The 72,089-nt window shown below is 43.5% G+C and overlaps 1 protein-coding gene across 2 annotated transcripts; it reads right to left on the bottom strand.

The window, feature by feature from the left end:
* Positions 1–3,292: 3,292 nt before the first annotated feature.
* FSTL3 (follistatin like 3) lies at positions 3,293–59,537 on the bottom strand. 2 transcript variants are annotated; one of them, XM_083181009.1, is made up of 5 exons: positions 59,454–59,537; positions 51,148–51,333; positions 47,670–47,885; positions 5,805–6,032; positions 3,293–4,266 (listed from the first exon to the last, which is right to left on the bottom strand). In XM_083181009.1, the coding sequence occupies exons 2-5, from the start codon at positions 51,284–51,286 to the stop codon at positions 4,214–4,216; spliced, it is 636 nt and encodes a 211-aa protein (XP_083037135.1). In that variant the 5' UTR covers positions 51,287–51,333; positions 59,454–59,537; the 3' UTR covers positions 3,293–4,213. The 2 variants fall into 2 exon arrangements, with proteins under 2 accessions (XP_083037135.1, XP_083037125.1); XM_083180999.1 differs by lacking the exon at positions 59,454–59,537 and adding an exon at positions 58,553–59,439.
* Positions 59,538–72,089: the final 12,552 nt, after the last annotated feature.

A 72,089-nucleotide genomic window follows, 5' to 3' on the forward strand; every position in this document is an offset into this window, starting at 1 on the left:
CAGTGCAGCACACAGCTGAACACAGTGAAATGGCGCAGAGTCACTGCTGCAGGATCCTACAGAATCAAAAATCCGCAAGATTCCGACATCGGGACAATGACGTTTTTTGCCCGCTTTGGAACCCATCTGGCAGGATTCCCACCATGACCCTAACTGTGCAGAGTTTGTATATTCTTCCCATACTTGAGTGGGTTTCCTCCGGGTACTCCGGTTTCCTCCCACAATCCAAAAATATACTGGTAGGCTAATTGGCTCGTAACAAAATTACTGTAGCCCTAGAATGACTGTGTGCGTGTACACGTGGTAGGGAATATAGATTGTAAGCTCCACTGGGGCAGTGACTGATGTGACTGTTCAATTATACTCTGTAAAGCGCTGCGGAATATGTATGCGCTATATAAGAAACTGTTAATAAATAAATAATAAACCTGAGCCGTGACTCGGATTGACTTAGATACTGGAAGTTCGGGTGCGTTTGGATTTAAGCTAATGCAAACCGCTCATCTTTAGTTGGGACATGTCATGGATGTACTCGGCGGAACTATTGTAGTTGTCTCCCTCACTGTTATGGGACATGATGGCAAAGTCCTCCCAGTTGTGCACGATTAGCTAACACACCTCCATAGCCATTAGCTGTCCATCCATTGGCCAGAGCAGGGCATACACTACCAGATGCATGTCAAATCAGTGGGACGTGCTGAACATTGCGGCATGTCTGACTGATCTACATTTTATCTCGGGCATACACACATTTTATGTCATACACGCTACACTATCTGGCAAGGGCCGGACTGGTCATCTGGCACATGCCAGAAGGGCCGATGGCCTTGTGGGCCAATTTTATGTGCTGAGCCCACTACCTTGAGTCCTGGGCTTCAATCACTGTGTGCTGCGCCGCCCACGGTGTGACGTCAGACATGACCCTAGGTGTGCCCCCGGACATTTGCAGCACTTCCAATGATTGGCAGCTGTAGCTTCCAACCACCAGCGTCCTGGCCAACATATTTCCCATTGATAACACTACCCCCGCACCCCCACGTGACTCACTGTGTTTGTATGTCACGTCACACACACGCCGCCACGTCACGCACTGGGAGTGCTGGATGTGCCCTCCTGCTTCAGCGGCGCAGCATGATGTGACGTCTGGTACCAAGTTTGGTGAGAGAGACAGCAGTAGCGTCTAATAGCTGCAAGTCTCTCACATGCTGAGTGCGGCTGACAGTCACCCGCTCAGCTCCCTCCCTATAAGCCCTGATCTTGCCCCCCCGCTTGCCATTGGCGAAGACCCCACCATCACTAATCTGTCTGTCACTGCCAGCCCCCCAGTACATCCTACAACACACAGTACTTTCCAGTTGGGGGGGGGGGGGGGGCACTATAAACTTTTTTGCAGGGGGAGAAATATGTCTAGTTTACGCCACTCAGTCCTTCCGCTGCCTGCACCACACCAGTGTGCCCTGGGCAGCGCCCAGGCCCCAACTGACTGGCCCAGGCCGTGGAGAGCAAGGCAGCCAGCAGCAGCTCAGGAAAGATTGAAAAGTTGGGACAGTCTGCCAAAGTAGACTGTAATTTATTATTTGGTGTTCAACGTCACTTCGCTTAGCCGGGGGCCCAGCACCAGTAGGCCAGCCCAGGCCATCGTCACCCACTTTGCCTGGCCTGCCATCGCCCATGAAATTGCAAAGGAACCACCGCTGCCTGCACAGTATCGAGCATTAAACGCCTGGTATCAAGCAGGAAACCTGTAGCAATGAGCAGTAAACCTGAAGTAACAAGCATGTAGGTAAGCGGAACTTATGTGGCATAAAATGTAATAGGCATTACGGCATGTGGTATTATATGTAATGGGCATTACGGTGTTTGGTATAACGTGTGATGGGCATTATGGTTTTTGGTATAACATGTAATGGGCATTAAGATGTGTTTGCCCTAATGTGTAATGTGCATAAGGATTGTGTCATATTCTGTAATGATCATTACAGTGTGTGTGCCATAAAGTGTAATGGGCATTACTGTGTGTAGTATAATGTGTAATACCATGCCCCTTTGTGATGCCACACCTCCTTTCCATTAGATCACATCCCTTTTTTGACACGCAGCAGGTGAGCCTGTGTGCTCAAAATGCCAGGGCCAATTTTTGGTCCCAGTCCGGCCCTGCCTGCACACACATCATTCCGAAGAATCCCGGCCTCATGGGTGATGGGAATTGTGGTATTCACCAATAAAAGACCTACCACAGTGGTAACAGTGTAACACATGTAGAGCAGAGGCAACAAAAGACAAAAGTGTAGGTGGGGGTGGCGGTACGGACCGCACTGGTTCTCTGAGGCGGTGACACCAAGCTGCCAACTCCTCAGCGACAGTGACAGGGAGCTGGATACTATACTGTGACATTATCAGGCTTCTGGCAGTGCAGGGGGAGTCTCTAGGACAGTACAGTACCCATGCCTCCCAACTTTCCTGACCAAGGAGTAGGGACAGGCAGTGTGCGCTGGAAATGGGGGGCGTGGCCTAAAATCCCATCATTTCCCGAGAGGCCACGCCCCATTTTTCGCCGCTCTGGAGGCCTGACCAGCGGCTCTGTAAGCTGCTGGCAAGCCCCCAGCCTCTTTGCGGGAAATTCACTGGATTGCAGGGGGGCTCCCACCTGCCCCACTCCCCCGCACAAAGTGATAAAATGGAGAGTGATAAACAACCAGCCAATCAGCTCCTACCTGCCATGTTACAGGCTGGTTTTGAAAAATGACAGGTAGCAGCTGGCTGGTTGTTTATCACTCTGCACTTTATCACTTTGTGAAGTTTGATACAGTACATCTGGCCCTCAGTGTCACCAACCCAAGCAATGCCACTGATAAGAAAGATTTCTCCTTCACATACCTCTCAAATTTCAAACTTTGTGGATCGGTAGATGAGCGCTCCCGAAAAGGAGCATGACCTCAGGTTAAGGGATGTGGCTTTGCGGGGATGCAGTGAAGCCATGCCCCATTTTTGTCAATGTTGGGGGCATGGCCAGTGTTCTGGGAGCTGCTGGCCCCTCTGAATCCCTGAATAGATGCTGTGCGCATGTGCACAGCATCTATTCCCTGCACTGACGTTGGACACTGCTGGCCCCAGGTAAGACACTGGACAGACCCAAAAGAATGTGACTGGCACTGAAAATTGGCACAGTTGTGAGGTATGCCCTTTAAAATAATAAGAGTAATGAGTGATTTTTGTATTTACTTTTACATTTAATAAGACTTAAGCATGCTGTACCAACAATCATAGCATTTTATATCAATAAATGACAATGTTTTCATTTTAATTACTTTATTTTCATGGATAGAAAAGAGTAAAGACAGAAAGCTAGAAAAATAGAAAAACAGCACTGCAATCTCTGACTGTTACCAGCAGGAGGCAAATTACACCCGGAACTGAACAGTAGATAAGGACTTAACAGCAAATAAAAGCCTGTTTATGTGGCTGTGATGTACTGGTATGAGCGGTGCCAGCGGTAGAGGTTTTCATATTTCTACAGATTTATCAATGCTGCAATATTATTTTACAACAAGCAATATATTTTGAAAAGACAGTGTGTGTGTGTGTGTGTGTGTGTGTATATGTGTGTGTGGTGCCCTGCAATAAGAACTACAGTCACCATGGCCCTTGCTTTGCTTCTGTGTTAATATGTAGCAGTACCAGCTACAATCTTCCAACCTCATAGTTCCTTTCCATCCGTGTCACTAAGCTAACTGCTGAAGCGAGTCAGTCTTCATGTCACATAGTTCAGTCCTGTGTCATTATGTGATAGCAAACCATTAATCTCCATAAACCCTTATATCATTGCAACAAATGATGGTGTAAGCACCAAATTCCTGACACCACTGACCAGTCTGCACGTCACTATGTCACCCAGAAACAAAGAAAAATACTTCATTTGCTGCCCAAGAAACACATTCATGGTGTCCCTTACAAATAGGTTGCATCCACCATAACATAGTGGAAACAGATTCACCTTATCTCACTACAAAATGTGATATTTCCTACTAGATATCACCTTAAAACGTGCACGAGTTTAGCCATTAAACCCTGCTATTTATGTTCTTGGGTAGAGGAGCTTGATTGATACATATAAATAACACATCCAGTTAATAAATATGCCTCACTGTATGTACAATTTACACATGGAATGGCCGTGTGCTTATTCTGTCATCACCATGACATCATAATGATCTCACACATAATTCTTCACTGCGTCATCGAGATCCATGGAAAATTTGGAGTGCACTGTAAAAGAAAGAAAAAATATGTATTACTCTACTTTTACCATCATTCTGGCTATTATTGCTACTACTACAAATAATAATAGTTCCATAACACACCACAGATTTGACACTGTACGTTATCCTACATGCTGATCATGATCAACTCATGCTAAGCAGCCTAAATTTGCTGCTTAGCGAGCCATCTAACACTGCCCACCAGAGAATTTCCAGGGTGAATCCCCTGCCTCACCGCCGCATTGCGAATGGATGTTTACCATAAGCGTACAGAGGCGAAATGATACAATGGTTGCCGACCATCAAATGTTTTTTGCCCTGTTCACAAATATAAGTCAGTCTGTCTTGACTGACCTATATTTGCGGCGTCCAACTTAGAGAATGGGGCGGGCACTGTTGTCATGTGATGTCAGACGCCCGCCCCGTGCAGGCTTTGATACGCCTGCGTTAGCATGGGGATGCCTAGCGGTTTCCTGGGGCACCCACCGTTTTTGTAGGCACTCTGGGCATCCCCATGTGCCTTACCACTGACACCTTTACCACTTCCATTCCCCCCAACTTCCTTCCCCCCCCCCAACTTGTGAATGCCTTGGCGACTGTGCAAGTCGCCAAAGGCATCCAGGCAACGGTCCTGCACATATGCATATGAGAATATATGGTCCCGGTGCGAATACTTAATTAGGCCCAATATCCATCCATTATTGTCACACAAGAATGGAGACGAATAAAATAATTAAATGACACACACTACATTGCAAGTAAAAAAAAAACTTGGAGTAACTAGCTTATTTTTACATAAAGAACAAAAATGTGGTTTATATTTCTATAATTCTAACTGGCATATTTAAGTAGCAGCAATATCCGATATTAGGCACAGAAATATGGAGGTTACAATGTTCCACCTCACCATTAGAGGTGGTGGAACTCAGTTCCATCTCATTCCCCCTCACTGTAACCCCTGGCCATGGGGAAAACCTCACAATTCAATTGAATATGATTGTAAGTATAATCTTTGACAAAACTGAAAATTGTGACAATGCTATATAAAATGTGTGGCTTAGTAAACTATTTAATTATTCCTGCTTTATTGCTTTTTCTGCTTAGGCTAGTGGTACCCAAACTGTGTGCCGTAGCACCCTGAGGTGCCACTCTGAGCATTTGGAGGGGTGCCCTAAGTTGGTGGTCCAGGACCATTTCAAAATTATTTATCAATGTAACAGGCAAAATCAGTGCTGGGGGCTTCTAATCATAATATATGTGGACAAAAAGAAGCAAATCCTGTTCTTCACCACATAACTGATCCTAAGGATAACATAACTGACCCTCAGATGATCACAAGATGACATGCTTACTGTGACAAATTGAAATAAAACTGTGTATAAGGCAAATAGTAATACAGACCAGTCCAAGAGAAGGCACTCGAACAGCAAAAACTAATGAACGCAGTGTATTGAAAGGCATAAAGCGCTTTTGGGGTCACCCCAAACCACTTGGTTTATGTCTTTTAATACACTTTTCAATGGAAAATAGTGACATTTACTGTACCTGCACAGCTGCCTGTATGACGGACCCCTATAGATCGTCCCAAATAGCAGGTGGCTCTTCGCAGGTGGCAAGCAGAGGGATAGGTGACATTGTTGTTCCCACATAACATGTAGTCAGAGGCAAAAGGCATTGGACAGGGTGAGGTGCGGCACATAACACAATGGGCGCTTCCAGTCTGATCCACAACGCAGGAATGTGTCCCTGGGCAAACCACGTTGGAGCAGGACTCTGGAAGAAAAGTCACTTTACATAAGACTACAGAGCACCATTACTTTTCTTATACAGATCAAAAAAGCATATTATTACTGCTATAACCTTTATATCCTCTGCTCTTTCCCTGTTTATTTCAATCAGTTAAACACGTCGATAAAGATAAAAATGTTATATATATATATATATATATATCCATATCGTGGGGATAGCACTCTCCCAATATCCAAACCAACTGACGGGGTGCCTGAAGCCAGAAAGTCCCAATCCTGGATACTTCCAAATATATACGAATGAAAAGTTGGAGACACTCACCGGACTTGCTGAAGCAAAAGTTTTTTAATGGTACATACCACTTTTTAGTTCAACATGTGCATAACAGTGGGTACAGAACCTCTCAATACAAGCACCTTGATAAAAAAAAGCCTGAGGGCTTTTGAAACGTCGGTCACAATACCCCCCTTCCCCCCAGCATCATATATATATATATATATATATATATATAAATATATATGGCACTCTTGGTTCTGGAAAAGTAATACACCCTTGATGAAAAGGCCAATGTGGGCCCTGAAATGTTGGCAATCAACCTTTCTTTTCCACTTTACTATGCCTGTTGCACTGTTACCTGCCCTTCTGATTATTGATGCCAGGATTTGTATGTATGTACACTTAATTGAGAAAGGCACCCCAACATTACTTTTTCTGAACCAAGAGTGCCCTACTAAATGTGAATTGCGAATATATATATATATATATATTTATATATATATATAGCATGAAGAGAGTCCCGGCACTCGCAGACCATAGATAACAACTCAGGTGCCTTTCCGTCCCACGAGGGGAAAGATATTTCCAACAGCTATGGATGGCACTCAGGAGATTTCCACAGTACTGCATGGCGGCAGTCAGAAGAATAACAAATTCAGACAAAGCAGGTCTGTGTGTCAACGTTTTGGGTAACAACCCTTTATCAAGACAAATCATGTCTTGATAAAGGGTTGTTACCCGAAACGTTGACACACAGACCTGCTTTGTCTGAATTTGTTATTCTTCTGACTGCCGCCGTGCAGTACTGTGGAAATCTCCTGAGTGCCATCCATAGCTGTTGGATATATATATATATATATATATATATATATATATATACCGTGTAACGGACCGGCACTCTCCACAATCGATTCAGCGATGCTGCGTGCCTTTGCCAAAATTGAATATCAAGCAAGGGTCCTCGGGAGGATCAAACACGTCACTGCAGCAATTTCTTTAAGGATAAGATGTTTATTTAGCCTCGACGGGCCGTTTCGGGGCTCAACCCCTTCCTCAAGAGACTTAAAACAGGTATAAATAAATATATATATATATAGCAACAATAGTGAATGGGCGCCTATGGAAACCCTTATAATATGTTTCCCACTTAGGTAGTATCATATAAATCTCAAACAAAATATACTACAATGATCATTTATTAAAACCAATAAAAAGTCACTTGGATGTTGATATATAATTTTAGCTTTAAAGTAATTAATGTTCATATCATAGAAAGCTTTTGATAGCACAAACCTGACCCGTTTTGTCTGCAAGAGACTTCATCAGGGGTGAATCTTCATTATGTAAGTTTGTATCGTAATATACAGATGTAGCGGGAGACATCTTTGCAGGTGATGGCCATCCGCCAACCCCCGCCAGCCACGTAAGGGGACGCACTTTACAACAGAGCTCCCCCCGGGTCCCCGCCGCCTCGCCGCCGGTCGCCCCGAGTCCCCGCCGCCTTGCCGCCCCCCCTAACCATTTTCGTCTCCCTGAAGCGGAGACGGACAGGGTTCCCATCCCCCTGCCAACGGAAGCTGGGACGCACGTGCATGTGAGACGCACGCGCGTCCCAGTCTCTATCGCTGGTGCTCGCCAGTGCAAGGGATCTGGCGAGCGCCGGCCAAAGATGTCTCCCGCTCTATCTGTAGTATAAATGTGGTGGTGGTTCAACCAGAATGAGTTTAGTCTGGACTTCCAAGATTCAGTGTATAAAGAAAGAGCACTGAATTATTAAAAAGGTCAACAGGATGAATGTCAGGAATTTCTAAGATCAGTAAAAACAGGAAAAAGTAGATCAGAAGTAAAAAGGGGCCAATGCGGTGTACAATAAATTAACCTGGAACTCTAAGGTTCAATGAAACAATGTAGGACTCAAAAAGTAGCCAATTAAGGTGTACGTCTCAGACAAACTATAGTATGCAGTGTGTCAGCTTCCTCCTCTCAAACAAGAATATGTAGAAGTACACCATGTGATCCTAGTGCCATCTTTCCTTTTGGACTTAATGGGCAGTTGCCCAGGGGTCCAAGGATTGTAGGGGCCCACCCCAATGGGGAAGGTGGCATTGCTCTGGGGAGCGGTGGCGGGTATCAGGACAGAGGCAGTCAGCGGCATCCAGGCAGCAGCGACTCAGAGCTTGTAGTAGCGCTATTTGCCAGGCGGGAAGCGCTGCTGATTTTGATAAGGCTGTCTGAATGCTGATTGGCTGGATGCTCAGCCAATCAGCGTCTGGCCAGTCTTTTCAAAATCAGCAGCCTTCACGTCCAGCAAATAGCGCTACAAGCTCTCAGCCGGCACTGCCCGGGCAGTGGTATCCAGGCAGCGGGGATCCAGGCAGTGGTGGCTGGGAGCTTATAGAGCTATTTACCAGGCGGGAAGCACTGCTGATTTTGAAAAGACTGGCTTGACGCTGATTGGCTGAGCATCCGGTCAATCAGTGTCCTGTCAGTCTTTTCAAAATCAGCAGGGCTTCCTGCCTGGCGGTAAATAGTGCTAGATCAAGCTCCTAGCCTCCCGCAGCCCGGATCACAGCCGCTGCTGCTGCTGCTGCACATAGGTGGGTCTGTGAGGGGGGTTGTGAGGGGGCCCTCAAGTTATTTTGCCCAGGGGCACACTCTATTGTTGAGACGGCCCTGTGTGCTCCACTAAGGGTCCAGAAAATAAGGCTCCATTCCTCTCCTGGAGAAGCCCGGAGAGCAGACGGGTGGCGGGGTGGTTCTTGTCATCATTAAGCCTCGCCCCTTTCCTGTAAATGCCATGATTCGCAGTAAACAGCCCTGTCTTCTGAAGAGCTTTTTGGAACAGGGGTTTTCATTGCTCCTTATGCAGACCCCCAAGTTGCTGGGTATGCAGGGCCGGTGCAAGGCATCTAGGCGCCCTAGGCAAACCTACAGGATACCGCCCCCCCCCCCGCACCACCGTGTAAAAATCACTGCCACCATCCAGAGGGAGAGGATGGTGGCAGTGTCACCGAGTAGCTGGGCGGGCGGGCGGCGGCGGCTCCTCCACCCGCCGGAGATTTACAAGACAGGAGCATTGCTCACTCACTGTGCCGCTGACGCTGCCTTGCCGGTGGGGGCAGGGGCTGCCGCCGCCTGCCGCCAAAGTTTCCCGCTGGCTGCTGTAGCTGTAGGCCAGCCTGGCCAGGCCTGATGACTTGCGACTGACTGACTAGTCTGTCAGCGCCTGGCAGGCGGCAGCGCAGCAAGGTAGTACAGATGGGCGGGCTCCGGCGGGGGGGGAAGGGGTGGGGGGGACTGAATACTTACATAATAGCTGCAGGCAGCTTGCTTCTTCTTGATCCTCTCCTCTGCGGACTGCGGTAGTAGCTTCCTGCTGCTGCTGCTGCTACTGCTGCTGGCCAGCTCACTACCGCCCTCCAGTGGCCGGCGCCCTAGGCAAATGCCTAACCTTGCCTAGTGGTGGCGCCGGCCCTGTGGGTATGTGTATATGGTTGTGTCTAGAATCTAGATCCACTTCTGTTTTGATGGCAGGATGTGACGTTAAGTGAGGACCCTCACAGCGGTTTTTAAATTTTGTTTGTATTTTACGTAAGTGTAGGCTATTTTATTGCAGCTGGATTGTTCCCTAGTGGGCTCACTTCGCCACAGATTTATATTCCCATTCCAGTTATACATGGACACAGTGAATGATGGAAAAACCCTGAAAACAGAAGTGGTTCTAGCAATCATGTGGCATATAGATAGATGAACAATAATCGTTTGCAGGTTTATTTTCCCAGGAAAATAGCTGGATTTTTGCTCCTCCCTGCAAAACAGTGGAGGTGGAGCTCAGCACAAAACTGCGCTGAAGCCATATTACATAAATCCCAAGCTAGTGATTGCAATCAGTGTGTTTCTTTAAGCCGGAGGAGTTAGGGAGATGTAAGACATGTGTTTGAGCGGACGGACTGTTCCTTATCCTGCTGCCAAGTGTTTACACTGATTTCTGCAGCTTTTCTTAAGAATACAAAATGTGTTTCTTCCTTTTCACTTTCCAAGAAAGAAAAAAAAAGCTGAAAAAGAAGCACACACTTCCTGTGAGGGAAATGATCAACAGAAACCTTACTATATATCCAGTTAAACACGTTGATAAAGATAAAAATGTTATTTATATATATATATATATATATATATATATATATATATATATATATATCCATATCGTGGGGATAGCACTCTCCCAATATCCAAACCAACTGCCGGGGTGCCTGAAGCCAGAAAGTCCCAATCCTGGATACTTCCAAATATATACGAATGAAAAGTTGGAGACACTCACCGGACTTGCTGAAGCAAAAGTTTGGTACTCTTTACCTAGCACGGCGCCCACGATGTCCATCACGGTCATCGGGGGTAAAAAATCGCGGGCATCGCGGCCATCGCATGCACTAAAAAAACGGGTGCGACGCGATGCCCGCGATGCCCGCGATTTCCCATAGGGATCAATGTTAAAAGTGTGATTGGACGCGATTTTAGTGTTCAATGCCTCAATGGCCGCGATTTTTCCATAGGAAACAATGTTAAATGGGCCACAGAGCCCTAATAGTCCCCCTGAAGTCTGAAATGGCCCCCACAATTGTTAACGCCACCCCACGATCAACGTGAACCCGAAGCGTGGCGGTACGCGTCCTCCGACCTTTTCATACCCCCACTATCCACGTCGGCGTGGAGTTGAGAATAGAATAGTGTGGCAAGCGCAGTGAGCCACCGAGTCCGAAGCGTGGCGCGCGCAGCGCGCCCCGCGAGGGGACGCGGATACCTGTGAAGCCCGCAAAGGGACGCTATTCTATTCTCAACTCCACGCCGACGTGGATAGTGGGGGTATGAAAAGGTCGGAGGACGCGTACAGCCGCCGCTCGCCACGCTTCGGGTTCACGTTGATCGTGGGGTGGCGTTAACAATTGTGGGGGCCATTTCAGACTTCAGGGGGACTATTTGGGCTCTGTGGCCCATTTAACATTGTTTCCTATGGAAAAATCGCGGGCATTGAGGCATTGAACAGTAAAATCGCGTCCAATCACACTTTTAACATTGTTCCCTATGGGAAATCGCGGGCATCGCGTCGCACCCGTTTTTTAGTGCATGCGATGGCCGCGATGCCCGCGATGCCCGCGATGGGCGCCGTGCTAGGTAAAGAGTACCAAAAGTTTTTTAATGGTACATACCACTTTTTAGTTCAACATGTGCATAACAGTGGGTACAGAACCTTTCAATACAAGCGCCTTGATAAAAAAAGCCTGAGGGCTTTTGAAACGTCGGTCACAATACCGCTTGCCTTTTGTATTTATTTCTGAGTGCCGCCCCCCCCCCCGCATCTTATCTATATATATATATATATATATATATATATATATATATATCGAAAGAGTGACCCCACGTGCGCCCTTAGAGAATTATAAGCAGCTGCTCTATGTCCCCCCCTGTTAGTGGGAGGCGGAGTTTAGAAATAAGGGTGATAGGGGTATAGAGAGCGCTTTCAACCACCAAATAGAGTTTCAACCAATGATTTGTTAAAATACACAACAGTACCAATCTTAATAAAACCAGTGTGCTTTTTATTGAAAGATTTTTTCAGAGTCACATCTGGAAGTAGTATCCTTTTCGGAAATGCAAGTAACCCGACGCGTTTCGTCTTGAAAAAGACTTCATCAGGGGTTTAGTACTGCAGATGGTGAAAACAATGGTGGTAGTACATTAAACACATATACAGAAATATTCGCATTTTATACATACATATTTTATACATACATTTTATAAAATTAATATTATTAAAAATGAGCAGACTTCATAGTCCTTAAAATTCAATGTTATTAAAGAGAACGAGCACAGAAGAAAAGAATAAAGAGCATGATTGTATGGAGAGAGCACCAAATCGAAAATGTGATAGAGGGGAGATATAAGGGTATTGAACATACCATAATGATATTAGAACGCTTATACCAGCGTGTATTTCCTCAAATAGGCGTAAATGGTATATAAATTCCCTCAAAGGGGCGGACTTCAAAATCTGTAGGAGAACCATGTGTTACAAAAAGTTTTATACATTATATATTTGATGTTTAAAGAAGTGGGTCGGTTTGGAGGATATAGGACATACCCAAAGGCAATTTAGCAGTATTTGTACCAACTTGTTGAGCTTCGAAATAACGAGGGTAGTGATGGCCTCCCTCACAGGAGTAGAATTCAGATGTCTAGATGGCAAAAAAATCTTTTTGATTTAAACGTATAGAATTTATACTCTATAGATGCATGATGAGATTATAAAAACGGAGACCTACCTAAAAGATTATTTCAACAGGTATATTAACATATAGATTCCTTAGTGGTCACTTTCACTTCAAAAGGATGATTACCTAATGGTTGTGGGAGAATCATGTGGTGAGTATTGTTAATAAACCCATTTTAGGCTAGAAGGATTTTAAATTTGACATACCCAGATTGTCTTTTTGCAGGGTCAACGTAATCACGGAGAGTCCCCAATTTTTGTGGGTCTTAGGGTCTTTAATATAAGTGGGACCATCCAATGGAAAGGGGGTTATTCACCCGGTACAATCACTATTTGGCCTAGTCCAGTGTTTAGGCTCCACAATTTCTGAAAAAATATGCAATGAGTATATGGCGGCCATAGTAAATGCAAAAATACCCATATGGCTGTAAGATGTAACGAAATGTATACATACCTACTTCAATAGTAAATAAAACGCACATAGAAGGCGGAACAGAACATCCAATTTCTGTGAATAATTATACTAAATTAGGTACGGGTAAGCGTCAATCAAGGGAAATATTGATAAATATATTCTTAATGCATATTAAAGTAGTCTACAGGCTAATTGCCTTTTAATAAGCTGGTTCCTAGGAATAAGTGTGGATAAACCACTTTTCTTTTCCTGGACCAGTAAAGTGGTAATGTCGCAACAAAGAATACAGGCTGATTGCCATTAGTGAGGCTAAAGAAAAAACTGTGACGGTTTAACAGACTGATAAATAGGCAGTTTTACCTTTACAGGGTACAATGTGCAAGTCTAAAAGCAATTTTTACTTTTTATATATAAGGCCAAGTGTATCCATATCAGAACATGCCTGCATATTGTTACTATACACAAAAAATGACAATCTGCATATTGTTACTATACACAAACAATGACAATCACCAATATATATGTGACAAGCATGGTATTGCTATAAAAATGGGTTTAGTGTAACATAATTAACACCAATTCTAGCAGCATAGTGACAGGGGTCAAACACCACACCACCTCCTCTCACCTGGTCTCAAAGTGAAGTTCTGCAAATGTCTGTCTGCCGATACAACCAGCTGTAGCGCTGGCTGCCTTTTAAGCCTAGAGGCAGTGACATCACTTCCGTGTGTCAGGATAAGTAAACTAAGTTAATGGATCCTATTTAGAGGGGGCAGCGTCCTCCCTAACTGCATGACATTATGCAGATGCCTATAGTTAGCAGATGTGGGCATACAGACATACAAGGGCTGCACTTAAAGTCCTGTCGTTACCTAATTCCCCCGCGTGCGTTCCAATTGCGGGTCAGATCAGACTTCCGGGTGGGACTCGTTGGTCTCTATAGTGGAAGCGCTTCCTGTTTTTAATGCGTTCCACTGCGTGTCAGCGTACCCAGCCGACGGAGGGCTGGACACTTTATCAGTTTTATTAAGATTGGTACTGTTGTGTATTTTAACAAATCATTGGTTGAAACTCTATTTGGTGGTTGAAAGCGCTCTCTATACCCCTATCACCCTTATATATATATATATATATATATATATATATATATATATATGGCACTCTTGGTTCTGGAAAAGTAATACACCCTTGATGAAAAGGCCAATGTGGGCCCTGAAATGTTGGCAATCAACCTTTCTTTTCCACTTTACTATGCCTGTTGCAATGTTACCTGCCCTTCTGATTATTGATGCAAGGATTTGTATGTATGTACACTTAATTGAGAAAGGCACCCCAACATTACTTTTTCTGAACCAAGAGTGCCCTACTAAATGTGAATTGCGAATATATATATATATATATATATATATATATATATATATAGCATGGGGAGAGTCCCGGCACTCGCAGACCATAGATAACAACTCAGGTGCCTTTCCGTCCCACGAGGGGAAAGATATTTCCAACAGCTATGGATGGCACTCAGGAGATTTCCACAGTACTGCACGGCGGCAGTCAGAAGAATAACAAATTCAGACAAAGCAGGTCTGTGTGTCAACGTTTTGGGTAACACCCCTTTATCAAGACAAATCATGTCTTGATTAAAGGTTGTTACCCTAAACGTTGACACACAGACCTGAATTTGTTATTCTTCTGACTGCCGCCGTGCAGTACTGTGGAAATCTCCTGAGTGCCATCCATAGCTTATAATATGTTTCCCACTTAGGTAGTATCATATAAGTCTCAAACAAAATATACTACAATGATCATTTATTAAAACCAATAAAAAGTCACTTGGATGTTGATATATAATTTTAGCTTTAAAGTAATTAATGTTCATATCATAGAAAGCTTTTGATAGCACAAACCTGACCCGTTTTGTCTGCAAGAGACCTCATCAGGGGTGAATTTTCATTATGTAAGTTTGTATCGTAATATACAGATGTAGTGGGAGACATCTTTGCAGGGGATAGCGGAAGAGTCGCCATCCGCCAACCCCCGCCAGCCACCGTAAGGGGACGCGCTTTACAACGTAGCTTCCCCCGGCTCCCCGCCGCCTCGCCGACGGTCGCCCCGGGTCTCCGCCGCCTTGCCGCCCCCCCCTAACCATGTTCGTCTCCCTGAAGCGGAGACGGACAGGGTTCCCATCCCCCTGCCAACGGAAGCTGGGACGCACGTGCATGTGAGACGCACCTGCGTCCCAGTCTCTATCGCTGGTGCTCGCTAGTGCAAGGGATCTGGCGAGCGCCGGCCAAAGATGTCTCCCGCTCTATCTGTAGTATAAATGTGGTGGTGGTTCAACCAGAATGAGTTTAGTCTGGACTTCCAAGATTCAGTGTATAAAGAAAGAGCACTGAATTATTAAAAAGGTCAACAGGATGAATGTCAGGAATTTCTAAGATCAGTAAAAACAGGAAAAAGTAGATCTGAAGTAAAAAGGGGCCAATGCGGTGTACAATAAATTACCCTGGAACTCTAAGGTTCAATGAAACAATGTAGGACTCAAAAAGTAGCCAATTAAGGTGTACGTCTCAGACAAACTATAGTATGCAGTGTGTCAGCATCCTCCTCTCAAACAAGAATATGTAGAAGTACACCATGTGATCCTAGTGCCATCTTTCCCTTTGGACTTAATGGGCAGTTGCCCAGGGGTCCAAGGATTGTAGGGGCCCACCCCAATGGGGAAGGTGGCATTGCTCTGGGGAGCGGTGGCGGGTATCAGGACAGAGGCAGTCAGCGGCATCCAGGCAGCAGCGACTCAGAGCTTGTAGTAGCGCTATTTGCCGGGCGGGAAGCGCTGCTGATTTTGATAAGGCTGTCTGAATGCTGATTGGCTGGATGCTCAGCCAATCAGCGTCTGGCCAGTCTTTTCAAAATCAGCAGCCTTCACGTCCAGCAAATAGTGCTACAAGCTCTCAGCCGGCACTGCCCGGGCAGTGGCATCCAGGCAGCGGGGATCCAGGCAGTCGTGGCTGGGAGCTTATAGATCTATTTACCAGGCGGGAAGCACTGCTGATTTTGAAAAGACTGGCTGGACGCTGATTGGCTGAGCATCCGGTCAATCAGTGTCCTGTCAGTCTTTTCAAAATCAGCAGGGCTTCCTGCCTGGCGGTAAATAGTGCTAGATCAAGCTCCTAGCCTCCCGCAGCCCGGATCACAGCCGCTGCTCTTGTTGCTGCACATAGGTGGGTCTGTTAGGGGGGTTGTGAGGGGGCCCTCAAGTTATTTTGCCCAGGGGCACACTCTATTGTTGAGACGGCCCTGTGTGCTCCACTAAGGGTCCAGAAAATAAGGCTCCATTCCTCTCCTGGAGAAGCCCAGAGAGCAGATGGGTGGCGGGGTGGTTCTTGTCATCATTAAGCCTCGCCCCTTTCCTGTAAATGCCATGATTCGCAGTAAACAGCCCTGTCTTCTGAAGAGCTTTTTGGAACAGGGGTTTTCATTGCTCCTTATACAGATCCCCAAGTTGCTGGGTATGTGTATATGGTTGTGTCTAGAATCTAGATCCACTTCTGTTTTGATGGCAGGATGTGACGTTAAGTGAGGACCCTCACAGCGGTTTTTAAATTTTGTTTGTATTTTACGTAAGTGTAGGCTATTTTATTGCAGCTGGATTGTTCCCTTGTGGGCTCACTTCGCCACAGATTTATATTCCCATTCCAGTTATACATGGACACAGTGAATGATGGAAAAACCCTGAAAACAGAAGTGGTTCTAGCAATCACGTGGCATATAGATAGATGAACAATAATCGTTTGCAGGTTTATTTTCCCAGGAAAATAGCTAGATTTTTGCTCCTCCCTGCAAAACAGTGGAGGTGGAGCTCAGCACAAAACTGCGCTGAAGCCATATTACATAAATCCCAAGCTAGTGATTGCAATCAGTGTGTTTCTTTAAGCCGGAGGAGTTAGGGAGATGTAAGACATGTGTTTGAGCGGACGGACTGTTCCTTCTCCTGCTGCCAAGTGTTTACACTGATTTCTGCAGCTTTTCTTAAGAATACAAAATGTGTTTCTTCCTTTTCACTTTCCAAGAAAGAAAAAAAAAGCTGAAAAAGAAGCAAACACTTCCTGTGAGGGAAATGATCAACAGAAACCTTACTATATATCCAGAATATAGGTTCCATTATATATTAGAAACAATAAGATTCTATCTCATCTCTAACTGAAATGTAGAGATAGTGGCATGGTGTGGATTGTTTCCTTATGATTATGATTGTAGATATTGTGGCGAGCGCAGCAAACCACTGAGCCCGAAGTGTGGCGAGCCCCGCGAGGGACCGCGGATGACTTTACATGTATTCCGCGTCCCCGCGTGGGGCTCGCTGCGCTCGCCACACTTGTTGTTGCAATGAGCATACCATTTCAATAAGGAATGCCTTACCCAAATACACCATCATTTCATAAGCAATGGCCTCTATGATAACAATATGGCTGGGGAATAGAGAGATCAAGGAAAGCTTATGGCAGGGTGTTGTGGATTTTGTACGCCTCTGCACTAAATTAAAATGCAGAGTTGCTTATGTCATTATAAAAACATGTGTTCCGATTCAATGTGGGACAACCAAGGAGTATACAGAGGGGTGTAAGCAACTGTATCATGCTCACATATATTTGACTTTCAGGAAAGACACCCAAGTAGAATAGACTAGCTTAAGCTAGTATGTTACATTTTTTAACATCATTTTTAAAATTCCAGTGAAACACTGCAAATCAGGGCAGTTTATTGTAGCTGGCATTGGTTTTCATTGAAGACCAGGTACAGTATAATGGGAAAGCACAACCTTTATGAATAAGGAAAAGCTATGGAAACCCGATTTAAGATGTGGTTAAAGAGTAGGATACGACGCATGTGGGGTTGATTTCTTGGGGTGGGTTCCCAATGGTTATGCTTTTTTAAGATGCTGGTCTTTGACAACAAATTATAGAATGTACAATGTAGAACATGGTTTAACAAATTTCTTTAAAATCTAGAAGCCAGTTGAAAATGTAGGAGCCAGATAAACTAACAATTAGGGACAGTGCGCGCCAAAGGCACATACCAAAAATGTACACACGCCATTATGCCAAATTACATATACCACACACCGTAATGTCCATTGCACATTGGCCCTTATTCTGGTTCAATGGCAAATTCCTTCTCAAATGGACAAAACCATGTGCACTGGTTGGGGTCCCTGGTGGAGTGTGGATCCCCCAATATAGGGATCCACAGTGCAGTGCTTCAGCCAAATGTGAATGAGTACACCATCTGAAAAACTCAGCAGCTAGGTAAATCTGTCCAGTGCTCAGGCCGAAAAAAACATTTATAATAATTTGTGTTGGCGCTCAGCCATCACGGCCGGGCTTAGAAAATTCCACCCCAGGGTTTGTTTAAAGGTGTACATGTACATCCTATTCAGCTCTAGCCAGTGATAATTTACATGTATACAAATGAGTATGCCTTTTGAAATTGGATCACCTTGTTACATGTTCAATAGCCATTAATAAAAACAAACCCAAAAAACCCCAGAAAGTACTTGGCAAATTATGTTCTGCTAGGTATTACAAAAATGCAAGATTTTAATAAAGTATAGAGAGATTCACACCATCACATTACTCTCACAAAGTTGCCAGTTGTACTTGCTGTAAAGCAGGGGTGGGGAACCTCTTTTGTGCCAAGGGCCGTTTGCATGGGGAAAAAATAAAGATGTCACTTATTTAATGTCCTGCTGCATCCGTCCCACACTCTGGTGTCTGCGCTGAGTGGGACTCACAGTCTCCGGCTGCTGCAGATTAAGAGAAATCTCGCGAGAACTATCGGCTTCTCGCGAGACCTCCTCTGTACTTGACTTGGCAAAGCCGCCAGGAGGGCCACTCAGACTGGCTATGGGGTCCGTTTGCGGGCTGGAGGTTCCCCATTCCTTGTTGTAAAGCCTTTTGAAATTCTGGTCCTTTACAATGTCCTTGTCACAAACGCCATGGCGCTTACCCTCACCTCTGGCACTGGCCACGGCCTGCAGTGTGCTGGCATGTCACCGCACGCCAGTGAGCTCTATTCTGCTCCCGGCGCTGGTCCTGGCCTGCGGCATCCTGGTGTACGGGGGTGCGAGGTGAAGTCTGCCAAGATGGCGTCTGCTCTCTCTTAGGCCGCAATCCTGACAAACGCTGGCCTGGGCGCACTCGCGTAGTCTGTCTCCCTGCCGTCCGCACATGTCTCCTGTATGGTGGTGGCCATCTTGTTGGTTATCCTGAATCATCAAGCCAGCCCTGATCGTGAATTCATCACTGAAGATCCAATCAGGTCTGAGCCCTGCACGTAAAACCCCGCTGGCTGGGTCTGCAAACCAGTCAGTACAATGTTGTCTACCTCTTAGCAGCTTCACTACGGTATTCCCTTACTGCAGCCTGACTCCCTTACCTTCTTCAGAGGTATCTCTACTCCAGACCTTGCCGGTCGTCCACTGCTTCAAGCCAAAGTTATCCAGGACTCTCCAACTACTTAAAGGAACAGAGGCTGACGTTGGGCATCATCCCACAGGTGGTGTCACTGCATGACCGGTGGTCCTCTCCTATTGTTCAGAGCTTCCTGGCGCTACCAACAGTCACGACCTTACTCAGCATCGTCTGAATCATCGTTATATCATTCCTTCAACATCAAGCCATCATCATCAACTTCTTATCGTCTCAACATCGAATCATCGATTTATCATTGACTCTTTCCTCAACTCTTTCTCAGTATATCATTCCATCAATTCATCTCTTTCTATTTAAAGGACTGCTCATTAAAACCCAAACTCTTTCAGTATATTATTCTCAATGTCTCGTTTGTTACATTAACTGTCACTATTGTTCGCCCATGCAACATAGTTACATCAAAGAGCCCCACTTCCGTTACTCTGCAGCTGGCTCTCCACAAGTCGCCCAAAACGTGACAGTCCTTTTTTAATGAGCAATGTAACTGTTAACCTGTAAATATGTGTAACTTTACAGTATTATTGTAACATTAAGGTAACATAATTGTACTGTGATCATGTCCACTCCACTCTTATATTTTTTGTGTTTTGAGGGACTGATTCAGAGATGTACACAGCGGCTGTGTAAAATATGCAAATACCGCAGGCATACTGAGACACCCACCAGTGACTTTGTAAGTCTCAAAAACAAAAAAGACAGATAATCTTTTGCAGATCACTTCTGAGTAGCCCTATTGTGTATGTGGTTGATAGGTAGACAGTCAATAGGTCAACAACAAATGCAAAAAGTGGACATAGACAAAAGGTTGACATGAGCAAAATGTCGACATGAGTTTTTTGGCAGGATTTCTTTTTAACTTTTTCATACTTTACCATCCCCAGGGACTCTGATTGGGAATGGTAAAGTGTGCCACTCGCAGCAGTATTGGAGTGAGGCACCTGGCCCAAATCATGGTGAGTGAAGCGAACCTTACAAGGGTATGCGGTACATTACTTTGAGTTCCACGTGATGAAATGTTCAAATTGACAGAAAAAACATGTTGACCTTGTAATGTGTCAACTTGCTGTCTATGCTGTCTATGCATGTTGCCATTTGGTGTTGACGTATTGGCATTACAAGGCCATCATTTAACTGCAAAAAAATTGGGTTTGCATATATCTGTAAATGAGTCTCTCTATCTGTAATGTAATGTATGTTACTCAAACACTGCACCTGTCCAACAACATTGTCTCTGAAATTATTTTCAAATGTTGGCAAGAAAGCTTTGACAAATAGTTCTGCCAACATAATCTGTAGAAATCAGCGTCTGTTTGGAAGGAAGAGGTACATCTGTCAGAACAGACTTAGGTCTACAGTCATTAGGTCGACCCCGGAAGGTCGACTTGCCCCAAGGTTGACAGGGTTAAATGTCGACATGGGTCAAGGTCGACATGGCTTAAGGTCGACATGGGCCAAGGTCGACATGGGTTTATGTCGACAGTCATTATGTCGACATGAGTTTTTTACCTTTTTAGCCGAATGTCGACACAGTCGACATGGACACAGTTGGAGATGCACCGCAGCCCCTCGCTGCGCTCGCTATGCTTCGGGCACGGTGCCTCGCTACGCTCGGCACACTATTTTATTCTCCCACCACGCCCTAGTGGATGGTAGGGCATGAAATACCGCCTGTCGGCACATGTCAGCTCAAAAAAAAGTGAAAAACTCATGTCAACCTAATGACTGTCGACCTTGGCCCATGTCGACCTTGGCCCATGTCAACCTTGACCCATGTCGACCTTTAACCCTGTCGACCTTGGGGCAAGTCGACCTTCCGGGGTCGACCTAATGACTGTAGACCTAAGTCTGTTCTGACAGATGACCGCTTCCCGTTTGGAAGCACAGGGAGGGGAGAGTGGTCATTAGACCATATTCAACATTCTGTTGAGCGAAATAGATCTTTTCTTCACCACCACAGACAATTTCCTTGACATGCTAAATGTAAGTGGTGTTATGGGGCAAGCTAAGAAATGAGGAGTGTAAGAAATAAAAGAGTTAATGTGGAGTCAATTTGGATTACCTGTGTGATTAGGGTAAGTAATGAACCTGTCAGTGAGTTCAGGGGTTTGCTGTATTTTATTGACATTCTTCATTTGCCGACATTTCTCATGTTAACATTTGTGATGCCAACATTATGATTATATTAAGCTGTGACCTATATATACTGTAACTAGAGGCAGCCATTTTATATGAAAGCCACCTATGCATTTACTAACAAACAGTGACATCACTAAAATGATCTTCTGTGACAGGTAAGCGATTTTGCCCTAACCATTTACTCTGTCCTAAACAAATATTCATGGATTGTGCTGTTCGAAATTTCAAGGGAGGAGAAATGAGGTTTATACACGTTTTACCACACTACTTCATGATACTACAATGAAAACTAAAAAGCAATAATCCATATTTAATTGATCAGATTTAGTCACTGCCATAAATACCACAATTACGAATGAATGCCTGGATAAATCTGTGTATTTAGTGGACAATGGGCCTTATTCAGATTTCATCGGTACTGCGCGCATTCGCACGCAGTACCGATGTTGTGCGTCTGCGCATGCGCAGGCGTGTTTCTGCGCATGTGCAGGCGCATGGTGCGTGCACCCACGGCGACCTTTCGGGTCGCCGGGTGCACGCACCCATGGCAGCGAGGGGGGGGGGGGGGGGCGGAGATGGGCTCGCGCCAGGCTGCCCAATTACCATATGGGAACGCCCAGCGTTCCATGGGCGTTTCCATGAGAACGCTGGGCGTTCTCATGGTAATGAGGCAGTGACGCGGTTGTGTTGGCCGGGTAGCTGACATCACCGGATGTCACCTGCCCGCCCATATCACGCCAGCGCGCACGCTTAACTAAGTAACTCAAAAGTCACTTATATAAGCGTGCACGCTAAACATCATTGGATAGTCACCGACCATCGAATGATGTGGGCAGACACCCCAGCAAAGCGAATGGATGTTTATGCAAAACATCCATTCGCTGCTGTGTGGGCGAAGCCGCACTTTGCTGGGGGGGGGGCGTGCGTACGCCGGGCGGGGTTTGGTGGACTCGCAAGGCTGCGAATTCGCAGCCTTGCGAATCAACCTGAATAACCCCCAATGGGCATTGAACATTTTCTACAAAATAGATACAGCATTTAAAAACAATTTATAAGATCTCACTGTCATTTTTTATTTTTTATTTAAGCTTTTAAGATTTCCCTTCTCATTGGCTGAGCTGCTAAACGGCATTAATACAATTTGAAAAAAAAGTCATTGCTGACTCTTAAAAAGTCATAAACGCGAGAGAAACAGTTCCTGCAGCTGGAAGACCACACTGCTAGGATTAGTCTGGCATAGAGCTGCTTACAGCTGAGTAACACTTCTACAGCCAACTACTGTATACAAAGATAATGGCATTATTGCTAGATTAGGTCAGTACTGAAGGCATTTATTCTTTAAAACCTTAAGGGGCCCATTTATCATTCAATATTTGCGGCTAAATCCCCAAAACGTTATCCGCAAATATTATCACCTAAATGTATGTAGGAGACCGCAGCAGGATTCCGATCCTATAGTCTCATTGTAGCCTATGGGCTACGGACCACACTGCCACCGGGGCAGTGTGGTCAGTGTGATCGTCGGGGGGGGTCAACGCTAACCGCACATGCACATACCCCTCAGCGCCCGGCTCAGCACATCGCAGGGACAGGATGCTTTTGGTCGCCCTGTGCCTGCACGTGGTGGATGATACATCCAGCTGATAGGATAACATATTACAATGCAATCCTGGGCAGTATTGTTCCACCAAGATCACATTGTAAATGTGAACCTTAATAAATGGGACCCTAAAACAGAGTATTTATCCTGTCCACACTGTACAATTTAGGATTGCATCGTGGTAGCCACATGCTACACAGCCTCTGTGAGTGAGTCCCACCATGACACGCCTCCTCTCACATCATGCTAGTCAGCCTAGCCTCCGGCTTCACAGAGCCGGCTTCTCTCTTTCGGAGAGGTCAGTCAGAAAGTCGGTAACTATGATCAATGACTATTGACGGTGGTTTGCAGTATAAAGAACAGGATTGACTGTCAATATTATTATTATTATTATTATTATTATTATTAATAATAATAATAATAATAATAATAGCAAAGTGTTCTATATAGCATTTCATGTATAATATATATATATATATATATATATATATATGCATGTATTTTTATTGCATTGTATATAGCACAGATGGTTACTAGGTTTTCCTATTTAAAAACTAGCAAACATTCAATGAATTGTACCAAATGTTATAACTGTTTGCATACTGCTCTGCTGGAAGCTATAAATCATGATTTCTCTGGTGAAACAAATAGAGTTCTGTGCAGAACTTTACAATTGACTGCATTATGCTGAAGGTGTTTTCCCATATTACTGTACATATGTTTTTACTATTGTCTAGGCCACACTGAATGTCTGGTATGCTGGTATTCATGCAGTAGGTGGTGTGGTATGCGAATCCTCGCAGACTGCAAACACTATACTTGGTATGACATCATTTCAGCTCTCATATTTAGCCTTTGTTAAGACTTGAAATTATAGGCTTCAGAGTTAGGAGCAAATCCAGTTTTTAGGGTGCAAATGTGCACCTGGACAAACCATGTAGTAGTGATACAGAGAATTCAGAAGCAATTTACATTACATTTCTATACTACAAGATCCCTCCCCAGCCAGGCTTCCCTATACAGAACAGCAGTCTGACACCCTCTGAAGATCGCATTAGTGCAGCAAGCAAGTTCTAAAAAGCAAATCTTTTCACTGGTTGTTTCATGCCATCCCCATAGAAAACTATGGGGATATTTACTGTGAGGTCTGATGATTGGTAAGCAAGAGGTCTTGCCAATATCTCCTACTTTCTATCTTGTTACATCATAGGCAGCATAGTATGTTTCACTGTGTCCACAAGTATGTTGGTATAGTGCTCTTTTTACCATGGGTTTCAAGGTACTTTACCAACATCAAAAACATAGTACAAAGGATTTAGTATAAGAGCAAATCAAAAAATCAAACAGAACAATATAAAAGAAAAATCTAGATAATAGGCACAATACAGTATTGGAGTTGTCATTTTGGGTAATACATTTCTCAGGTTGTATATTCCACCCACGAAAAGGTTCCAGACGAGACAGCTGTCTTGGGCGTACTCTGCAGGATTACCATGAGTGGGAAGGGATAGGTTACACCTTTACAATGGGTGGGACTGGTTACAGCTAGAAAAAGATGACACACAATAGGATGGATGCTGCATCCTAATGTTAGAAGTAAAGACTAAACATAACATCAGGCCCATGTACATACCTCCCAACTTTTGAAGTTGGGAGGTCGGGACGTTCGCGCGGCAAAACCACGCGCGCTCCCGAAAAGGGGGCACGGCCTCAAGAAAAGGGGGCGTGGCCTCACTGGGTGGCACAAACTCCGGCCACGCCCCCTTTTCGCCGCTCGTCGGCGCTGAATAGACGCTGTGGGCATGCGCACAGCGTCTATTCTCGGCAAGCTGGGGGGGCTCCCAACTGTCCCCCCCACCGCGGGACAATGGCGGCCCCGGGCGGGACGCGGGAACGTCCCCGAATATCGGGACGTTCCCGCGGAAAGCGTGACAGTTGGGAGGTATGCATGTATTTTTTATCTCATCCACCAGCGCACAGTATACGGTTGTTAGGTTGATGCTATTAAGGTTGACATACATTGGATTGCCCACTGAAGGTCGACAGGCCTTGGGTTGACACATAAAAAGGGTCAACATCACTGAGGTTGACAGGGTCAAAAGGTTGACACAAGCATTAGGTCGACATTGGGAAGGTCAGCAGTTAAAATGTCGACATGGCGACATTCAGGTGCAGTGGCATATGTTTGTCCCTGTTGCCTGTAGGCAAGATAAATATTGGTACAAACATTCCTATTCCAATGAAGTGGGATTCCTTGTGAACCACAACCTATAAAGTGATATTGTGAGTAGGCACTCACACGGTCACATGTGAAATCTTGCACATAAAGGTTTCTTTAATGAAGTCTGAGATGTCTCTTCACTGGGCTGTCCAATTTGGAGCTTGGAGAATATGGTCACTCTATCTTTTAACTTTTATAGATTTAACAGATTGCTGATTTCAAATATGGAAATTTGTCCGGACAACATGCAGAAGGTAGCGTTTCCCGGTGAGTGTCTAACATCGCATCGGAGACCGCTCTCATACCACGAACGGTGCTCCATGTTTCAGCTTCATGCGGCTAAAATGCTTTTATCAATAGTAGCTACAATGATGGCCACTCAAAGCTAACAGGTATAATATAATTGCTAATGAAAACTTAAAAGGACACCGCCTATATTCTTTCATTTATGCCTTCCAATGGATAATAATATTTCTGTTGCTGATTTTTCAGCTGGTACAATGCGCCCTAATCCAATGCAGAACTTCACACATCATTTTTATTAAAACTTAACCCTTTGAGTGGCAACATCCCTGTGAGAGATGTTCAAAATATCTAAAAAAAAATTCCTTTATATCAGGGCTGGGCAACACCGGCCCTCCAGATGTTGATGAACTACACATCCCAGCATGCCTTGCATCAGTTTCAGCATGGCCACATAGCAAAACGAATGCAAAGCATCCTGGGATGTGTAGTTCATCAACATCTGGAGGGCCGGTGTTACCCAGCCCTGCTTTATATGATAAACATTACAGGTCATTATGATGAATAAGAATGTTTACTTGAAAATATTCACACCTATTTTGACAAATTCCCTTGGCACACAAAGGGTTAAACAATGCTATGTATGAAAGTGTTGCGGTAAATCAGTTGGGCTGTGTGGGAGCAGAACATGTGGTAATGGTCATGTTTAAGAGTCAGCTGTTGTTTTCTTTTAGGAATAAAGCATAATGTAATGCTTTAAAGGAGATAGGCCACCCAAGTAACAAGATGAAAACCTGCCTGTACAGTTTGTATATGAAGTGCTGCAACAGAAATGTGCCCTGGAACACAAGGAACGGGTGCAACCGATTGCATAATGGTTCTGCAAGATTGCAGGGGTTCTTGGGGGGGGGAGCTGTACTGTAAAATCACACAGGAAAGTTGCCCTGGTTCAGTGGGTAAAAAAAAAAAGGGAAAAAATATGTAAAGTATTGTATATGTGGTGTCAGCTCCCATGTTGGGGGACGCGGCGGCGGAAGGCCGGGGCACGGAGGATGCACACGGCACTTCCGCACAGCACCGCCGATCACCCGTTGACTACTTCTGCCCGGCGGGGTGATGCGTCTTCCTGCTCTCGGCGTTCCACTGCAGCCGCAGGGAGGTTGCTGAGCAACAGGGGACACCGTGAGCAACACGCTCGGCCACCTGAGGACATTTTGGAGCAGGGGGCTGGGTCCAGCGGCGGTGCCCGCTGATTGGCCATTTGATCCCTTTTAAGAGATCCACGGATGGAAGATGGCGCCGGTTATAGCTACTGCTTGCTGTATCTGGTCCTGGATCCTGTCCTTGCCGCCTGCCTTGTTGCTGTTCACCAGATCTTAGTACTTACTGATCATAAAAACTTACAGTATATTGAGACAGCTAAGAGACTCAATGCTCGGCAGGCGCGTTGGGCTTTGTTTTTCATGCGGTTTAACTTTGTCATCACTTATAGACCGGGTCAAAAAAACGTCAGAGCTGATGCCCTTTCTCTGTGTTTTCTTCCTCAACATGAAAACATGACAAGCAAAGCCCCAATTCTTCCTACATCTTGTATTCTGGCAGGTTTCAATCAGACCTTGGAGGGTCTGGTCCGTCAGGCTCAGACTCAGGCTCCTGCCCAAATTCCACCCTCTCGTCTGTTCGTCCCTGAGTCCTTGCGAAGGAGGGTTTTGATGGAGATCCATGAGTCCAAGATTTCTGGGCATCCAGGAGTTTTTAAGACTTTGGACCTGTTGTCCCGTGTTGTTTGGTGGCCTAGTATGTCTCGGGATACTAAAGAATTTGTGCTGTCTCGTCCAACCTGTGCCCGGCATAAGGTACCTCGGTCCCGGCCTTTTGGGGAACTTCTTCCTTTGGCCAATTCCTCTAGGCCCTGGTCTCACCTATCTATGGACTTCGTAGTAAGTCTTCCTGTTTCTTCCAACTGCCAAGTCATATGGGTGGTTATTGACAGATTCTCGAAAATGGCGCATTTCGTACCCCTGAGACAGTTGCCATCTGCTAAAGAATTGGTCGACTTGTTTTTACAACATATCTTTAGGCTTCACGGACTGCCTACGGATATTGTCTCTGACCGAGGTCCACAGTTCGTGGCGCAGTTTTGGAGACTCTTCTGCTCCTCACTTAAGATCAAAACCAGTTTGACCTCTGCATTCCATCCTCAGTCAAATGGGCAGACCGAGCGTTTAAATCAGTCACTCAAGAAATACCTGCAGTGTTTTGTTTAAAAATTGCAAAATGACTTGGTCAACTTTTTACCATTGGCGGAGTTTGCGCATAATAACGCATACCATTCTGCCTCTGAAACTTCACCCTTCTTTGCGGTGTTTGGGTTTCATCCTCGGGCCAACTCTTTAGAATCAGAAGCCATAAGGTCTCCCTCCTCTGCTGCCTCTCGCCTCAGGATCTTATGGAGGAAGATTCAAGTTGTTCTCAAGGAGACAGCTTTTAAAGAGAAGGTTTTTGCTGATAAATCCAGAAGGCCTTGTCCATTTAAGGTTGGTGACTGAGTGTGGTTATCCACCCGAAATATTAAACTTCATCAACCTTCGGCTAGGCTGGGGCCTAGATTTATTGGTCCATTTCGGATTGTCAAGAGGGTTAATCCGGTGGCATTTCGCCTCTTGCTACCTAAGTCCCTCAAGATAGCCAATACCTTTCATGCATCCCTTCTGAAGCCGGTATTCTACTCCCGGAGATTTCCTCGCAAGATCAACGCTGGGCCTTCTCCAGTGGTGGTGCAGGGGCAACAGGAGTTTCTTGTAGAGAAAATCCTGGATTCCAAGTTTTTAGAGGCTCTCTCCGATTTTTGGTTCATTGGAGGGGTTACGGTCCAGAGGAGAGGTCCTGGGTTCCCAATAGGGATTTGCATGCTCCTCATCTCAAAATATATTTTTTTTCCGGAAGTTTCCTCATAAACACGGTGGTAGGGTTTTTTGACCCCTCCTCAAGGGGGGGGGGGGGGTACTGTCAGCTCCCAAGCTTGGGGGGTTGTTGTGGCAGAAGGCCGGTGCATGGAGGATGCACACGGCACTTCCGCCCAGCACCGCAGATCACCCGCTGACTACTTCCACCCGGCGGGGTGACGCGGCTTCCTGCTCTCGGCGTTCCCCTGCAGCTGCAGGGAGGTTGCCGAGAAACAGGGGATGCCATGAGCAACACGCTCAGCCACTTGAGGACAATTTGGAGCAGGGGGCTGGGTCCAGTGGTGGCGCCCGCTGATTGGCAGTTTTATCCCTTTTAAGGGATCCACAGATGGAAGATGGTGCCAGAATAGCTACTGCTTGCTGTATCTGGTCCTGGGTCCTGTCCTTGCCATTTGCCTTGTTGCTGTCTGCATTGCCTCCGTGGGCCATCTGGTATTCGTCCATCAGTTGTCCCTTCCTAGAGTCACGTAAGTGCTCCACTTGGAGCCTGACCTTTTTCTTTATTTCTATTTGTACCAGCAGTTTTTGTCTTTTGGCGGCATTTCCTTACTCTTCAGTTGGTTGGCGGTTCGCCATTTTTTTTTTTTGTCCCAACCATTCTCCCCCGGCAGTCAGCCTGTATTTTGGTTCTCCCCTCTTTCTCCTGGCTCATTACCATAGTTCTTTTTAGGCAGGGAGGTGCTCTTTTTCTTTATAGGTCAGTTTTGGGGTTCGCTGATTGGTTCCCCATTCTTTGGTTACTGGAGACCCCCGGTTGGTTGCTCATATTGTGTTTGCGACTGGGTCGCATTCCTGTCTTGGCCTGATGCCGGCAATTAGGGTGTCATTTCAGTTTAGGTCCTTTAGTTTAGTTTATCCTCTTGGTCTGCCTCTGACGATCGCAAGCTCTTTGTCACCTCCCAATACCTGGTTGCATCGGGGTTGGAGTGGGCTTAACTCGCTCCTTGGGACGCGGCGACTAAAGTGAACACTAGCTTTCGCAGGGGTCTGTCATCTGCCAGAGGTCGCCAACAGAGTCAACGTAGGGTTTGTCGTGGCCATCCTAAACAGCGGTCACGGCTGCGGGCTCACACCTGGTTTTCATCACCGTACCATTCTGCGTTACATGTGGATTGTATAAAAAGTCATTGTATATGATAGCTTATGGAAGTTATGCTAGTGGCTCAAGAATCTGATAATCGTGTCTGAACGGATGAGTTTTCAGCAAAAGCATGAAGGTTTGGAGACTAGAGAAGATTCTTATTGTGCATGGGAGTGCATTTCAAAGAGTGGGTTCAACAAGAAAAAAGTGAATGGCACCAGGAATTGTTTGGATAAGAGATGCAGATCCTGTGCATATCTTGGTCAAGTTGCAAAATATTTTTAGAAGCACTGGGCATCTGTTTTTGCATCTTGTTTCCCAAAAATGCATCTTGATTGCAAAGCAATGTGGCTGGTATGCAACAGGAGACTGGTGATTGCCCCCATTTTCTTTAAATTTGCATTTGGACCCTAACTAGCACCAGTCAGATGACTGAAAATATATAGTTCAAAGACTGGAAGGCACTAGGTACCACCGGTATAGCTGCTTAAAAGCATTTTCCCAAATCCTAATACAGATGGAAGATTTGGCAACAGATTGCCGAATTGTAGCCAACTTCTCCATCCAGAGTCTCTACAATGTCCTTCTCCCAGGCCAATTTGTGTGATTCCCTGGGTGGTTGGTTATAGGCAATGAACACAATATAAACAGAAGCTATGAGACCATATAAGTCAGACGAGTTTGTACAGAAAGGGACCAGGGGCGATGAAAAGGTGTTTACACATCCGACGGAAGGAATGGAAAGAAATAATAATAAGGGTTAGAACCTTAATAAAAGGGGAAATACTCTTTATAATGACACGGGAGAGGGTTCTTCAATAGCGTACCCGTACTCACACTCAAGATTGAGATTATGTGCTCATAAAGGTATCTTTTGCAACACTAGGGGATTTTTACTTGGTGAGCACACCTGTGTTGAAGTATAGGTGCTCTGTGTGAACTTGCTCAAAGCTACAAGACCTGTTACATTGAGGAGTTAATTAATTGAAAATGGTTGTGATTGTGTGATACATGCTTTATCGTCCAGACTGATGTACTACTGATTTCATACAATGGTGCAAATTATGGAAACATATTGCAACTGAGAGATCTGGGTCCCTTTCCCCAAGAAAAGAAACCTTTATGCGCCTGTACCAGCAATTCCGATTTGTGAGTACGGTACGCATCCGGTTATTCAAATCCACTTGTGGTGAAATCCCCTAGTGTTGCAAAAGATACCTTTATGAGCACATAATCTCAATCTTGAGTGTGAGTACGGGTACGCTATTGAAGAACCCTCTCCCGTGTCGTTATAAAGAGTATTTCCCCTTTTATTAAGGTTCTAACCCTTATTATTATTTCTTTCCATTCCTTCCGTCGGATGTGTAAACACCTTTTCATCGCCCCTGGTCCCTTTCTGTACGAATTGCATCCACGTGGGGTTGAGTGGTGACCCCTTCTTTCGGACCGGCAGAAGAAGAGTGACTGCGCCTTGGGACTGATTACTTTCTGTTTGTTTGTATAAGTCAGACGAGTGCTGGAGACTGAAGTATAGAGGTGACAGATTTAGAGATATTGATGAAAGCATTTGGTAGGAGTCCAAATCTGTCTGAGGAAAGGAAGTTGATATAATTAACATCAAGGTCCCCCCAAACTCTATTTTGAGAATTGGCAGGTGCTAGGACAGCTTGAGTGAGGTGGACTGCTATGTAATACTTAATACAAATTTGGGCGGCCTATAGTATGAGAAAACTATCTCTTGTCTCCTGCTAGACCATACAAATGTAAATACAATGCACTGAAGAGCAGTCATGAAGGAAGAAGGAAGCGTTTGGCATAGATACAATAATCTTGGATGAACATTAATATGAGTTGATGTGGCCTGTCTAAGATAAAAAAATAGTTTTCCAAGGATCAAGATCCCAAAAATTTGTACCTAAGAGGGAAGGGAAGTTAGCAGAAAACAACATTTCATAGGAGATGGTGAGCTGCACCCAAATATACTTTAAGAAGTGAGAGCTCCAGCAGAAGCTGAAGGAGTTTCGCAACTGAAGTAGAGTGTTCGGCTCAATATGGAAGGGGAGAATGTCTATTTTATCCAGATCAATTTTAAAGTTAGCTAAAAGACCATAGGTATTAATTTAATCAAAGACCACAGGGAGAGAAGGAACTGGCCAGGTTAGAGTGAGCATAACATTGTCTGCATAAAGGGCTATTTTATGGCTTATTGGGCCAACTTGGATGCCAAAGACTTTAGGATTTCAAAGTAGTCTAGCTGTGAGGGGTTCCATAATTAAAGCAAAGAGTTTTTACCTGGGTTGTTACACCAGCATAATTCCATGGATATATGCGTGAGTATGGACTCTGCAGCTTAGAGTATATCTATATAATCAAAGTTAGGCAGCCTTGTAGGAGTTTAAAAAGCAAACATACGTGCCTTCCAGTCAATTCACCAGCAGTGGTTAAACAGGAGCATAGACATATCCATAACTGATGGAACTGAATGCATCTGGGTACATTTTATATATATATATATATATATATATATATATATATATATATCACAGGGTATGGCACTCCAAAATAGAAGGATAACTTCAGCCAGTGCCCTTGCAATAGTAAGCAACATACACCACAGAGGTACAGAGAAGAAGTAGTCAAAATGCTAACATTATCATTTTATCATTTTGACTGTACTTCTTCTTTCGTGGTCTATCAAATCATTTGCCCCTGTAGCCTTGTCTATATAGGCAAGACACAATGCAAAATAAAGGAACGGATTGCATAACATAGAAGTTCTATACGGGCAGCCCTGGAAAAGGGCCAAAGTTATCAACCGGTCGCACGTCACTTCTTACAATGTAAACACCCTTACACATATCCAAATAGCTGCACTCACAGGCTTCTTGTAAAGGAGAGGCTGCATACAGTGTTTTAGCAATATTTCAGTTATATCTTCACTATTATCAGGCTTACAAAAAACTCAAAAATATATATTTTATATGAGCACCATCACCCAGTGTGCCAGCGGTAAACCCGAGCCGGGCAGCCCTTGTATGACGTCAATCACTTCAGCGCCACTGTATGTTGTCGCATCGTGATGCCTCCTTTGTTGAACGCAGTTCTTATTGCAGATCGAGGAAAAAAACTGTTACCTGAGTAACTGTAGGGGCGCCTGTATGAGTTGTCTTAGCCAGCAGCAATCAGGAAAAAGGGATTGTCAAAAATGTGTAAAGAGTATAGATTGCACTTGATTGATGGCAGAACAAGGTAAAGTAAAAAAAACACTTTGTTAGTACAAATAACACACTAAAATTATCACAAATAAAATGTGATATTAGAATAATACCAAGTATTAGGCGAAAAATGGGGAAAATGGCAAGAGGGAATGAGGGCTGCATCCAGTTTTAGTGTAACATCACCTTTGAAGGTCCACAGTTCAATGTGAATCAGGGAGATAGGATGATGGAATTAATCTCCAGACTTGACCAAAGTGGGATCCATACAGTACTTCCTCCAAATGAATGGTGGGGGTGGCGTTCCTCCCGGTTGGAATATCAGAAGTGTTTGTAGGTGGTCCACTGAGTGACCCGGGTGGGTGGTTAGAGAGGCGGCTTGCCTTCAGATGGTTTGCACCACGCTCCGGTCAGGGTGTATATGGCCAGTGAAGGTCTGGTTCTCCTATTGAAGCTTTCAGGTGGTGGTGGGTGATGACTGGAACAGCAGCGTAGGGGGTGGGTAGGCTGGGTGCCAGGCCAACGCGTTTCGCTGCTAAATGCAGCTTTTTCAAGCGAATCTCCAGACTTTGGTCTGGAGATTAATTCCATCATCCTACCTCCCTGATTCACATTGAACTGTGGACCTTCAAAGGTGATGTTACACCAAAACTCGATGCAGCCCTCATTCCCTCTTGCCATTTTCCCCATTTTTCGCCTAATACTTGGTATTATTCTAATATCACATTTTATTTGTGCTAATTTTAGTGTGTTATTTGTACTAATAAAGTGTTTTTTTACTTATTGCCAGGGCTATTTTTGTGCAGGCTCCAGTAGGAACTGTGGCCCTTATTCTAGTTCACTCTTTCTGACAAAATATTCCTCAGATGGACAAAACCATGTGCACTGCAGGTGAGGCAGGTGTTACTTGTGCAGAGATAATTAGATTAGGGTGGGGTTTTACACCTGCAGTGCACATGGTAGGCTGGGTGCCAGGCCAACGCGTTTCGCTGCTAAATGCAGCTTTTTCAAGCGAATCTCCAGACTTTGGTCTGGAGATTAATTCCATCATCCTACCTCCCTGATTCACATTGAACTGTGGACCTTCAAAGGTGATGTTACACCAAAACTCGATGCAGCCCTCATTCCCTCTTGCCATTTTCCCCATTTTTCGCCTAATACTTGGTATTATTCTAATATCACATTTTATTTGTGCTAATTTTAGTGTGTTATTTGTACTAATAAAGTGTTTTTTTACTTATTGCCAGGGCTATTTTTGTGCAGGCTCCAGTAGGAACTGTGGCCCTTATTCTAGTTCACTCTTTCTGACAAAATATTCCTCAGATGGACAAAACCATGTGCACTGCAGGTGAGGCAGGTGTTACTTGTGCAGAGATAATTAGATTAGGGTGGGGTTTTACACCTGCAGTGCACATGGTTTTGTCCATCTAAGAAATATTTTGTCAGAAAGAGTGAACTAGAATAAGTGCCACAGTTCCTGCTGGAGCCTGCACAAAAATAGCCCTGCTTATTGCAGATCGGTGAGCTGTCATGCACTCCCTGAATGTGTGCTCTCTTTTCCCAATGTAAGACAGTGCACACAGACACACAATCTGATATATTACATAATGTTTTTTTGCAAGACAAATCATATCTAATTTCGTAGGTCTTTACAGAATGTAGTGAGAAAAGTATTTTCCTTTATTCACAGGTGTGCGCAGCACATTTTATTAGGGGGTGCACCATCAAAGGGGTGTGTCTAGCACCACCTATTGGGCGTGTCTAACACTGCCCATTGGGTGTGTCTAATGCTGTGTACATGGGTACAATCAGCATGACATTTTGACTATATAGTCAAAATCGTATGGGGATCGTATGCAGATCGCAAAGGTTTTTTACCTTGCGATCCCGATGTGCGCTCCCGTGACAGCACAAATCGAAACCCAGATAGACAGGGCAGCAATGACTATATAGTGCAAATCTAATACAGATTGTATGAATTGTATGCAAATAGTACAGATATAGCAAAGATTGCATAGCATTAGAATATTAAGTCGAATGGCAAGGGAATCTCACCGTGTGTACACACCATACCACTGCCAATCAGGCGTGTCTACTATCATCTATTGGCACTCGCTACAATATAAAACATCTCTTTGCCACACCATAAGCAGTTTTAATCTTCTAATTACCCTGTGTAACATTACATGTAAATAAAGTAAAAAACATATATGGATGACGCAGGTATGTAGTGATATGTATGACGCAGGTATGTAGTGATATGACAATGGTCTAGTACAATTAACAATGCAAAACACACATAATTTATTGATGGACACTTCTTTTAATGGAATATAGTTCTAAAAAGCAAAATTCTTTGGTAAAAGGTATTTCTGGTATTGCTAGCGACAGGGAGGTGTTCATAAGGGTGTTCACAGCATTAGGGGGTGCCTGTGCACCTCTAACACTCAATGTATGCGTGCCTAAGCCTTTATTGTAAAGCTACAGGTTGTACACCCACAACTAAAACATCTATTTTTTTGATTGAAAGAAATGTTTTGGAGTTTTCTTATTACATCAGAGAGAGATTGTTTTGCTAATTTTGTTGACACTACTGCTATAAACATTATACACTAAAGACAAGGGCATACGATTTGACTGTTTTGCATGAGATTTTTTGCAAGAAGATCTATGTCCAATGACATTGCCTTCTTTGTTGCCTCTTCCAACAAAGGTGATGGATAACCTCTATACCTGAATTTGACTATCAGGTTATCTATCTGTTCACTAGCTATAATGGAATTGCTGTTAATACGGCATGCTCTCAGAAATTGGGAGTACGGCAGTCCTGTACAGAGAGGAAGCTGGATGGAAGCTGCTGTAAAGTAACAGCTTATTACAATCTGTTTCTTTAGAGAATAGGGACTTAGTTACCTCATTGTTAGATTTTATCATTTTAATGTTGAGGTATGAAACCTCTTGTTTGCTCATATTGTAGATTCATTTAATAGGGCAATCTTTTGCATGATGGCTTTCAATTAAATACACAAACATTTCTTATTGACCATTCCAAAAAATCAACAAGCCACTTATAAATCTGGCATAAATAAAATATGTGATGATGTCTATGTTCTGAAAGAAGACCATGTCTTCTACTGAAAACATATAAATGTTTGCATAGGATGGGGCTACTGGGGACCCCATTGCACATCCACTAATTTGTAAATAGAAATCATCCACATGAGTGAAATAATTTATATTAAAAATCATCCTAAGAAGCTCCATAGCTACCGATAAATCAGGACCTGTGTACTTTGGATGGTTAGTCAAAAATTGTTTAACAGCCACTATCCTTGCATCATGAGGAATAGAGGTGAACAAGCTGTTAACATTTAACATACACAGCCATACATCTTCTGATAATGCTGGTAGAGTAAGTTATTTATTAAGTAATTACAATAAAAGGTATCTAATCGATATCTAGGGTGGTCCTGTACACAGAGTTGGAATAATATGTCTGCCCAAAGAGGTAGATACAATCTGAAACAAGGAACCCCATCCCACAATTATGGGGCTTCCAGGGGGCTGAATAGGGTTCTTTTGAAGTTTGGGAATCATGTAAAGTAAAAGAGTCTTTGGAAACTCTGGAACCAGTCTATCTCTCAACTTTTGTATATAATATTGTTGACCACTGCAGAATCCAAGCATACAATTAAATCCTTTAGGATTATTTGAAGTCATGCATAGTAAGGAGTCTCCACAACAAGGCACCCATCCTTAAAATGTAGTAAGTACAGTACCTCATTGCTCGAAGGTGGACTAAGCTGGTACAATTCCTAACTTGATATACTCCCTATTGGAGGTCAAGTTTTTAACGATGGTGGTGCATATTGGTAGGTGACAGCTTAACTTGAAAAGTGACTGTTGTCGATGACGCTATGGCAGAATCAGCCATAACCAGCAATGAAGAGATTGAGCTGACACATTTGAGTTTCCTTGTGGGTTAACAATTAACGTTTTCTGAGACAGAAGCGGAGGCGATCCTGGTAAATATCAATTATGCGATCAAGCAGAAGCAACATACCTTGTGTCATTATACAAATAAGTGAATTACAAATGCCACAGTGCAGCGCTGGATGAAGGTCTGTGTGGGCCATGGACAACAAAATTGTGGTGGTTTCCCCCCCAGATGGATCTGTGCAGCATGGCAGCAGGGTCCGTGCAGCGCTGTGGAGGCATCGGGGTTCCTGTGGTGAATAGCCAGTCAGTGACAGGGTCCCTGCAGCAGATAGGAAGTTGTAGCGCTACTAGTTCCCATCTGCCGCAAGGACACAACAGCTGACTTCCCATCCACTGCAGGGACCCCGCCACTGACTGCATCCACTGCAGGGACCCCGCCACTGACTTCCCATCCACTTTAGGGAGCCCCTGCCCGCACCGCGCTGCCCGGCCCTACTGTCTGCCACCCACCTGCCACCACCGCAGCAGTACTGGTGTGGGGGTCCCTGATGTGACTGCTCCTGTAGCCCAGTGGATAATCCGGCCCTGCCACAGAGATAATTATAGGGCTAAAAAGATCACCCTCGGTCTGGGGGTAAAAAATTGTCTGACTATAGAATGCAATGATCCTACTTTTTGTTGGAGATGGGTAGCAACAGTCAAAAAATGCTCTTTTGACTTAATCCTTTTGATAAAAAAAAAAACAGTATAAAAAAAGAATTAACAACAATTAATTAAGCATTTGACACTATATAAACCAAACTTGATTAATGAGCCGAACACAGACTGGTACCCTAAATGAAACAACCAAATTCATATATATAATCGTGATTTAATTAAGTTTAAGAAGTACAAATTGACTAAAGTAGAAGCAGATTATGAACATCATACAATGTATCAATGGACAAACAACAAATAAAGGGAATATACTGTAAAAGACCCTTCTTCCATCAGGGCCACACAAAATGTATTCAGAAAGACTCATCAAATGAGGGTGGCTCCACCACCAACAGCAACTACAATGGTACTAGCACCTCTAATACAACCTCTGGTACCTTCCCTTTAGGGGTGGTAACACGGTCAAAGTGACAACAACTAAATGCCTCTATACCCGCTGTGGTGGTCAGGGGAAGAGGCAAAAACCATGGAAAAAGATCACCTCTCTCTCATCAAGGTTGATCTACAATTTATCATCTTACATATTACCACCATGCGAAGAGGGGGTCCTGTCTAAAGGACTTTCATCCGTGGCGATGAACCAGTTTGATTAACTCAGATGGAAAGTGGAATTACATCATTTAGAGAGAAAATTAAGACTAAAATATTTATTTTTACCAAAATCCATTGTTCCAAACAGAACAAGAGTTATTACCTGCACAAGTTCAGAAGTTGCTAACAAAATCTAAAATCCATCTTCAAACTCCTCTATAAAAACATATATGAGGATTCTCGAGCATTAAGTATTAGGTAAAATACTTAAAAATCGTTCACAAGAAATTCAACCGTCCTAGAGATGAATGGCTAGCTCTCCAATAATTGTCTAAGAATAAAGACCTTATATTCCGTGTGGAGGACAAAGGCAGCGCTCTAGAGTTTATGAATTAAAAGGACTATTGTGATGAAGTGGATAAACAGTTAAGTCACATCCATACTCATGTCAGGCTTCCTTTGGATCCCACAAGCTCCTATATGGTATACAATGGTATGCTTGGTTTCTGCAGTGGCCAACAATGTTAAATGTTAAATCCAAGAAGTTGAGAGATGTACTGGTTCCAGAGTTTGCGAAGACTCCCTTACTTTACATGATTTCTAAAATTCATAAGAACTCTAATCAGCACCCAGGATGCCCCATAATTGCGGCACAGGGTTCCTATTTGGACAGATTATTTCAACCCTGTGTACAGGACCACCCTAGATATCTATACATCATTACTCAATAAATTACTGACTCTACAAGCATTATAAGAAATTGTATGGCTGTGCACGGTCGATGTTAACAGCTAATACATCTCTATCCCTCATGATGCACGGATAGCAGCTGTTAAGCAATTTTTGACTAACCATCCAAAGTACACAGGTCTTGATTTATCGGTAGCTACGGAGCTTCATGAGATGATTTGAATATAAATTATTGGTACTTGTGTAATATCACGGCGCCCGGCTACGCTATGTTTTCAGCGTAGGCTAAGCTACGTTGTCAGCATAGCCCAACGGCTACCTAGCGTAGTCAGCGTAGCGTGCCTGCAAACGGCTGCCTAGCATAGTCAGCTTAGCACCCCTGCCAGCTCTCCTGTGCCTGTGCCTGTGTCCCTGGGAGTCCTCCTACCCCCCACACTGTCTCTGGTGCCGGCAGGGAGGCATCCATCTCCCTGCCTGCCGCCGTTCCCTGTCTCACAGCGGAATAAGAATTTATACCAAGTTTTTAGTACTTTAGTACCGAGAAAGGATCGGCGTGCAAATTTATTAAGTTTCGTGTACTTATTCCCAATAATCAGAAGGTTTTACAGGAAATTATACCTGGTGTATTTAAGTACTTAGTACTGAGAAAGGATACCGCTTTTCACTTATTGTCCATCAGTTTGGGATTAATTTGGCAAATGCCTCCATTTCAAAACCCTACTATCCACGCCAGCCCGAAGCGTGGCGAGGGGACGTTCATACCCCCACTATCCACGTCGGCGTGGAGTTGATTTTATAAAGTGTGGCTAGCGCAGCGCAGTATTCCGTATCCCCTCGCCGGGTTCGCTGCGCTCACCACTCTTCGGGCTCAGTGGCCCGCTGTGCTCGCCACACTTTATATAATCAACTCCACGTGGTACCTGGGCAGCGTGGATCCGTGCAGCATGGCTCGCTGCGCTCGCCACACTGGATAGTGGGGTTGTTTCAGGAACACATTCACACCTGCCAAATCATACATCATGTATAAAACTGGTATAAAATAATATATGTGATGTTCTGAAAGAAGACCAAAGATGATTTCATAGTAACCTATGGCCACTGGGGCCCCATTGCACATTCTCTAGTTTGTCAATAGAAATCATCCCCATGAGTGAAATTATTTGGTACTTGTGTAATATCACGGTGCCCGTTACGTAGTTAGCGTAGCGTCCCTGTCAGAATAGTGGGTAAACAGAAAGATAACATGATAGTCAAATTTGGGGATAGAGGTTATTCATCACCTTTGTTGGAAGAGGCAAAAAAGAAGGCAATGTCATTGGACAGAAAATATCTTCTCACCAAAAAAAACTCATACAAAACAGTCAAATGTTATGCCCTGGGCTTCGGTGTATATTGTTAATAGCAGTAGTGTCATCAAAATTGGCAAAAACATTGGCTGCCAATATTTTTTTTTCACTGTCCGATACAAGGCTATTAAAGTAGCAAAAATCTTAGAGATTATTTAGTTAAATCTGATATCTCTGACCGTCCGATATAATAGGAAAACTACATAACATTTCTTACAAAAAATGGATGTTTTAGTTATGCGTGTACAACCTGTAGTTTTTTTTTAATAAAGGGCAATACTTTTTCTCACCCCCAATCTGGAAAGACGTATGGAATTAGATATAATTTGTCTTGCAAAACGTGTTATGTAGTGTATCAGATTGTGTGGTTTGACCACTTTGTTTGACCAATTTCGATTATTTTGGCCATTCTGAACGAAATTGGTCAAAATATCTTTCAGTGTGAATGCAACGAACGACGAATGATGATGTGCATACCTGCCAGTTGTTCATGAAGATTGTTCATCAACTGTGCATGCAGCTCAATTTGGATATCTTTCAAAAAGAGCCTATAAACTGTAGCTAGATCTTTTGTCTTTCATCTTTCGTCAACATCTTTCATCAACATCTTTCGTCCAGGACATTGGGTTCAAGGGAAATATTCATCAATGTCTTTCAACGAAATTGGTTAAAATAATTGTACAGTGTGTATGCACCTTTACATTGGGAAGACAGAGCGCACATTCAGGTAGTGCATGACAGCTCACTGATATGCAATAAGAACTGCTTCTGCTGAGTGCTCCCATAGCCTCTTTTCGATTAGATACCGAATGATCTATGACATACCTCCATGGTACAGGGAGATTGCAAAATCTTGCTGCTTAGACTTGAGTCACAATGGATCATTCGTTTACAGGGTCTTAATGATCAGTTAGGTTTGAATTGTTTCTCTTAAAATATTTATTTCCTTATTAGTATATCTGTACCGATCATTTTGTTTAACATTGATAGTATTATTTGTTGCTACTGTAGGTGACAGGATGTATCACGTTGACGCATGACTATGCGCCAACATACAGCGGCGCATGTTAGCATTGTACAGGCCAGGACCCATTTTAAAAAACATGCTCCATCTGAGGTCCTGCACTGCCTCCTTACATGCATCCATAAAGTGAATGGCTGTTAGCACTCTGGTTGGTGGATAGCTCTGGTGCCCTGAAACTGTCCAGTGTGCCTGTAAATTGAGATGGCCCCATATATATATATATATATATATATATATAAAAAGGAAAAAAGTAAGGTAATATTAACCTAGTGCTTAAACATATGGGGCGAAGTGCAATAGTATGCGATTTGGTCAATAATGGCCATATTTGCACATTTACCAAAAATTGCACATTTTTGTGTGTGATTTTCGGTAAAAATCACATGTTTTGCCATGACCAAAAATGTGCACATTCAAAATCACATCCAGATGTTTTCTCATAGTAAACATCAAAATCACAAATGCAATAGAGTGCGATTTTCCAAATTGCACCTGAAACATTACCAAAAATTGCAAAAAAAAAGATTTGACAGAACCAATGCACAGATCAGTGCTGGTGGTCACATTAAAGAACATATACTGTAGTACATTGTGAATTTAAGGCTTTTAGATTTTGATTCAACTTGAGAGGGAAACCACTCTATTTACTTTCGAAGCCACACTTTTTTCATTTGGGCTCTACAACATAATATGCACTTTATTATTATTACTATGAAAATGTGATGCACTCTAAACCAGAAATTTTGAATAAGAAAAACCTCTGATGAAGTCTCTAGCAGACGAAATGCGCTGGTTTTCAGTTTCTCTCTGAAAATTATTGAATACAAAAAATGTTTTAATAAAATCCGTTTGGACTACTACTGGTGCTTCATTTGATATGGACTTCATATTTGACAGGTTATTCTTTCATAGTGGAGAACTTGGCTCCCATCCATTTTTGTTTTTTTCTATATGTGTCCTACTGTTCCTTGCCTTCAGGAACTATTCGTGGATAGGCTATATTTCATAATCTACCGCGGTCAAGGGTATTATATATATATAATCTGGCTGAGTCGACCCCCCTAGAGGAAATTTACTGTGATCTCCTAAAGATTAAATGCTGTGAGATCGATTACCATTTTCACAGAATCTCATTACGTGACTACTTTAGGTCCAAGAAGATTCCTAGGGGCCTAAGAGTCAAAAATGCGCCAACAATAGGAAAGCATGATGCTATTTTTTGCAGAACATGGGTCTCTATAGCAAACAAATGTGCTATGGACTTTATGCTGTTAATTATAGAACATGCGGCTAAGGAGGTCAACGTGGCAAAGGAGAAGATAGCTGCTTTTGAGGCTATACATTAGCCCAGTTTGGTCGTTGATACGAAAGTAGATTGGTACGGCAAACTTAATGCTCAATTACAGACTCATAAATGAGAACTTATCAAGTTCAAGAAAGAGAAAAAAGTAAAGGTAGATCTCGATTATGAGACCAATGCCTTCTATCAGTGGACAACTCCTCAAGCCAGTGGACCCAGAAAACCATTTTTTTCGTAGAAAGAACAAACGTATGCCTACAGCACAAGATTCATCGACTGACCTACAGTCATCTAGTAGTGAGAGGTCTGGCAGCAATGTGGAAGAAGTGAGACCCCATCGCCCTTTAGGGGCAGCAGCCCGTACCTGCAACGGCGGACATGTCGATTCACCAGAAGAGGTTATCAGGGTGCAAGGCAGGTGAGGTGGAAAAAAAAACCCCAGTACAACCACCAATCTAGTCCTGTCCAAGGGATTATCATATATCCCGACTACTGGGTTCAATAGAGACGAATGGACAATCGAACACCATAAATTAACCAGACAACTCCGATTGCATGAGTATTTTGCACATCCTAAGGAAAACCCTATACCATCAATTTCGGCAACTAATGAACCTTAGCTGCCTCCACAATTACGGAAGATCCTACCGGGATCCAATTTTGATTCGCAGTCATCTAATGCCTCTTTTAAGACATTCTCTCGTGTATTGAATGAAGATGTATTGTCTGAATCCACTGAATTTAAACCAACGTATGTCAACTTCAGCAAAATGGATCATAAAGTACTGCACGATTTAGCTTCTAATAAAACATTGGTATTCCGCTCCGTGGATAAAGGTGGAGCACTGGTAGTCCAGGATGTAGATAAATACCATATGCAAGTAATGGCCCATCTTGAGGACAGTATCACCTATAGACATTTAGATATGGATCCTACCAATTCTTTCACTAATGAACTTAGGACTATGCTTCAAGATGCGACTGATACTGGCACTTTCACAGTTGAATTAATAAATGCCCTTCTACCTGCATTTCCTGTGTCCCCAATTTTTTATTGTATACCAAAAAATCATTGGTGGACCCCCCTGGCAGACCTATAATATCTGCCAGGGGGTCACTAATGCAACCATCTTCAATTTATCTTGATAGTGTGTTATAGTGTGTGCCTTTTATAAGAAATCATGCCAGATATCTTCTTGACATGACATCATTGTTACAGAAATTAACTTTGATTCCAGTACTTGATCCAGATATTCATATCTTTGTCATTGATGTTTGCAGTCTTTATACTGCGATCCCACATGAATTGGGATTGCAGGCAATGAAGCGGGGGTTTTTTGTCTGACAATTTGGACAATGATAATGGTACCATTGAATTTTTGCTGAAATTGTTAGAATGGATTCTTACCAGAATTTTTTTTATTTAAAACAACAAGTTTTATTTGCAGGTCACTGGGTGTGCAATGGGGTTGGCGGTAACCCCCTCATATGCAAATGTATTTATGTTTCAATAGGAATATGATTTCTTTTTTTCTGACCGCAATTTCTGGTAGAATACTGCACTATTTTCCATACATCGACGATATTATGTTGTTTTGGAAAGGAAATCCTGTTGATTTGAGTAATTATATCACTTCACATAATAACAGTGATGTACCGATCAAATTTATATTTATGTCAAGTCCCACTAAAGTTAACATTTTGGATGTGGAAATTGTTTTGACAGATGGTATCATTTTGACATCTCTCTATTCTAAACTGATGGACAGAAACAACCTTTAACATTACACCAGTTGCCACCCTAGAGCAATGATACATAGTTTTCCTCTGACCTTTTCATAACCCCACTATCCACGTCGGCGTGGAGTTGATTTTAGATAGTGGCGAGCCCCGCGAGGGGACACGGATAACTTTACATGTATTCCACGTCCCCTCGCAGGGCGCGCTGCGCACGCCATGCTTCGGGCTCGTATTCCGCGCCCGCTCGCCACGTTTCGGGCTCGGTGGCTCGCTGCACTCGCCACACTATCTAAAATAGTGGGTGGTATGAAAAGGTCAGAGGACGCGTACCGCCGCCCCTCGCGGGCTAGCTGCACTCACCACGCTTCGTGTTGGCCTTGATAGTGGGGCTGGCGTTGACAATGGGGGTGCATTTAACATTGTAAGCACCCATAAGGGTGCTTGTACAATTAAAAATCGAATCGTATTGCATGCCATTTGCTGGCATGCAATGCTATGCGATATTTCATTGTACAAGCACTCCTGTTAATTTAATGGGAATATCGCATTGCACCGCACACCAGTAAGTACGGTATGCGATGGGCGCCGTGCTAGGAAACAAGTACCAGAAACTCTTGTTACATCAGAAAGAAGAAGTACTATCTATTGACAGGAAAACCTTACTCCATCCAAAACCTTTATCCTCAACATCAAAGAACATGGAACAGGACATCCTTCCATTTGTCACCAGGTTAAACACCTCAAGCACAGTATTACCAAGGGCGGCACTGGCTTTGTGGCCTATTATAAAAACAGACATAGATCTGCCCAGCATTAATAAAAAAAGACAGATGTTGTGCTACACAAAAGGACGTAGCATCATGGATTTCAAAGTACATAATGACATAACAGGGGTTGAGGCCCATATAAACGAGAGTGCCCACTTTCTCACCTACCCTTCGGGATGTTATAAATGTTTAAAATGCACAACATGCCAATATATGTTAACTGGCCTGTCGTTTACCCATCCTAATGACAATCGAGTCTTTCCCATCAAAACATGTGATATCATGTTTGTCCAATCATAGCATATACATCACCAAGTGCCCGTGCAACCTTCTCTATGCAGGCAAGACCATCAGACTGATGAGAGACCGGATTACCCTACAGTACATAGGTCGGCTATCAAGCAAGCACTAACTGGGAAGAATAATGATCAGCCAGTGGCTAAGCATTTTGTCCAGAACAACCACAAGTTATCAGATCTGAAAAATATTGCCCTTGACCATGTCCCCACATCCATTTGCAGATTTCAGGAGAGCGTTCAGGAAAAATGTTACCACTTGAAACAACTTGGATTCACCGCTTAGGAATGGTCAGTTAACAGGGTCTCAATGACCGCTTGCCCCAGTCAGTGTTCCTTTTAAAAATACTGGTTAAGGGCCATGGTATTTCAAGCATCCTCCATGGACCTCCCAATATGATTTGACCCATGTCTTGTTTCATATATTTTTTCTTGATCATTTTTTTTTCTACCCAACTTTGAAGTGTAGAATATTACCGCTTTTCATTCTGTCAGGACATTAAACCATAGACATAAATGACTCACAATTAGTACAGTAATGACTAGTGTACATACAACAGTCCTTTATTATATTTCCAAGCACACTGAACTTTTTAAAAATATCCATCATTGTGCAGGACATCTCCAATATTTAGGTTTTTCTAGTAAGCTGATAGAAATATACATGTCCATTAGTCCATTCTTTGGAACATTTTTCCCCATGCTTTTTGGCAATTGCAATTTATCGAATTCCCTATATGTAGCGAAGTGTCTCCATTAAAGGTCCAAAATAATATGTTCCACGATAACCTGACAATATGTTCCACGATAACCTTACTAAAGGAAATTTGTATAAAAATTGGTGTATTTGTAGCCAGAAATACACTTATTTTTGACATTTACTATCCCGAAAATACGGCAATTCGTATTCGTATTGATGTGCTATCAATACGAATACGATTTGCCGTATTTTCGGGATAGTAAATGTCAAAAATAAGTGTATTTCTGGATACAAATACACCTATTTTTTTACAATTTTCCTTTAGTAAATTTCCCCCTATAGGTTGCGGACCATGGACCATTTACAGACATAATTAGTATTAAGAACATGCACTTTACATTTATTTTCAACAGTCAATCTGCATGCCACTGATCCCCCTCCTGTATCACAGGATCCCTTTTTAACAACACCAATCTTCTTTAAGTTCACCGTTCTAAAACCCTCATACATATTTCTTTCACTCACATAACATAACATTGAGTCACTGTTTCCCTTTGTGTTAGAGATCATACATATTTGTTTTATACTTCTGCATTTCTGCAGTACTTTTGTAGCACTTTATAACCTGTCACTATTATTTTCCAGTGTACACTCTGAGCCTCCATGAGATGGCGCTGAAAAGGTATGAGACCAATGACAGCAGTCCCTTGTTACCTTGGTAACGAACATCTTGTGTTGTAACTATAACACACAGGATATTTAATGACGGCTTCCAGTTTTTGTCATTTCCGGTAGAGGGTGTCCTACTCGGCGCCACTCACACTTCACTTCTTATTTAAGGTAAGCACCTTTGTTATAATTTTGATTCACTGAATTACCTTGACAAAGGGGTGTGCCAGACCCGAAACGTTGGTTTACTTTTTGCTGAATACACGACTTTGAAATTTCCTCTGAGTGCCGTTGCCTGTTCTTCTATTTGCATCCATTGATTCCAAAGGTCACCGGGGTAAGTTATCCTCTAAGGGTGAGTGCTTTACTCGCAAAAGCCACTATTCAATCTTCAAATATAAATTCTACATAGATTTACGGTACATTTCTTTTCACCACCACCTAATTTCCAGATAATAAAAGTTACCTAAAGCCCTAATAACTCTATATTTAACAACAGAGAGCACATTATTTGATATATTAATGGCTCCTGTATATTATAAGAGCAGCGGCGTAGCTTTGTTTGGGGCGCCCCCCTGCCGTTAATGGGGGGTGGGCGCCCGCCCGTCCGGCCCCCCGTGCCTGCCCCCCGTGCCCCATGCTTACCTGTCCGCGCGTCCTGGCTCCCCTCCTGGCTTCAATAAATTCTATGCAGACGGACCACGATAAAATGGCTGCCCCCATACCGCAGACAGTTTCAGAGAACAGTCTGCTTTATGGGGCGGCCATTTTATCGTGGTCCGTCTCCATAGCATTGATTGAAGCCAAGAGGGGAGCCGGGACGCGCGGACAGGTAAGCATGCGGGGGATGGGGGGCGGGGGGATTACTATAGCACCGCAGCCCCCCCGGCGCCCCAATATGCACAGCGCCCCCCCCCCCGCGCAACCGCGGGGGCTGCGGTGCTATAGTTACGCCACTGTATAAGAGTTTAGAATATACAGAAAATATACAAAAGCTAATAAAATATATGTAAAAAAATCTATTACATACTTTTGCATTTTCCGTAGTACATGACCTCCAGGTCCGGCTGCCCACGACATTTGTTTGTGATTAGCTCACATTCATCCTGGTATGTGTTCCCATCTGAGCCACACACGGGAATATCGCTGTTGAGACCTGAACAGTCAGGGGCACATTCACACTGAGGCCTTCCCTCTTTCAGGAGGCATGTCTTACCAGCAGAACATTGTACCCCGTCACAGCTGTCTGGGGAGAAAGATTAACATGATTAAGTACAGCTAAATGGGTACTTATGTAGTAACTGGGCTGCCGATTTCTAAATCGGGTCGGATCGGGAGATCGCATCGCATCGCATGCGACCATGCGATTCGATGCGATGCGATGCGATGCGATGACCCGATTTTTCCATAGGAATCAATGTTAAAATGGACTGAGTCCATTTTAACATGGAATTCAATGGGAAAAATGGGTCCTTTTCATACCCCTACTATCCAAGTGGGCATGGAGTTGGATATAAACCTGTGGCGAGCGTAGCGAGCCACCGAGCCCGAAGCGTGGCGAGCGAAGCGAGCCCCGCGAGGGGACGAATACCGTCCCCTCGCGGGGCTCGCTTCGCTCGCCACGCTTCGGGCTCGGTGGCTCGCTACGCTCGCCACAGGTTTATATCCAACTCCATGCCCACTTGGATAGTAGGGGTATGAAAAGGACCCATTTTTCCATAGGAATCATTTTAACATTGATTCCTATGGAAAAATCGGGTCATCGCATCCGATATCGGATGCGATATCGGATGCGATGCGATGCGATATCGCATCGCATCGCATCTGATTGTATGCCTTAACTTAAGGCATACAATCAAAAAATCGGCAGCCCAGTTACTACATAAGTACCGCTAAATGATATCATACCTTTTCAAGCTCGATTGGCTCTGCTTTCCTAAAGAACCTGTAATCTGTTTAAATGTGAAGAAATAACTATAAATCTAAAAACACCACTATTTGTATTGCTGCATATAGCTGAGGTTTTGAGTCCTGGCGAATCTATCGACATGTGCCGGCGTTCGTTAGCCCCAGAAAGTGGCGCGCGTGCACGAGACGCTCACGCGGCCCATTCTGATGGAGCAAGAAAAAGAGGGGGTGGTCATCCGCACAGGATCCTCCTTGTTTTTTAGAGGAGATTCGGACCCCCCTGAATTTACAAAAAATTGTCGTCAGCCTTCAAAATCTTTTCTGTGGGAGGTGTGCAACCACTCGACATTTTGATGGAGCCAACCTCTCCCCTGCCGCTGCCCGCACCTCCACTAACCCTGCCCATCTCCCTGAAGCGGAGACGGGCAGGGTTTCCACCATCTGCCGCAGAGTGAAGAGGACACGTGTGCGTGTGAGATGTTCACTCGTCCCCATCAGATGCAGTGCCTCTCCACCAGCAATCGCCACCTCAGGGAATCTGGCGATTCCCTGGGCTGGCTGAGAGGCGCTACATCTGTATGTCTGTCAGCTGGAGAGCACAGCCCCATAGTCCAGGGTGTCTGGGGAATGATCATGCCTCAAGGGGGTGAGTTGCAGTGCTGTTGCTGCCATTTACAGTATACAGTATGCCCTTTTTGCTGATATTCATCCCCTTTGCATGTAATTGGATTAATCCCTTAGTGTAAGAGTGTTTTCCCAGGTATTGAGGGACCCCACTTTTTTAGCTACATCCATTGTATGCAAGGCATTACATACTGCAAAAGGAAGTTTCTATTCACCTGATTTGTGGACATGCAATAAAATAAGATGATTGATAAGTAAATATGAATAAATAGGCATAAAAGAAACAGGAATACAAATTCCCCCCCACAAATTCAAAAAAATTGCCCTGCACTCATCAATTATATTTACCACCTTCCTGGACAAAAGTATTTGGATGCCTGACTACTACACCAAGGACTGTAATTACATTATATTCAAATACATATATTTTAATATGGAGTTGTCCCCCCTTTTGTAGCTAAAACGGCTTCCGATCTTTTTGAAAGGCTTTACACAATAATGTTTCTGTGGGAATTTGTTCCATTCATTCTGTAGAGCATTTATGATATCAGGTATTGATGTTGGACGAGAAGGCCTGGCTCGCCATCTACATTCCAGTTTATCCCACAGGTGCTCAGCAGGGTTGAGGTCAGGGCTCTGTGTGGGCAAGTCAAGTTTTTCCACACCGAACTCATCAAACCATGTCTTTATAGTCCTTACTTGTGCACGGGAGCACAGTTATGTTGGAACATAAAAGGGCTTACCCCATACTATTGCCACAATGTTGGAAGTATAGCATTGTTCAAAATGTCTTGTTATGCTGAAGCATTAAGACTGGCCTTCACTGTAGATAATGGGCCTAGCCCAAACCCTGACGAACAGCCCCATACTGTTATCCCTCCTCCACCAAACTTCACAGTTGGCATAATGCAGACAGGTAGGTAACATTCTCCTGACATCTGCCAAACCCAGACTCACCCATCTGACTGCAAGAGAAGAACATAATTCCACTGCTTCACAGTGCACTGTTGGTGTGCTCTACACCAGTCCATTTCACACTTGGCATTGGACTTGATGATGTGATTCTTGTATGCAGCTGCTTTGCCACGGAAACCCATTCCATTAAGCTCCTGTCACACATTTACCGTGCTTACATTACTGCCAGTGGAATTTTGGAACTCTTTAGTACATTGTTAGGACTTTTATGTATTAAGCTTTAACAAGAGATAAATGCAAGGGTGATAAAGAGAGATAAATGTCCAGCCAATCAGCTCCTTACTGACTTTCTTCAAACACAGCCTGTATCATGGTAGTTAGCAGGTGATTGGCTGGACATTCATCTCTCTTTATCACCCTTGAATTTATCTCTTGTTAAGGCTTAATACTGGGGTAGCCAACCCTAGTCCTCGAGAGCTACCAACAGTGCATGTTTTGCAGGTCTCCTCACAGAATCACAAGTGAGCTAATTAGCTCCATCTGTATATCTTTTATAATGAGTCAGTGATTAATGAGTGCAGCTGTGCAGCAGCTAGGTTGTCTGGAAAATGTGAACTGTTGGTAGCTCTCGAGGGCTAGGGTTGGCTACCCTTGGCTTAATACATCTGCCCCCATGCGCCTTACAAGTCATTTACCCTGCTCTGTGGTTTTATGTGGTATTTTGCTTTGTGGCCAAGTTGCTGTTGCTCTGAAATACTTTCACTTTCTAATAATATCACATAGAGTTGACGGTGTGTGATATTTCACAAACCATCCTAATGCAAAGGTGACATCCTATCATAGTACCACACTTAAGGTCACTGAGCTCTTCAGAATGACCCATTTTGTATTACAAATGTTTGCAAATGAAGACTGCATGTATAGGTGCTTGATTATACACCTGTGGCAGTGGGTCTGATTGAAATACCTAAATTCAATAATTACCAGATGTAGCCAATATTTTTGGCAATATACTGTACTGTATAACCTTATGGGGACAACAAGCTTTAGTTGTAACTCACCTCTACAGGGCTGACACGTCACCAGTCCCAGGAAGCCTAAAAGACTGATCTTGTTCATGGGATCAGTATAGTTGGACCAGGCTGTATCTAGGTGTCCGTCTCCACAGCATTCATCCCATGTCACTGCAGTAAGCAACATTAAGCTGCAGGTGGAACTTGAACCCTGTATGAGCCAGCAGGTGCCACCTACAAACCAAAGAACAGACAGCAAACTTTATCTCACTTCTTATACAGTTTAACAACAGTAATAAAACTTTTCTTCCCTCAGTCATTTGGTATCAAATAAACTACCAAGAGCCTATGTCAGTGGTCCTTATTCTGGTTCACTCGCAAAGGCAAATTCCTCAATGGACAAAACCATGTGCACAGCAGGGGGGATGGGTTTAGCATGCGCAGCAAGAGTTAGATTTGGTTGGAGATTTACTTCAAAGTGAGATCTATATTGCAGTGTAAAAATAAAGCAGCCAGTATTTACCCTGCACAGAAACAAAATAACTCACCCAAATCTAATTATGCACATATTACATCTGCCCCACCTGCAGTGCACATGGTTTTGTCCATTGAAAAGGAATTTGCCTTTGTGAGTGAACTAGAATAAGGGCATGTGTGCCGTGACACCCTGGGGTGCCTTGGAGCAGTTGCAGGGGTGCCCTGTGTTGGTGGCCAAAGACCAATTCAAATTGTTGATGGTCAAGAGGCAAAACCAGGGCTTCCAATCTTAAAATATGTGGACAAACAGAAGCAAATCCTGTCCCTCACCACATAACTGAACCCTGCTCACTGCCGGGCTGTACACACTGGGTGGCTTTGAGCTGAAAGACATTCAAACTTGGTGTTTTGAGGGTCTTTCAGCTCAAAATCGCCCAGTGTGTATAGGCCTTAAGCCTTGGAAAGTGATAAAGTGGAGAATGATAAACTACCAACCACCGCATAATTGTGCGGAAAATAGAATGCAATTTTAATACTTATGTCCAACCATGTGACCAGCTGGTGTCTGTCTGTTGATCATCATGCTGTCATGATGATAAATCTACTTTTATTTGGGGGCCTGGAGCTGCAGCTTCATCCGCTCCATTGTAAACCTGGCCCTGCGTTGGGGTATAAGTAAAATTCAGAATGTTAACAATCTCCAACTTGTTTGGTTTAAATAAGGGATTTGCAAAATGTTGGTGGTGGCTGGCAATATGAGGAATGGGGGAATACACTGTAGATGTGTGGGCCAAATAAGTCTAATGCCTGTTGAGGATCTCTATACATTTTGTTCAACAGTAAAATGAGAGATTATTACCTTGACAGCCGTATCCTAATGCCTGAACATTATAATTAAGGGAAACTACCAATAAAAATCTGTTCATGCAGAGAGATTATGTAGAAAGCTTTTTGGGACTTGCTGATGCGGGGTAAGTCTACTGGAGGTCATTGCACCCAACCAGGCACCCCAGTCCAGCATAACTCACCCCCTGCAGCATAACAGTAATCATACAGCCCCCCCCCCCAGCATAACTCTAATACCATACCCCCTCCCTCTTACCATTCACCCCTAGATTGCATTTTAACCCTAACCACACACACACACACACACACTCTGCTGCCTATTATCTGGCCATGACCTTTCCCCACAAAGCCATGCTCTAAATTTTTGTTGCCCACCTTTGGCAAACAGTGTTCTTATTTTGAGTATGGGGGGGGGGGGGGGCATATATAGCATATATATTTATTACACAGACACATACATACACGCATATATACATATTTATTTATTTTATTGGAGCAGCCCATTAGGACTAACACTGGTCACATATACACACACTGTATAGCACAAATCTGGAAACCCACTACGGATATCAGCCCTAATTCTGGTTCTCTCACAAAGGCAAATTCCTTCTCAAACGGACAAAACCATGTGCACTGCAGCAGGGGCTGATGTAACATGTGCAGATAATTAGATTTGGGTGGGGTTTTACTTAAAAGTGATATCTATATTGCAGTGTAAAAATTAAGCAGCCAGTATTTTCCCTGCACAGAAACAAAATAACACCCAAATCTAATTCTCTCACAAGTTACATCTGCCCCCCCCCCCCCCGCAGTGCAAGTGAAGGGTCATCTTCTGACCACCTGAATCCCAAGGGCCGAAATCCCAATACCATCTCCCATGTGATTATACAGTATAATACCCTAAATAGCACTTTACACTATTGCCATCTGGCTGGACTAATATGAAACTTAAGGTGTCAAAATTGATACCATGTTTAGCCTCATCCGATCTCGATTTGAAACCTGATGCACTGCCCTGGAGCATTGGAATCGAAAGTAGAAATAGACTGTCCAGCGCAATCTATTTCTACTACGTCGAAAGGAGAGCAGCATGGCCCCCACCGTGCAGTCCATCCCTCCCTGCCAGTCAATGTCAGCACCCCCCGACAGCCGCCGATGTGGATTCGATATCGGCAGCCGCCAAATCGCACTGTACATACTATGTACACACTACTGTGTGTACTTACTATTAGACTCATTTAGCGACTATGTTATTCTAACGCCAGGTACACAATAGACGATTTGCTCCATGACAATAATTATAGCAAGTAGGATCTCCACCCTTATGCGCAGAAAAAAATGGCAGCCAATGGGGTTCCACTTAAGGATGTTTCTGAAAACCTCTAAACAATACAAACAATACAATGTATTAAATTAAGTGGTCCCTCCTTAGACGCAAAATCAACCGTGCATGGCCTCACATTATTTCTGCATTGCCACTTTATATATTTTATATATTGTTGATTTGGTGCCTAAGGAGGGACCACTTAATTTAAGAGAGAGAGAGAGAAATGAGAGAGAGAGAATCTGAGACTGAACAAATAAACGCTACTGACGTCTAGTATTGTATAAAAGCAATGCAGCTCCAGCCTTCCTCAGAGAAAGTCACGCAACTGATGTTTGTTAAAGGAGGTGGACAGTTCTGTTACAGGGGTTGTCCAGAATTCCCATTAATTCTTAATTGGGATCAGATCTAATGACTCAGGTCCTGACATACTGTGTGGATAAAATCAGTGTCACACTCAAGAAACTGCTGACTGAATACATAATCTCTGTGGATTCATCCTGGGAACCTAGCACCCCATCAGGGGCGAGAGCTGAACACATGAAACAAGTAAGACTTGCCATAGGAACAATTAATTTAATTTTACCTTACTTATGTTCTAAACATGTATATCTGCTTTTATGGTCCATACGCACTGGGCAATTTTGCCCAGCATGTATGGACAGCGATGATCATTGTCATCGCGTGAGGCAATGCCGCTCAGTGCATACACACGCTGTCAGTGGGGAGTGGACAGCTTTCCATAGTGCAGCGTTATGGAAAGCCATCCACAAAGCCGCTCATCTGCTGGTAATACTAGCAGATGTGCGGTGGCTGGCAACGATGATGCGGGAGCGCGCAGCAGCGATCACCGCTCATCGCTGCCCCGTACACACTGGGTGGCTTTCATGCTGAAAGCTGCTCAGTTGAGAAAACTGAGCGGCTTTCACATGAAAGTCACCCAGTGTGTATGGGCCTTAAGGGGTACATTTTCTAAGATGGTAGTTCTATTGAAGATGGCATGTTAACCATAGCAACCAATCAAATCTATTATCTTCTAGAAGGTTCTAACATCCCAGCTTCTATCTTAGTAAATTTACCCCTAAGTGATCCCCAAAATTTGGAGAACAAGCGCCAATGATTTATTACAACATTATGTTTTAGGCACCCACATCTGTCTACCAACTCTAATGACGACATTCAAAATTTTGCACCCCTACATACAGGTCTTTCCGCAAGCATTACCTGTGCTCTTTAAGTCTTTTCTTATTATAATAATTTGGGATTTCTATTTAATAGCAGAATAACTAAACATTTTAGAGGCCTGTTGAATAGCTGGATAAATAACATAAGGAGCTAGTGATAACTGGCTACATGGAAAGTAGTACTGTACATTGCAGAGAAACGGTAAAATTATTTAGTTGGGTTGAGCAATTTGTTATATTATCAGTTAAGTACATACTTATAGTTGATCTATAGAAATGTATAAATCATAAAACAATACAATAGGAAAAATTCTAATTGTATCTAAAATGCCCTACAGCAGTCTTTGCACAAGGAAAAATTAAGCAGATAAAAGGGTTTCCCCATAGAAACATGGGCCAAATGTAATAGGGTGAGAGTTTCAGAAAGTGAGAGATTTTGGGAGAGTTTTCCCATGATTTTTAAAGCAGCAATCAATTACATGGCAAAATTAACCTGGTTTTGCAGTGTAATTGATTGCTGCTTTAAAAAATCTCTCACTTTCTGAAACTCTCACCCTATTACATTTGGCCCAGTGTCTGCACATGGTACAACAGTAGTGCCGTCCTTTGCAAAGTATGCTCTTATTCACACACATGCTGCCTATGATCTCCCTGCACTCTTTTTTTTTGCCCAATTTGCTAACAAATTTTGCAGTCATCTGAGTCATAATTAATGTATATATATATATATATATATATATATATATATTTATTATTTACAGGGTTTGTATAAAAAGTAATGAGACCTATTTTTTTCTGACGCGACTGCATGCTCCAGGCGGGTTCGATGGAGGGGGAAGTCAGCTTCAATAGGCACAGTGCGTCAGTTGCCTACGAGCTTCCATGCGATTCGTATCATGGTTTTAGTGGACCCCTTTCCCTAGGCTCGGTTAAAGCTTAAAAATGCCATGTTCTATCAAACAGTGCTACGCCATTAAATTCTATGTGGGACTCCGAAAATCCGCTATGGAGAGGTTGTTTCATGACAATGCACCAAGCCATACAAGCTTCGTAGTCAATGACTACCTGGCCCGGCATTGCATCACAACGCTTCCTCAGTCCCCCTACAGTCCCGATCTGGCCCCGGCAGACTTTTTCCTGTTCCCCCGAATGAAGACAGCCCTCAAAGGACACTACCATGGTACCATAGCAGAGGTCAAAGTGGCTTCTACACGCTGCTTGAAGGACGTTCCGTAAAAGGACTTCCAGGATGCCTTCCAAGCTACGACAACTCGTTGGCAGAAGTGTGTTAATGCCCAAGGCTCTTATTTTGCAGAATTGTAATTGTTTGTAGCAATATATTCAATAAATATTTTTTCCCGAATTTGGTCTAATTACTTTTTATACAAAACCTGTATATATATATATATGCAGGTTGGGTATCCCTTATCCGAAATGCTCGGGACTACGAGTCATTTGGATAAGGGATTTTTCCAGAATTAGGAATATTTTTTTCCCCATACTTACCTGGTCCCCTGGTGGTGCCCCGACGTCCACGGTGTCACCCAGCATCCATGGCAGACTTCAGCATCCTCATCAGTAGCATCTCCGGAGATGCTGCTGAAGAGAGATCCTGAAGGCCACCGTGGACATCTGGGGAAGAGGTAAGTATGAAAATATTATTATTATTATTATTATATGCAGCCTAGGGCTCTGGCTAGGGGAAGAGACCACCTTTGATAGTTTCGCAGGGGATATATAATCCCGGTGTTCAAAATCACGACGGCCAAAACTCCCGACACCCATAGAGGGAGAATAAATTAGTGTACCCGCTGCGTGGCGAGTGCAGCGAGCCCGCAAGGGGGGACGATCCACAAGGGGAGGGGGGGCGATCCATGTCCCCCCCTTGTCGGGATTTAGGCGGTTGGGATTTTGAACGCCGGGATTCCGACCACCGGGATTTCGTATCAAACCCTTCCGCAGGTGGTAATACAGTTTTAAATCAGGAAAGAGAATCTCAGTGTTAAATCATTGCAACCTTTGCATTCATATGCTGGCATTGTATATAAACCACTGGCAATGGGCTTTTTTGTGGATTTCAGCTAAAACTGCATTTTTCATTTTGCATCGAATTCTCCTTTAGTTATGATGTTTTTGTGACAGATATTGAAAAGGTTTTGATAATGTGATTTCCCCATAGCATATGCTATGTAGCAACATGCAACACGATACATGGACACACTTTGTTTTTATGCTTCATGACACGTTTGAACATTTAATGAATTAGTACCTTCCTTTAAATTGACTATTGTTTACAAATGTTATTGATGACATAATAATATCAAAACATGACGATTATTTACGTTACTAGTTAATAATACCTAAAAAAAAATAGATACCTTCCTTTAAAGGCATTGTGAACCACCATATCATTTAGGTGCACAAGAGGGCTATAGGTTTTATCACTTCCTAATGAAACATAACCAGTGAACATAGGAGAACATGGCCAGTAGTTACCGCAGCTCTTAACCCGTTGAGTGCCACATTTGTCAAAATAGTTGTAAAAATTGCCAAGCAAACATTTTTATTCATCATAACGACCGGTAACTGTTTACCTTATAAAGGAAATAGATTTTTTTGCACAACATTTTTTTATTTGAATTTATTTAACAAATGTGGGCGACGCTGGCAATTTTAGTGGATGTTTTGAACATCTCTCACAGAGATGTTGGTCAGTCAAAGGGTTAATGTCATTGATAATCATCCATTTTCTAAAAAAAAAAAAAAAATGTACACATATATATGGAAAATAGACTGCAAGAAAACATCTGTTTTGTCTGTTAAATTATTGTAAAAAAAAAAAAAACATGGGCAGACTTTCCATTATCTCGCTACTGCCTACAATTAGCTGGCTGATACATCTCCCCCACAGTGACCATTTTCTATAACTATCACCAACTTATGGGAGGTAGTCCCTTAAAGCCAAAAAACGTAGCTTGCACCACGAAATTCCTAATTTAAAGAAATACATTTTTAATAATAATAGTATTCGATTTCATATTAAACACTGCATTAACAAATTAACAACCATCTTAAATAAATAAATATTGGTGTTGCCTTTGCTTTGGCTCCCATCTTGTGAATTTTTCAGAAATACAGAATTTACATATCTAAGAAACTTGGGTGAGACAGTAGCCCTTTATGCCACTGATTCTTGTCTACCTTACATATACAAGCTCATTCTTTGGAATCAGGTGCTGAAGTACTCTCTATACTGTATTTAAATGTAAGGGTGCCCAAATGTTCTAGGTTAAACTCAAGTCTCTTTAAATTAAATAATTTTAACTACAGTAGATTTAGTAGACTAAATATAATTTCCATACTAAATAATTTCCAATAAATACTACTAAATATATATATATATATATATATATATATATATATATATATATATATATATACATGTGTGTGTGGTGTGTGTGTGTAGCTCTAACACTGTAATGCGTTAGGAGTTTTTATCTGTAAGAAGTATTGAAATATTAACTGGATGCCATGAGAGAGGGCTCTTGCTCCTCGAAATGAGTGCAGGGGGTTCTGTCAGTGAATGAAGTAGGAGAAGGGAGAGGGTTCTAGTGTGACTCACCCGGCTGCATTGTGTCCCCTCCAGGGATAGGGTGGCATCGGGTAACAGTCAGGAGCAGGAGAGGGAGTACAAGGAATTGTAGCATTGTGGACTAACTTCACTGCTTCACTGTGTCCTAGGACCTCTTTGGATGTCTGGGAGCTGTCTGGGAGCTGTCTACCTGAGTGAGTGATGGAAGACTATGTGTCTGAGAGTACTGTCTGTTGCTGATGTCTGTTTTTTTCTCTATGTCTGAGGTCTGTGTCTCAAGTCTGTATATATCTTTGAGAATTGTGTGTTCAAAAATGTATCCCTGTTCCTCCCCTGTTTGTTTCTCACTTCTCTCCCTCTCTGTGCCTCTCTCCCTCTGTCTAGTCTGTCAGTATTCTCCCCCTTATTTGTGCCCCTATGTCTGTCCTGTGTCTAAGTGCTGTCTGTGTCTAAGAATTGTGTGTACAAATCTCTCTCTGCCCCCTCCTCTTCACTTCTTTATTTCCCCTTCTCTGTCCCCTCCTTTCCTTTCTCTCCCCTTTTTCTTTTAGGTTCCTACTTGCTGGGTGTCTGCTTTCTATATGTGTCTTCACGTTTTGTTTTAATATTTCTTCAACCTATCTATCTATCTATCTATCTATCTATCTATCTATCTATCTATCTATCTATCTATCTATCTATCTATCTACAGTATCTATCTATCCATTATATAGATATCTGTCTGCTCTCTGTCTGGATGCATTTGAATCTGTCTGTCTGGGAATGTTCCTATAGTCGAATATATGTCTGTCTGACTGTCTTAACCTTGACATGTGAGAACAGTGCTGTAACTTTATCTACTTTCCTGTTGTCTGTGGGTGTTTATATGAGTGTGCATATGTGTGTGCGTGTGTCTGCGTCTGTTGTCCGGCGTTCCAGTAAAATTCTTTACCCTCTGTCTGGATCTTGACTCGTAAACTCCAGGACTTGCACTGTGCGCAATGTCTTCTGTCTCACTCTCTTTTTGCCATGTGGAACCTGCTTTCCTGCCAAGGTCCGTATTGTGATGATATATGTGTGTACTTTTCGATTGATTTCCCATGCATTCATTTTGTGATTTTGGGAAATACTATTTATATGTGGAGTACCCAGCATGTCTTTTGTAGGATTAAAAAGTGTCTGTGTGTGTGTCTATTTCCAAAGGCTGCTGTCCGTCTTCCCGTCAATTACATATTTCTGTAAGATCTGTCACATTCTGTATGGAGATGTATTTATTTCCAAAACCTTATCTCTCAAGCTGTTTTGGTTTATTTGTGTGTTTGGCTATGATTATGTCTGTGGTCGGGTTTATCTGTCTGGTGAGATTTATCTGCATTCCTGCACCTTTCATCAAATATGTATCCTGTCTAGAGTTCAAATAAGCCCCCCTATACTGGCCTTTTGCCAGTCGCTTATCAGTTATTTTGCTATGTGAAGAAACCGTACGTCTGTCTGCTGCTCTTTTAACCCATAGACTGATCTATCTTCAACCAGACTGATCTACCTTTAACCTGTTTACATGCACACAAAATTCCAGTATATGATGTATTTTCATATACAGTATCTGTATATATGAAATGATCATAAACTGTCTATATCTACAGTCTCTCTCTCTCTCTCTCTCTCTCTCTGTGGTATCTATCTATCTACATGTTAGTCACATATGCATGCACTATGTTAAACAGTGTGCATAGGTAAATGTGAAGGTTGTAAACATTTTGCCATAAAATGAGTTTTCACAGCCTGAATCTGTGTGGTTCTTCGCTGAAAGAATATGACTTTCCCTTTTCAGTTACTGCAGGGTGGATTGTAGTGTCACTCATTGCAGGCAAAATAACCAATGGTCAAGGAAAACATCGGATTGGGAAATGTCATAGTATACAGTGTTGCCCCTCACCGCGGCTTCTGTCATGTACAGAACCTCAAATGAAGCTACTAGTGGGGAAGTTTCATATGGAAATCTGTGCTCCTGCAGCAGATGGTTGGCAGGATTCAGTATTATTAGCAATCTGACTGACAATATTATAGTGATCATTTCCTTGCCATAAATGAATACTGGCTTCCTACCTCTCATATTGTGTCTTTTCAATTGAGCTTCTCCCTAAACCAAATTAGCAGACCAGGAGACAGACAAGGTAGTAGGGTTGGACACTGTCAATGATTTAATACCATAACATTTAAAAAAAAATATTTATTATTATTATTTATTAACAATTTCTTATATAGCGCACACATATACCGCAGCTCTTTAAAACACTCACATCAGTCCCTGCCCCAGAGGAGCTTACAATCTATATTCCCAACCACATGTACATGCACACACATTAATTCTAGAGTTTATTTTGTTGGGAGCCAATTAACCTACCAGTATATTTTTGGATTGTGGGAGGAAACCGGAGTGTCCGGAGTATACCCACGCAAGTACGGGGAGAATATACAAACTCCGCACAGTTAGGGCCATGGTGGGAATCAAACCCATGACCTCAGCGCTATGAGGCAGTAATGATAACCATTACACCATCCGTGCAGCCCATTATTGAAAATTATATATTTGCGGCCACACAGAGGGTTGATGGTGGAAAATCTAGTGGGCAGGGTGGGATATGGTGGCCAACCGCAGCGTGTGCTGGGTTGGGAAGAGACTGCGGCAAAACCTCGGGCCTCTGCTGAGCCCCTACAACAGGCCTGGGCCCTGGTAAAGAGCACCAGAAGCATATACAGTAAGTATTCACCATAAGATGCAGGGGTTTGTTATATATATATATATATATATATATATATATATATATATATATGTTAAGATCTATTTAAGGATGTAAGTATCACAGTAGAGTGCACTCTATAATATTTATCACCCCAACAGATTTTTCCATGTGTCTAATCCTTGGGCTACCATCAACAACTCAACTGATGAAATCCTAGTGACGAAACGCATTGGGTTTCAAGTTAATCATCCACATTCACCATAAAAGAACATTCTCGCTAAATTATCCCTCACTGTGAATATACATATTGCAGATGTGCCGTTTTAATATTGAATGATTGTATATGTAAATTTGCGTATTATGGTCAAAATTGTGAATAATAAAAATTAATTATTGAAGTTGAATTGTTGATGGTAGCCCAAGGAATGGCACATGGAACAATAGGTCTAGTTGATAAATATTATAGAGCGCCCTCTATTGTATTCTTTACCTACTCTATTCTATTCCTCTTCCAACAGGTACAGTAGCAGTTTCTCTTTATCTCTATTTCCTTGCCGCAGATTCCCCTGATTAACATGTGAGGGTATGTTTAATGAAAACACATCCCCTCGCATGCCTCCACTGCAGGAGAAATCAATTGATGGTTGTTGACCATCAAATGATTTCTCCTGCCATCGTAAATAGAAGTTAGTGAAAACTGACTTTTATTTTCAATTGCCGGGACTGAGACTGGGGCTGTTGGCTGATATCCTGTGGCACTGGGTGATCCCAAGTCCCCAAAACACTGGTACGGGGCCGAACTCTCTAAATAACGAGTGAACTAGAATCAATTTTATTATACTTTATTTTGAATTGTCAATCAATAATAGCAATGAATACAGAAGAAAAAAAGGGGAAAAAAACAAGGTTATAATACAAATAGGTTAAAACATATATTGCTGTTGTATAATACTACAATGTGTACAGGTCAAACATGAGAATAAATAATGGAACGAACTTGGGTAAAATCCAAGATGCAAAAAAGGCAAGCAAATTTTAGATGTATCAAAATGTGAAAAGAAAAGTTACATGAATAATTAAAAGGAAAGGAGTACAATGGGACTGCGGACAAAAGGAGAATAGGGGGGCACAGAACCAAATGGGTTATTATGTACTAGCATCACAAGAAAAGAGATGAAAGGGGTAAAATAATAGCTTGCCTACCAACTGTTCCAGGAGGGTCACAAAAATTGTGTGTCCCTCGTGGCCCACTGGAAAGGTGGGCAACTCTCCTGCACCTTCAAAAAAAGAATCCCTGCGGCCCTCCAGCTGTTGTTGAACTATACATCCCAGCATGCCCTGCTGCATTTTTTCTATTTGGCCATGCTAAAACTGTTGCAGGGCATGCTGGGATGTGTAGTTCAACAACAGCTGGAGTGCCGAAGGTTCCCCATCTCTGATGTAAATAATAGCTTTTGTAAAGCCTATTCAGTGGAATCTTATTAATCATGAATATAATGATACTGATTAAGGATTAAATAGGTGGGATTCACATGATTTGATCATTTAAAAAAGGAAACAATTTAGAGTACATTTTTGGAAATATAAAGTTGACATTTATGTACACAAAATGGTCAGCAGTAAGAGGCATGGGGCCACTGCAACTGATGGGCCAGCTCCGGAAGACTTACTACCAGTGGTTGCCGACAGAGGCCTCTGATACTGTATCTACAGATGTGACCATGTCAGGAAAATCCTAGCCACACCAGGCAAGTGGTTAAGGAGTTTGAAAATACTGTCTTTTACATAATCCAAGAGCCTAAAATTTGAATGAATAATAGCAAAAAATATTGTAACACTAAGATCACACATAAGTAGTCACTGTCTGATCTCCATCGCTGACTAGTTTATATAAATGTAAATACCTTAATTGTGGAAAAATAGTACCCTGTATGACCAGAACGTTGTTTTTCTGTTATGAATCCCCACAGGGACTCTTTGGAGGTCCAGAGTATTGCTAGGTGATCAAAATGTCATGTCACTTCCGATGCCGTTCCACGACGGTCACTATTCTACCCTATTATATCATTTCTGCTGGCCTAAAGGTAATCCCTTCAATGTGCCTGAACCATAGCCTGCTTCGTTGTCTCCATTGCTATCCTGGCACTGGCACATCTATAATGGGTAAATTTGTGCTGTGTCCACGAACCCCTGGGTCCAGGGGACCCACACACCACACACTCTACCCCCATTTAGTTATATTCACCTCTTTGTCAGTCCAGTGCTGGCTGCTCCCTGTAAAAATCATTGGGAAAATGGCCACCAAGCATGAGCAACAGGTGTGTGCCTGGAGACCTGCGCATGTCAATGCATAATTCCAAAGTCTACTGCACTGCTGGAGATGAGGGAGTACAATCAGATCCTGCACACAGGCCCCCTACTCTCTTAAAGTGAATCTATCTCTTGGTGTATTCGTTTGTTCATCTGTTCTCTCAGTCCACCTCCAATGACATTACTGCCTTTATTGTAGTTGCTGCACAGTCCTGAACTTGGTCCATGTGTTCAATTGAGTATTACCAATACATCACTCCAACTTCCCATCCTGTGGTTTACAACCTAATTTGTGAGCCCCTACTGCTAGAGGAATAAGTCCTGGCATCCACTAAGTACCAGTGTTTAAATCAAACTCTAAGGGAACAGCAGGTGTTTGGTATAGGCAGAATTCACGCTCACTGTCTCTAGGGGTCTCAAACAATTGCCCTGGAGTTTCCTAATAATTTCTAATGAACAACCTCCTTATTTACTCACTTTTGGGCAGTTGTACTAAGCCCTGAAAAGTGATAAAGTGGAGATACATAATGTATCAGTCAATCAGCTCCTATCTTCCATTTACAGGCTGTATTTGAAAAGTGACAGGAGCTGCTTGGGTGGTAGTTTATCACTCTCCAATCCAGCGGTTAAAAGAGGGAACACGGTGGAACTGAGTTACACCACCTGTAATGGTAGGTGAAACTAGTTCCACCTCCACCATGGCCCTGCAGAGTAATTCCAACAGAAAAGCCCAACCCACCACCCATGTAATTTCATGATGCTGACAAGCTGCAGTGACCTCCCCCTTTCTCAGATCCTGGGGGGCTCAATAGTTCTCCTCCACCTGCGGCCCTCCCCTCCTGGTATTGTTTGTCAAATGTGTTCATCTCCTCAAGTCCCAACAGCTTCCATTTCCAGCACAGTATATGTGATGTCATGCTATCACCACCGCTAAAGTGAAATAGAGCCACTAAGAGGAGCAAGCTCTGTGCATGCTGAAGACAATGTCAGAAGCGGCTAGAGCAGGGCTGGGCAACACCGGCCCTCCAGGTGTTAATGAACTACACATCCCAGGATGCTTTGCATTAGTTTTGGTATGTGTCATGCTGAAACTGATGCAAGGGATGTGTAGTTCATCAACATCTGGAGGGCCGGTTTTGCCCAGCCCTGGGCTAGAGGGACACAGAGAGGCTTGGATGATGCTGGAGGGACACACATCATGGAGTTACTAGAGGGCACTACAGTAGGCATTATGGGGGTTATTCTGTTTGGTACGGTGAAACGTACGTACGGTCCGTCACACCGTAAGTCCACCCACAGAACAGCCGCACACAGACGGTCACAAACACCGACAATGGGGAGTGGCGTACACTTGAGCGTACGCCACCGTGGACAGACAGATCTCCCTCTTAGCCACCGATACCTGGCGTACATCAGAGCGTACGGTGCACGGACGGATCTCGTCCGTTTTCCCACCGACACCTTCCGTATATCTGAGCGTACGCCACATTGCAAGTAGAAATTGAGTCCAAAAACCTCATTGTTGCTCTTAGACGTGGTTTATGTGTCTTTTCCATAATAAAAAACTGGTACAATGAAAAAGTTGGAACATGTTGAATCCTGTGAATTGAGTGTCCTGCTTTTTAAAGTAGAAAAAAACACTTTCTGAATGGGTGTAGATGGTTATAAAATAACTACCTGGACATATATAACCAGGTAATAGAATGAATATTACCTAAAATTAAACCAACCTTTACATGTTGAGAAGTGTAGAAAGATAAGGTTCCAATGTGTTTGAGGGCTGTGTGTGGCTTGCAGGTAGTGAAATAATGGTTTTCACTTAATAGACTGCAGCATTGCTTATTACATTCAGGTGTATGTGTTTGACTAGTAATCAGCGTTAATTAGCAGACCCAGGTGTCCACTCTCATACGGTATCTCTAGGGGTGGTCTGGAGCTATCTTTGGCGTCTGCCTGTTTTTCGTCCAAAATGCACGGTGCGTTCGCCGATCGAGGCGGTTGTGGCACCGTGCATTTTGTGTGCACACCCCCGTGTACGCCCATGTTTACGGCCAGTTTTCTTCATTATTCCGGCCGTTCCCATAAAAACGCCCACATGCCGCCCACAATGACTGTGCTCTTGCGGACAAGTTTTTTCGCACGGAGAGACCCGTCCGTGAGCGGTGTGAGGTCGCCGCACATGCGCATTGCGAGGGCTACGCATGCGCAGATGAAAAAAAAACCCGATCCGCCTATAGACGGTCCTACCGTACCAAACAGAATAAACCGCTATATGTATAAGGTAACTTCTGTAGGCATTGTGTTTAATGTACACTATTATGTGGCATAACATATTAAAGGGTTACCACTGTGAAATATAAATCAGGGGAACTACATGCAGTATAATGTAAATAAGATTGTGCTACTATTGAGCTTTTTTTTTATTTGAGGTACTGTTATGTGACCATGCCCCTTCATTGTCAGACCACAGTCCCTTTATAAATTATGGGAGGAAGGGTACAATTGTAGTTTGCAGGAGTTGCTGAAGGGTAGGTGGCAGTGGAAATAAGTTCAACCACCTCTCCAGGACTACTTTAAGCCCTGCTTCACTCTACATCTTTTCAAGGCTTAGTACATCTGCCTCTATGTGAGCTGTACACACAAGAAAATAATAATAATAATTCCCTCATTCAGGCCATTTGGTGTTAGGGAATTAAGAGTGTATATCCAGATATACACTCTTAATTCCCTAACACCAAATGGCCTGAATGAGGGAATCGATGTTGTAGCATTCCTATAAATTCATTTCTAATCCTCTTTGTTCCAATTCATTTCCCACTTATCCTTCCTCATCAAGTTTATTTTTTCTATACACAATTTGCGATAATGTATTGATGCAGTATAAATGCAATTATTCTCTTTATTTGTGAATGTAAGTTCAGTAAAATTGTTACGCTCACAATCATAGTATGCACTAAATATATCACATAGCACATCCAATTAGTATGTAATAGTTAGTCCACGAGAAATAAATATACACTAAAAAATATACTCACAAATTTTTAAATAATATATGGTTAGGTCTAATCAGTATATACAGAGCGATTTAATGGCTCTACATAAAGAATTTAACACCATTTTCACTATAGTTTCACTTAAATTGAATTTCACTTAAATTAAGATTATTTTCATGGCTGCTATAAAAAAAAAAAAAAAATTAAAGATAGAGTTAGAAATAGGATAGTTTAAAATAAACAATGCCCCCGGTTTATTGTATATTGTAACATTCCAGCATAAGTGTAGTGTCTATTGAGTGCAATAAAGCGCTATTATAATATGGCCGCCAGATGGAACGCAAGGAAGTGGAGCCTGCGTTCCACTAGCATTTCACTGACGTCACGACGCACACCGGGTTAACAGACCGGAACAAAATGGCCGCCAGGTGGAACGCACGCCGCTGTATGGATACATTCCACCTGCTTTCAACGGTCTTGTTTACAGCAACAATAGACTGTATCTTATTGCCCTCTTTTGCAATAGCAAATGGAGATGGTAAGGAACATTATGAACCTAGGGATTTAGTGATGAGACCATTAAAGAATTTGTGATTAATATATAAAAAAAATATTTATATTGAAATAAAGTTGTAAGGAAAAAAGAAAAAAAAAACATTCGTGATGAAGTCATGAATATGACGAAACGCGTTGGGCCTTCCATTCTGAATTAACTATACCACCAGTGTCATCGTTCCAATTGCGACTCATAATGTCTCACCAGAGTTTTATTTTCATTGTTTATGTGTAAACATTACACCCTAAGAGGTGTTTTTTATGACAATTTTTACTGAGGTTGTAATAAATACCATTTTTATCAAAATTGTTGTGATATATTAGCTCCCTCTGAAACCCCACTTTCTTTCTTCATTTCTATTCCCTGGACCTTACCTAACAGAAGATCCCTCAGAGGTGCTGCTCCATAGTTCTAGAGCGCAGAAAGGGGACCCCCCATATCTTTTCCTGGGGTACGCCTGGAGTGTGAAGGAATAGATGAAAGGAAAGTATCACTGTGGATTCCGGACAGCAGGTCTTCAGCCGAGGGGCCTCCGGACGTCTTCTGGGTAACCACCCAGGACACCCAGGTCTAAGTCCACAGAGCACACAAGCGAGCCTTCTTGCCAATAACAGCCCTTTTCCCATAAGACTGTATACATCTACCGGTACATGTATGCCGCCTGGTCTTACATTGGCAAGTGGCAGTGTGGACTTAACCCCAAGGGCCCCCGGGCAGCTACCGGTAGGGAGCAGCAAGCATGGACCTACACTGCCTACAAAAAAACTAACCTAAAACTAAATGACAGGACTTAGAGACAAGAAGGGGTACAAGAAGCAAGGACTGGGATACATAAACTCTGACAAGGAAGGTGCAATGACTAATAACAAGAATAAATGTAAACACGGGAAATCAAGACAAGGACTAACAGTGATAACGAAGGTATATACATACACTGAATAGTGTGGCCTAATGCCACGGCCTAAGCACAGGCCCTAACTGGAAAGCTAACCTCACACAGCTAATAAGGAATGTCTTCTAATCTCCCTGCCAATCAAGAGTATAACAAAAAAGCTAGATAATACTTGCTTTGCAGGGTAGAGGGAATAAGCAGCCTGGAGGTAGCCAGAGGTAACTTCCGGGATTCAGGTAACAGGAGATAAACCAGCAGGACTGGATTCAGGAATCAAACGATAACCAGCAAAGTGAGAGCAGTCTCCAAACACCTCTATAACCGGCGTTGGAGCAGCCCAAATGAATTCCTTATAAAGGCAGGTTCCTGTGTTTCCACCCCTGATTAGTAACAGGGAGCAGCTGCATGCTGCCACAGGTGTACTGGCAAATAACCTGCTGCTAACTGTCTTCCCCGTCACCTAGGCAACCGCTGGGGAAGAGGTGCTGCTGGCAGGGAGAGACGCGCTGAGCATCTAGCAACTGTTGCCGTGATGCCATCCCGGACCAGAAGTGCGGGACCAGCAGTGATGTGTCGTCCCGGCTGCTTAGCAACGGCCGGGAGCAGCGCTGCAGGACCCGGCTGCGCCGGGCAAGCACCGCTGATGCGGCCTCTAACAGGGGCAAAGCTACCCCCTCAGGTTCTGGGCAGAGAGCAGGAAAGCATTTTCCGTACAGATGTTAAGATTCTGCCATCCTGCGATGGCCATTCTAAACGCCATGGAGAAGCAAAAACCAGAGTTTTACATTCTTTCATTAATCACACTCACCATACTAATGTATGGTGGTGGGATTTAGTCACAGAGGTGCCACTGGAGAAGTCAAGAACTTTCACACGGTAACCTGCTACGTGAATAGCGTGAAGCACAGTAAAACCCTGTTTTCCGCAACACAGGGCTTTTCTATGTCTTATGACCAGGGCTGGCTCTACCATTAGGCAGCTTTAGGCATCTGCCTAGGGCGCCAGGATCTGGGGGGGCGCCACCAAGTCGGCAAATCAAAAATTCAAGGATGTCTATGAGGATCCTTGTACTTAATGCAGGTGGCGACTGTGGAACTTTTAAGACCTCACACCGCCATACTTTTCCCTTTCCCTTGAGACATACTTGCCTACATTGCTGCTACCCTCCTCCTTGTACTCTTTTGTGGGTGGCAAATGGGAGGGTGCAGAGGGCCTCCAGGGAAAGCAGGGGACTTGCCCATCTTCCTGGGGCGGCTGGGGAGACCACGTGATTTTTTTTTGGGGGGGGGGGGGGCGGGGGGGAGTTGGTTGAAGTTTTGCCTAGGGTGCTGAGTAGCGTTACACCGGCCCTGCTTATGACCAGGTAGTAAGTGGAGACAGTCTAACTGTACCACTGTACCTTCTTAAAACAATGCTGTGTAATACTGTATATATATATATATATATATATATATATATATATATATATACACATACAGAGTACCACAACACTCGCCATCCCTGCGAATGGGGTGCAAGCAGCTTTTTTGCCGTTACAACCGCTCTTTGTTTATACGGCTGCTAGGATATCTCTGCCCTGTCAGAGTGACGTCGGGGTCAGCTGACTCCATCCTCCGTCCGGTGTCCCTTGTTGCTATGGCGACCGGACCCAAATTCCAGGTAAGACGGCGCCAGCGTGCATGGATGCCCGGAGTTACACAGGTATTCCCCTTTTCTATGCAGAAATATTTGTATAGGGTCATCTTTTTGGATGATGTATTTTAATTATATTTGAACGATATTTTATGTACGTGTAATGGTATATGTTTTTATATGATCAGCAATATATATTTCAGCGGCCTAGCTACGTTTTGGGTGCCCCCCCGCCGTTAGGGGGGGGCGCCCTCCGCCGCCCATGCAAACCCCCCAATCCCCCGCAGCCTTACCTTTCGCGCTGGTCCCGGTGGCTCCGTTCTTCTGCTGAGGACCTCCACAAAATGGCCGCCCCCATACAGCAGACAGTTTCTGTCTGCTGTATGGGGGCGGCCATTTTTTGGTGGTCCTTAGCAGAAGAACGGAGCCGCCGGGACCAGTGAAATAGGTAAGCCTGTGGGGGATTGGGGGGAGGTGTAACTATAGCACCGCAGCCCCCGGCGCCCCCATATGCACAGCGCCCCCCCCCCCGCGGTGGCGGGGGCTGCGGTGCTATAGTTACGCCACCGATATATATCTTGTAAATGTATTGCTTGTTGTTTTTGAAAAATAATAATTTTGTCTTTGTATGTACGAATTTGGATCTATAAGAACATTGTAGATTTTCTCACAAAGTGATCATTATTGTGCTGGTGCCTATATAAAGTGTAACACCTTGCTGTGATGTCACATAATCAATGGAGGTCCCTTATTGGTTATTCTTGCTTTATATTCAACACGGGTTTTCACAAGACCACGCCCTCTGACGAAATCTTTGACGAAACGCGTTAGGGCGTGGCTTGTGACACCCGTCTCGTCTGTGCCCCGGCATCTCTCCAGCTTACCTGCCTTCTCGTCGGCTTGTGCGGTTGGTTCCTGCGGCGCAATCCAGCGTTTGCACCTACTCCCTGTCCAGAAGATGTCTCTGGCGTGAGAGGAGCTGCTTTGCCTTTGGTATTGTTTATATCATGTGGTAATCAGTCCACAGAGATTTTATATATGGTACGAGCAATTGTCTGTACATACCTGGATCAATTATATGTATTATTAAAAAAACTCTTTTACCTGCACTATGAAGCGCACCTCTCTTTTCTGTATATTGTAGATATATATATATATATATATATATATATATATATATATATATATATATATATATATACACACACACACACACACACACACACACACACACACACACACGTTTATGTCTATACAGATGGGTCAGGTCCCATCTTTGCAGGGGATGGCGCTGGCGTCGCCAGCCGCCATCCCCCGCCAGCGCCATGGCGATGGTGAGAAGGGGACGCGCGCGCACGAGCGGCGCGCGCGTCCCCTTCCGACGGCGCTTCCATCCGTTCCCCCGGGTCCCCGCCGGCTTGCCGGCGGTAACCCGGGGTCCCCGCCGCCTGCCCGCACCCCCCCTAACCCCCCCTAACCCTGTCCGTCTCCCTGAGGCGGAGACAGACAGGGTTTCCGTCGCGCTAGCGACGGAGACTGAGACGCGCGTGCGCGTGAGACGCACGTGCGTCTCAGTCTCCTCGCTGGGAGGAGAGGCTGCTGGCGGGTCGCCAGCGTGTACGTTCTGGCGACCCGCCAGCAAGGATGAACAACATAACATACTGTATATCAGATAGGGGCACCACTTCACTGCTTTGCCCAGGGGGGCCATAATGCTCTTAAAAAAGGCCCTGGCTTGGTGAGCAGAGTTGGGGGGGGGGGGGGGGGGTGTTTAAGACAAAGAGACCAGGCATCTTCTCATTGGTTCTTCATTCCACCTGTTTGGGGTTATTTACACATGTCTCTATACACATACACATATATATATATATATATATATATATATATATATATATAGAAGCTGTGGGGGTTGCTGCGGCACAACAGGAGACTGGGCTGTTCAAATGAAAATTTAATGTGGTATGACACACATCACGTGCCCGACGTTTCGGGGTCTATCAAGGTATGATAGACCCCGAAACGTCGGGCACGTGATGTGTGTCATACCACATTAAATTTTCATTTGAACAGCCCAGTCTCCTGTTGTGCCGCAGCAACCCCCACAGCTTCTATCCATACCTAGCTGATGGCACCGGAGCAGCAGTGAACAGTTAGAGAGGAGTGCCGGACCATCCACCATCCACTATATATATATATATATATATATATATATATATATATATATACACATATACATATATATATTTCTAGGGTTATGTAATTAATCGCATTGTGATTAATATAATGAACGTGCGTCTGTGACGGCAATTACAATACTAAACAATAAAGTATGGACGATCATATTCCAATACTTTGGGGAATGCATAATGTACATATATCGGGAGTGTCACTACGATTTAGACATTAATGCATTACGTCCGTCCTTGATCGATTAAAGATTCTTTTGATTAAAACTAGATCT

Source organism: Crinia signifera, chromosome 1 (genome assembly GCF_055691185.1).
Source record: "Crinia signifera chromosome 1, ASM5569118v1, whole genome shotgun sequence".
Taxonomy (NCBI): Eukaryota; Metazoa; Chordata; class Amphibia; order Anura; family Myobatrachidae; genus Crinia; species Crinia signifera.

What these genes read in the sequence shown, in the direction of transcription:
- FSTL3 (XM_083180999.1), bottom strand. Translation starts at nt 58,637, where the DNA reads ATGCTACAATTCCTTGTACTCCCTCTCCTGCTCCTGACTGTTACCCGA. An exon ending in GTACTACGGAAAATGCAAAA is followed by an intron (nt 6,033 to 47,669) that starts GTATGTAATAGA and finishes CTTTTCTTCCAG; the next exon opens with AGTCCTGCTCCAACGTGGTT. An exon ending in TCATACAGGCAGCTGTGCAG is followed by an intron (nt 4,267 to 5,804) that starts GTACAGTAAATG and finishes TTTCTTTTACAG; the next exon opens with TGCACTCCAAATTTTCCATG.